A 72089-nucleotide genomic window follows, 5' to 3' on the forward strand; every position below is an offset into this window, starting at 1 on the left:
ACACCCTGCTCAGACGCTGCTATCAGGCAGCGTGACCAAGTAGCGAAGGTAAAATGAAGGAGCACGCGGAGAACAAGCGGTACGTTAAGCCGTCGGCTATCAAAGAAGGCGACATTGTACTGGTCAAGAGAGACGAGACAAAGAAGAAAGGTGACATACCGTATAACCCAATACCGCGGACTGTCATCAAAACCAAAGGGTCTATGGTCACTGCAAAAAATGCTGAAGGCGTCCCTGTTACGAAAAATTCTTCGTTCTTTAAGAGCGTGCCTGACTTCAAGACCTCCCGCGAAGGGCAAGAGGACTCCTACGGTGATGGTCCGCCGTTGCAGCTCAATTGTGCGCCTGCTAGACGCTATCCACAGCATGCGCGAGCACGCCCAATCAAGTTTGCTGACCATGTTCTTCACTGATACTCCTTTACATGAGAACTCTTCTGTAAGGATTTTAGGGCTTTTAGGGACCCGGACACTTTCCGTTACTCTATTTCCTATTCAGTTATGTTTACTTTCGGGCATGTTATATTCTTCGTTTGATTCATAGTTGTTTAGCCTCGGTGTGCGGAATAGGCCACTTGCACTAAGAGGTCGCGTGACCAACGCTTCCTTTAAACAATGAGTTGGAATCTTGCTGATGCCAAAAATTGACAGAGCACATAAAAATTATCTTATACCCGAAATTTGAGAGGAAACGCATTTAAGGGAGAAACTTTATGGCACTTTGATTTTTCAACAAAGTTGTATGATTTGCATTGGCCGCCATGTTGGAGGGCATACTCTTGCCCTCCAACATGGCGGCGAAAACTACTTTTTGCTTAGATCTTGTTAAATGTTTGATAGTTACGCTCAGATGTGCTGCAAACGTTCCCACATCAACTTTTCAACATTTTCCTTGAAGTTTAAGTGCAACGGCAGAAAGACTGAGGTAATTCATAATTTTAAAAAATCACATTTTGGTCACGTGACCAGCTACGAACTTACTCATTTTAAGAAAATGGTGCAGGTTTGAAAAACCAAATCACTATTACTTTGTCAAAGATATGACCCACTAATCGTTTTTTGAAGAAAAAATCATATAACTTTCATTTTCATAAAAACGATGTCACATGAACTCTTAGTGCAAATGGCCTATTCTCTCCAAAGAGGAGAGGGATGTAGTGTCGTTACCATATATATATAGTGTTGCTACCGTATATGGGATTGTATTGTGTAGACTTGGATTCCCGGATGTGTGAGCACGAGGTTGTCAGATCGGTGTAGTAAGCATGGAGATTAAACGTCGGTTATCTATTACTCTGGACTCCTTGTTATAAAGCATCTTTACAATATGCAACGATGCAACAGACGCTGTGCAAATGAATACTGAAAATGAGTAGTATGCTGTGTGTTCAAGGACTGCGGGTTTTACATAATAAACATTTTGAATCAACGCTTTTATCTAGCAACATTCGCCCGATTCTATTGAGTTCTGCGACCTTCAATACGTACATTCAATACAATATGGAACTACGCTACATTTTACTGAATACTGGCAAAGACCAGAAAGACAACGCTTGACTCGTAGGCCACGCGCGATTATTCTGGATAACTCGTGAGCTAAGAACGCAAATCTCTGGCTTATGTTAAATTGTAATCTCTTCTCAGTTACTCTATCGCCAGATGTCGCCTTAATCGTGTTAAAAAATGTGACGCTTTATCGAATAACTGACCACTGATGATTGGACCAAACGGTAAAGAAACTAATTGCTTTTCGCAATAGGAAGTTTATTGCTTGTCACTCAAACCCTCGCGTCCTTAACAACGCCAGCGTCCTGTGGTGTGCAAAAAAAAGTCGTATGCGGGTCCTCATGCACTGAATGCCACAGAATGCTTACTCTGGATAATGAACCTACTAAAGTGGAGCTGAAAGAGGCCCTGGAGTACCTGCACCTGGAAAAGCGCGCGGCCAGGGTGGTGATACTCTGCCTGTGCTAGAGGGAAGGAAGGTATCACAATGATAAGAGACACAAACATAGTCACTCTATACAAAAACAGGCCGGCCAGAAGAGACTGCACTAACAATTATCAAGGCATCGAATTCCCCAGTATCACTTTGAAGTAGTTTTGAAGGGTCTCCAAGTGCTTGCAGAGAGATTTTCTCCTGAGTCATGGTGTAGTTTCCCTGCTAAACGATCAATACCATTAGGTCTAATAGCTTGTCCAGCCCGGCGATCAATTCGGTCAGTTTGGTCAAGGCTTCGCCGCAATGGCCACAAACGTTACCTTCATTTAAATCATCTTTTGGGGGCACTTTCTAGCTGACCTAGTATTTTTTCCTTTTTCGGCCAAAGCAGAGCCATTTAAGCTTACATAATCATATCACTTCAATTATGCAACTTGCAATCCGTTGTCGACGAGCTCTTCACATCCCCCTGGCCTTTAATGAAGGCTGTCGTCTTTGCTTCGAACTATGTAAACGGGTGGTTCAAGGGGAATAATTTTTTAGCAACTTGACTTACAAATGACTTTGAGCTGAGACGGTCTTCCGAATGAGTTATCGCAGATAATAACGATCATTACGGTGGAATAAAGGAACATTTGATTTACGCTCCTTCGGAATAGCTAAGTGTTACGTGTTGGTACATGAAAAAAGAGTTGGTCCCGGTTGCTCAAAAGGAGGATATCGCTATCAACTGCATAAATCTCTATCCACAGGGATAATAAGATTGTTTTACTCCGCTGGATAGTGATTTATCCGATAGATAGCAACAACCGGGCTCTGGTGTAGTTACATTTCCCCTTAAATAAGCGATTTTGTAAAATTTACACACGAACAACTTCGTCTCTGTGCGTAACAGTTACCTCACTTAAATCTTTCAGGCAGCCTAAGGATGTGTACTAAGGACTGAATCAGATTTTTCTAAATCTTAAGACTGGACTAGCCAGTCGTTGGCAACTCGTGACGCAGTTAGATACTTCTGCAGTTTTTAAAATCCCCAATCACAAACTCTGTCCGAAGGATCCTCAAGCAACGATGAAATGTGACCTTCATGCAAGATATAACAATGAGGCAAGTGATTCCGGAAGTGCTTAGCTCCTCGTGCGTTCAAAAGAATTTATGGACTTAAAATCCTTGACGCTCCATTTTGTTGTCCTTTTTTTAAGCTTTACTTCCTACTTTCGAGTTTAAAACCTCCTCTTTTCAAACCAAATTATCTATAGAAAGTTCCTTCTTTCTCAGACTTAAATGTAAGATATTCCAGTACATAATTATTTGCGTTCTACTGATAGGTTTTCTTTATAGTCTTAAATCATTATTACATGCATGCAATCCTTATTGATCACTGAAGAACCCAGATGGATATGTATTCAAAAAAAATGTATGTAGTAAAATGTATTATTTTTATTTTTATTTTTTCTCCCAGTATTGTAAAAAATAATATTGTACATTCGGTATTTTTAGCTATACATGAGCAGGAGATCTCAGCAAGCTCTGCTGAGCCTATCAGAGGAGATTACCAACTTTACTTACCAATTAAATTACTAAACACATTGTTTGCCTCTTAATACTACAATATAAACTCTATCGAATTTTAATGACATGATGCAAGCTCATCAATTTTTAGGAATTTTAATGTATGTCACATGCGTTTCAACATTTTAGACGTTCTTTTAATTCTTCCAAAATAGTTATTCCTAACTTAAAATTCTACAAGAGAAACCACGTTTTCCAAAAATGCAAAGAAACCTAAAAACTAAAAGATTTCTTGTAAATACGAGACTGCTGATACACGTTCTATAGACTTAAATTTCAACAAACAGAATTCATGATCATTTACTTCAACAAGTTAACTGCTTTTAAATGAAAGTAGCTTTATTTTGACGATCCGGGTAACCGAAATCTTGGCAAGATTTCCGTATAACCCCATACATTAATTATGCATTCATCCATTGTTAAAAGAAAACAAAAGAAAGAACAATAGTTTGCCTTTGGGATTTCAGCTATTATCATAAAAATTTTATTTTTTTTCTAAGTCTTTTTTAAAACGCCCTAAATTTGGCGCTTTTTGCAATAAAATCGAAACTTTTTCAAACAATTTTTTTTCCTTTTTTTTCTGTTGGTAAACCTAGCTATTTAAATAAGCCCGTTTCGTAAAACTAAAACAAAATATTTCGTAGCGCAGACCATTAAATTCCCTAAACTAATCTCCGAATTTAACACGCTAAACAAAATGAAATAAAGTCCTACCTTTTTAGCTGTGTTCGTCCGAGTTTTGTTATCCCTGAAATATTTCCTGAGGTACCTGCCTCGTACGTCTCATCTGTCTGTGTTCCATATCTTAGTGTCGATAGTTTTAGATCACGAACGGTGCATAGAGTGGTATATATTTACGCATTTATATGTCGTTTCCGACGTTATAAAGTTCAGCGATATGCTTCAATATGTTTCCAAAGGGGTTTTCTCCGTAATGCTTACGCCACATAAACTCCTGTAGGTAGTTTTCGAAGAGTTCTTTGGATGTTCCTGTACGGGGATAACTTCGCTTCACTCCCCACCATGTATTTTCGATGCCCTGTGTGTGGGCACCTGTGTCTGGGTCTACGAAGTTCAGGCTGTGGTTAACCGTGAGATGTTCGTAGCCCTCGTCTTTTAGGCAGTCATAAGATCTCCATAAGTCGCTCATCACGCGTGTACCCGGCAATATTTGAGCGCGAATAATGGGCAAGAGAGTTTCTTTATCCCTACGTTTTACCGGGACAAGGAAGCAGGCCTTGGTTTCGCGGCAAAGGCCACCAAAAACCCACTTCCCTTCGATTTTGCGACCTCGGTGATACTTCATCTTGCCAAACCTGGACTCGTCAATCTCAACAGTTGTTCCAGGTCCGCCTATTGGCCCCGCATGATGATTCATGATTCTGTCGGCACAAACCTCACGGCAATAGTTATACCAATCTATCACCGTTTCTGTTGACGTTGTTTCGTCGTCCAGTGAGGTTTCGTGCACTGCTTGAAGCATCGCCACTCGTACCCGTCTCGCGATGAAGCTCGTCTAGTCCAGCTGAGTGCATTGTGGCACCCAGCTCTAGGACATTTCAATGACGACGCGAGTAGGTTGTTTTCCTTACACCACCGGTCGTGATCCGCCAGAATTTTAGAGAGCTTCAAGAAGTTCATTTCGCGTGCCATGGCCATAGTCGACTGAAATACATGCAGGGAAAGAGCGTTTCTGAAGTGTGCGTGCTTTTTATTGCCTGCATTGATGCATTTTTTCGTGGATATGTTACAAGCAAAAGCCTGAATAATATACATGACTTCATGTTTCAGTTGTATTGTTATGTATATTTGAACTTCAACATGCAAAACGATATCTTTCTTTTATCCGGTAAATCTCAACAAATCGTCGTGGTCTAGTGGTATGGTAGACAGACAGGAACGCCAAAGCTAAAGAGTAGCGTTGGTTCAAATCTCGCTGACAGCCAAGGAAAAAAGGAAAAAGGAAACTGCGGGAGCACTGGAGAGAGTGGCCGGGGAAAGATAGGCGGAATAAGAGCGAGAGAGAGGTAAAAAAAATAAATAAATAAAATCCTCTTTTATTAACGCAGTAAGTATTCATCACCGATGTATATATGCAATACTCTGGGGAATTTGCTATTGTCTTAGAAGACAATAGCAGGGATACATAATTAATGAGATCGAATGCATAATTAATGTTGGGGTTATATGGAAATTTTTCCGAAATCTTTTGTAACTGTGTATTCCTGGGTAAGTCCATTTAACCGAAACAGAATGTTTCGTGGAATCTCACAGGCGGACCAGACGTAGTATTTGTCATGATCACTGAATGAATATATTAATATTCACATGGACAAATTAATGTGATGAGTTGTCGAAACTCCAATGAACTAAAATAGTCTAAAAAACAAAATATAACAAAACAAAGCTAAGATACCTTCAACTGAACGTATCCTTGTCTTTCCCGGCCGGTTAAAGTGGCATTTTGTTAGTTTTGCAATTGTAGGTACTATCCACTAAAGAAGAATTAAAGGCTGGCTACAAAACAAACGGACCATCTCCACGCGCCTTCACACGAAGCGCTATAAATTCGAGAATAATCGACGAATCCGCTCCAAATTGCCATCGGCTAATCTGCAGGTAACGTGTGCTCCTGCTTCTTGCTCGCTGGCTCCACAAAACCCATCGCAACTGCACAATAATTGCTCGCTCATCAACAACCACTGTTGACCTTTACGCTTCGATATGACCGCAAACTACCAGGTTTAATACGCGACGTGAATATTCAAGCTTAGCGGCCGCGTTCGCGCAACAATGCAGCACTTGCTAGAGGGTCTCAATGGGGTGGTGGCATTTACGGTTATCGGCTAAAATTTTGCCTCTTTTACGGCTATCGGTTAATTTTTTCAGTTACGGTTAACTATGAAGTTAAAAATTAATTTCTTTGTTTCAAAGAGTTAAATATTACTAAACCTTTTTTTTTTGTATCTTTAAGGGACGACCCATTGGAAAACTTATGGGGGGGGGGGGGGGCGGGCGAAGTACAAAAAAAAATATTCGCGCAAGGGAAAGTTAAATGGAAAAAATTCATGCACGCCAATTAATCCGAAAAAATATTCATGCTATGGCCTAAAAAAAATTGATACAAGGAATTTGATAACGAAAAAAAATTCCTGCGGCTCGAAAATTCCCCTCCCACCCCCCCATAACTTTTCTAATGGTCCGTCCCTAAAGCGAAATAAATGTGTTAGGATCATGAAATAAGTTATTCTTCTGAAAATTTTTAATATTTCATAAATCATGCTTTTGGAGTATTCAACTTCTAATATCATTTTACGCATAGAAATGTTAATTATGAAAACGTTTGTCATCTTTTGCATCTTGGCGTGATTTCCTTTTCTTCAGGGGCTACTGATTCGTTCTTCGCGTCGCTTTGTATTTGCTACCCTCTTCTCTTTTTACTACCACGATAGGGTCTTTACTCCACTGAAGAACAGATTGTACAACATGAACTAAAAAAGAACAAGCATACAGATTGAGACTCGAACATTTCTGTGACTCTCACATTTACAAGTGTCGGAGCCAAGCTGAGAAGTACGCGGCTTTGAAGATCTTTGCCGCAGTTTTCTCAATCTCTTAAAATGACATGAACTCTTTGTTTAAAATAGCAACAAAAGGTTAAGCTATTGCCAGTCAACTAAAATTTGTTGTGAGCCGGGAAAAGGACCATTCCTAATAATAGACATAACAGTTTATTTGAATAGAATCTTCGTGAAAAGCAAAACTAGCAGAAACGGGAACGTAAAGAGTCAAAGTGGCCGCGAAATAAGAAACACAACCGTTCTAAGTGAGTCTAGCACTTTCCTCAAATTATCAAATCTAAGGAGCAAAATTTTTTTTAAGGTTAACTCTTTTTACCCTATTTACGGCTAATGGTTAAAATTTTTCAATTTTACGGCTATCGACTAAATCTTGGGCCGTTTTACGCCTATCGGTTAACCCCATTGAGACCCTCTTGCTGTGGGAGGGATGGTACTATTGCTTCTAGGTCAATCAATCGGGAAAATAATATTGAAGCCCTTGTAATTTTTAAAAAGATCCAATTTGCCCTAGGATCACCGAACAGATACGAATTTTATAGCGGCGCTAAAAAAAATGAGCGGCAGTGGAAAAAGTGAACAAGAACATGTACCACATTTCCTCCATAAAAAGTGAAAACCAGGAAGTTTCCTGGACGTTTCACGTTGCAGTCATGCAAATCAACGGCAAGGAAATGTACAAGAAAGTGTGCTGCAATTAGCCCTATTGTTGTTTTTCACAGTTCAGGTCAAGGGCATCCAACGTTTCATTTTTCACAATTCACTCACCGGGTTAGGCTATTTTTCGTAGAGAGTAAAAAGGAATCCTAAAATTTTCGGATTCAAAAAAGTGATGAAAGAAGGAATCTGAAAAATCGTCCTCCTACACCAGTTTGGACAACATATTGCGGAGTAAAACGTTGTTCTGGAAACAACTGTTTATTTAATTAATCTAAGCAAATAGGTCTAGTAGAGTCAAGAACCTATGCAAGCTGCTGGACGAACAATGTGACAGCAGCTGTGACAGCGAACTTTAGAAGAATTCGAACTTGAAAACCAGGGCCGCCCTGTTGAAAACTTAGGGACGGTCGCGCGATCGCCTTTTGTTTTCAAGGTGAAAACTAACGCAGCGAACCTTCGGTCAGTGTCGATTGACCTAGAAGCAATAGCACCATCCCTCCCATAGCAAGTGCTGCATTGTTGCTCGAACGCGGTCGCTAAGCTTGAATATTCAGGTCACGTATTAAACCTGGTAGTTTGCGGTCATATCGAAGCGTAAAGGTCAGCAGTGGTTGTTGATGAGCGAGCAATTATTGTGCAGTTGCGATGGGTTTTGTGGAGCCAGCGAGCAAGAAGCAGGAGCACACGTTACCTGCAGACCCGGGGGCGGTACTTGGGTATTTTGGGGGTGGGTATGTGCCGCCCGGGACTCCAAATTGGCACCCCGTTCTAGAAAAAATTTCCCCTAAAATTGATACCCCGTTCTAGAAATAGGCCAATTTTTTATACCCCGTTCTAGAATTCGCCCTAAAACTAACACCCCGTTCTAGAAATGGGCCAATTTTTTTATACTCCGTTCTAGGGTGCAACAAGAGTACAACGGTTTGCTTGTTAACGCACTGAACCGTATTTTTAAAAGCAATCTGTCCTTGAATGCTTTCAAATGGCAGCTTACAAAAGTGGAGAGCTTTCGTGCGTTCGAAATATTATACCCCGTTCTAGAAACCGAGTCTGAAATGGATACCCCGTTCTAAACCAGGAGCTTCAAAATCACCCCTTTGGGTGGCACATACCCGTATAGGTAATGTATGGGAGTACCCCCCCCCCCGGGCCTGCAGATTAGCCGATGGCAATTTGGAGCGGATTCGTCGATTATTCTCGAATTTATAGCGTTTCGTGTGAAGGCGAGTGGAAATGGTCCGTTTGTTTTGTAGCTAGCCTTTAATTCTTCTTTAGTAGATAGTACCTACAATTGCAAAACTCAACAAAATGCCACTTAAACCGGCCAGGAAAGACAAGGATACGTTCAGTTGAAGGTATCTTAGCTTTCTTTTGTTATATTTTGACTTTTGGACTATTTTAGTTCATGGGAGTTTCAACGACTCATCGCATTAATTTGTCCATGTGAATATTAATATATTCATTCAGCGACACATACTACGTCTGGGCCGCCTGTGGGAATCTCAGCTACGATAGCATCAGCTTAGGGGCCGACCATTTAACTCTTGAGGGAGGGGGTGGGAGATTTCTGGTCATCAAGAATTTTTTTTTTTCTAGCAATCTGGTGTGCAGGATATTTTTTTCCCTTTTTTTCCCATAAGCCTTCTATTACATTTGTGCTACATGCAATTTTTTTCTTCCGACAAGCGCTTGCAGGAAATTTTTATTTTCAAAATCACCCACCCCCCCCCCTACCCCCCTCAAGAGTTAAATGGTCGGCCCCTTAATTTACACTTTTAAATTACACCTGACCAGACCACACAGTCGTTACGTATAAGTTAATGTTTTCGTAGCTATTCCTTAAGCCAAAAGCTTATTATTATAACGTTTCTAACTGGCTTCCTTATTTTTTTTAAATATTAACTCTTTTTCCGTAGAACTATTTGCTAATTATTCTGGTCTTGTCTTTTTACCTGTTTATGTTTCAAAACAGACACATATGTTCAAGGTTCAAGAAGCTATTCACCAAGGCATGATTGCCGCAGATTTTCTTTCAAACACTAAACGAGTTGCCCAGGCTATCGAGCTGTGGAACGAGTGCTTAATACTACTAAACAACAAAACCTTAGAAAACGAACATGAACTTGTCGCAATATGGAGAATAGTGCTGTATAAGAAGCTGTTTTATGGAAATGCTGCTATTACGAAACTTTCACCAGCTATAGAATCTGGCAAAAAGCTTTTAGTCCTACTTCGTAATCGTAAGAGAAAAAAAGAAGAAGGTGACACAGCCTTGAAGTTATCAGAACTGTACCTCAGAAAAAGTGAATACCAGGAAGCAGAAGCAATCCTCAAAATTGCACTCTGCGTTTACAAAGAAATCGAAGACAAACACGGAGAAGCGTCATGCTACATGAACCTAGGAAATGTGTTTCAATCTGTCGGAAAATATGCCAAGGCTGAAGAATATCTTCATAAAGCACTTACCATCAACACAGAAATTGGCGACAAAGACGTAGAAGCGTCATGCTACGGAAACCTAGGATATCTGTTTCTATCTGTCGGAGAATATGCCAGGGCTGAAGAATATCTTCATAAAGCACTTATCATCAAGACAAAAATTGGCGAAAAACACGGAGTAGCGTCAGGCTACACAAACCTAGGAACTGTGTTCAAATCTGTCGGAAAATATGCCAAGGCTGAAGAATATCTTCACAAAGCACTTACCATCAACACAGAAATTGGCGACAAACACGGAGTAGCGTCATGCTACACAAACCTAGGAGCTGTGTTTCGATCAGTCGGAGAATATGCCAAGGCTGAAGAATATCTTCACAAAGCACTTACCATCAACACAGAAATTGGCGACAAACACGGAGTAGCGTCATGCTACATAACCCTAGGAACTGTGTTTTACTCTGTCGGAGAATATGCCAAGGCTGAAGAATATCTTCACAAAGCACTTACCATCAGCACAGAAATTGGCGACAAACACGGAGTAGCGTCATGCTACACAAACCTAGGAGCTGTGTTTCGATCTGTCGGAGAATATGCCAAGGCTGAAGAATATCTTCACAAAGCACTTACCATCAAGACAGAAATTGGCGACAAAGACGGAGTAGCGTCATGCTACATAACCCTAGGAACTGTGTTTCACTCTGTCGGAGAATATGCCAAGGCTGAAGAATATCTTCACAAAGCACTTACCATCAGCAAAGAAATTGGTGACAAACACGGAGTAGCGTCATGCTACACAAACCTAGGAGCTGTGTTTCACTCTGTCGGAGAATATGCCAAGGCTGAAGAATATCTTCACAAAGCACTTACCATCAAGACAGAAATTGGCGACAAAGACGGAGAAGCGTCATGCTACAGAAACCTAGGAGCTCTGTTTCAGTCTGTCGGAGAACATGCCAAGGCTGAAGAATATCTTCATAAAGCACTTACCATCAGAACAGAAATTGGCGACAAACACGGAGTAGCGTCATGCTACATAACCCTAGGAACTGTGTTTCACTCTGTCGGAGAATATGCCAAGGCTGAAGAATATCTTCACAAAGCACTTACCATCAAGACAGAAATTGGCGACAAAGACGGAGTAGCGTCATGCTACATAAACCTAGGAAATGTGTTTCAATCTGTCGGAGAATATGCCAAGGCTGAAGAATATCTTCACAAAGCACTTACCATCAAGACAGAAATTGGCGACAAAGACGGAGAAGCGTCATGCTACAGAAACCTAGGAGCTCTGTTTCAGTCTGTCGGAGAACATGCCAAGGCTGAAGAATATCTTCATAAAGCACTTACCATCAGAACAGAAATTGGCGACAAACACGGAGTAGCGTCATGCTACATAACCCTAGGAACTGTGTTTCACTCTGTCGGAGAATATGCCAAGGCTGAAGAATATCTTAACAAAGCACTTACCATCAGAACAGAAATTGGCGACAAACACGGAGTAGCGTCATGCTACATAACCCTAGGAACTGTGTTTCACTCTGTCGGAGAATATGCCAAGGCTGAAGAATATCTTAACAAAGCACTTACCATCAGAACAGAAATTGGCGACAAACACGGAGTAGCGTCATGCTACATAACCCTAGGAACTGTGTTTCACTCTGTCGGAGAATATGCCAAGGCTGAAGAATATCTTCACAAAGCACTTACCATCAGAACAGAAATTGGCGACAAAGACGGAGTAGCGTCATGCTACATGAACCTAGGAGGTGTGTTTGAGTCTGTCGGAGAATATGCCAAGGCTGAAGAATATCTTTACAAAGCACTTACCATCAAGACAGAAATTGGCGACAAAGACGGAGTAGCGTCATGCTACATAAACCTAGGAAATGTGTTTCAATCTGTCGGAGAATATGCCAAGGCTGAAGAATATCTTCACAAAGCACTTACCATCAGAACAGAAATTGGCGACAAAGACGGAGAAGCGTCATGCTACAGAAACCTAGGAGCTCTGTTTCAGTCTGTCGGAGAATATGCCAAGGCTGAAGAATATCTTCATAAAGCACTTACCATCAGAACAGAAATTGGCGACAAACACGGAGTAGCGTCAGGCTACATAAACCTAGGAACTGTGTTCAAATCTGTCGGAAAATATGCCAAGGCTGAAGAATATCTTCACAAAGCACTTACCATCAACACAGAAATTGGCGACAAACACGGAGTAGCGTCATGCTACATGAACCTAGGAGGTGTGTTTGAGTCTGTCGGAGAACATGCCAAGGCTGAAGAATATCTTCATAAAGCAATTACCATCAGAACAGAAATTGGTGACAAAGACGGAGTAGCGTCATGCTACATGAACCTAGGAACTGTGTTTCACTCTGTCGAAGAATATGCCAAGGCTGAAGAATATCTTCATAAAGCACTTACCATCAACACAGAAATTGGCGACAAAGACGGAGTAGCGTCATGCTACATGAACCTAGGAGGTGTGTTTGAGTCTGTCGGAGAACATGCCAAGGCTGAAGAATATCTTAACAAAGCACTTACCATCAGAACAGAAATTGGTGACAAAGACGGAGTAGCGTTATGCTACATGAACCTAGGAACTGTGTTTCACTCTGTCGGAGAATATGCCAAGGCTGAAGAATATCTTCATAAAGCACTTTCCATCAGCACAGAAATTGGCGACAGACTAGGAGAAGCGACATGCTTCACAAACCTAGGAGCTCTGTTTTTATATGCTGGAGAATATGCCAAGGCTGAAGAATATCTTCAAAAAGGACTTACCATAAGGACCGAAATCGGTGACAAAGACGGAGAAGCGACATGCTACATGATGCTAGGAACTTTGATATTTAATGATGGTGAATGTGAGAAGGCTCAAAAATATTTTGAGAATGCTCTTGAAATTAGCAGGGGGACTGGAAACATCGCTTTGCAATTTGAAACGTCTCTTGGTCTAAATGAGTGTTCTTTTAAAATAACAGGAACCAAATCTGAAGCCTTATCCAATCTTTGGACAAGCATTCAAATTTGCGAAAAAATGCTTAATTCTCTAGGAAGCAAAGATTGCCACAATATATCATTTTTTGACAAAAACGCGTCTCCCTATCGGCTGTTTTGTTCATTGAGTTGTTTTAGTGGGAAACCCTATGAAGCTTTACACGTTGCTGAACTTGGACGGGCCAGAGCTCTAGCAGAACTTATGTCAAATCGCTACTCCATTGAAAAAGAAATATCCATCAACCCACAATCGTTTGTTGGTATCGAGGAAGTAATTAAGAAAAATGGCAACAGCACGTGCCTCTACATCTCCTATGACTACGGTCACAATATATTTTTGTGGGTTTTGAAACCAAGCAAACCGGTAGCTTTCCGAAGAACGAAACTTTGTGAAAGCCCTGTTAGCAAGCACCGCAAAATCTCTGTGCATGACCTGTTTGGAAACGAAAGCTTCTTAAGAAAATTTCACGTTTTACCTCAAGAGCAATGCGAAGACCGATCACTCTTCTCTTCATTCGCCAACCAGCGTCCTCTTTTAGATGAGGAAGAAGTGTACACAGGCCCTGAACCGCCAAAACTTTCTCAGGTTTACGACATGTTGATTGCTCCCGTACATGACTTGCTGGAAGGATCTGAAATCATCGTTGTTCCTGATAGCTGTTTCTTCCAAGTTCCTTTTGCAGCATTACATGATGAAAGTAATCGCTATTTATCAGATTCTTTCAGGATACGCATTGTCCCCTCTTTAACGACTCTCAAGCTCATTCTGGACAGTCCAGCGGACTCTCACAGCCAAACTGGTGCATTGATTGTGGGTGAGCCAAATGTGATGAATGTGTATTTCAAGGGAGAGTTAGGATATCTATGTCCATTGCCTGGCGCGAAAGCAGAAGCCGAGATGATTGCAAGACTACTACCTCAATCTCACCTTTTAATAGGAGAGCAAGCAACAAAGCAGGCAGTTCTTCAGAGAATACCCTCAGTCAGTCTCGTACATATCGCTGCTCATGGTAATGCCGAAAGAGGAGAAATTGCTCTTACCCCCCCCCGTGACTCCGCAATGCGTCCTCCACATGAAGCAGAATACTTACTGACAATGACCGACATTTCACAAGTTAGACTCTCAGCCAAACTGGTGGTCCTTAGCTGTTGCCATACCGCACGTGGACAGATCAAAACAGAAGGCGTTGTTGGAATCGCTCGAGCATTCTTAGGATCGGGTGCACGCTCAGTGTTAGTGGCATTGTGGGCCTTACAAGACAGAGCAACAGAACAGTTCATGGGAAGATTCTACGAAAACCTTGTTCAAGGAGAAAGTGCAAGTGAATGTCTTCACCGGGCCATGAAGTGGATGCGAAATAACGGTTTCCCTGAAGTGAGGCAGTGGGCACCTTTCATGCTGATTGGGGATGACGTGTCATTTCACTTTAAGGAAGAAAAGTGAAGGTAATTGTTTTGTGACAATTAGGGCCATAGGAAGTCTGCCAGGTCTTTTTATATTGCAGTTTTATCAACTTGGGTGCATTTGGTACTTTCACTAGTACCAAGTAGAAAGTAGTATTTACCTTTAAAAACCACATTATTGACTACATGTACACCTAAAGTCAGCTTTTACTATGATTGAGGTAAAATATGAATTAACCGCTTTTTAACATCGAAGATATTAAACACCTCAATTATTCGACCACACTTCTGTACTTATCAGTCTAAATTACAACCCATGCATATGTGGGGCTCTGCATTTGAAAAAAAAACGCTAAAGCGCCGTATCCCTACCGTAAAAAGAATGATTTTAACTCTTTTCTCTTTTTTTCTGATATATGAGGCACAAATAATTGAATATTATTTTATTTGCTACCACTCAATATGAACGTGAGGGTTTGCTGGCAAAATGTTTTCTTTCTGAATATAATGGAAAGAGAATTTCAGTTATGAAACGAAACTGACAAACAACCCAAGACAGTTTTTTGTTTGATATAAAGATAATCGGATTAAAACTATTATGGCGGAGATCTAGATCTGAGAATTGATAAAAAAACACTGAAAACTACAAATTGTGGACTGTGTATGGAGTCTTGACCGTAACTAGAGGGCTTTTCGCGGACACTGACTGAATTATAGTAGTACACTGGTTCTAAACTTGCACCAAAGAGGGAAGACCGAGATTCCATAGGTCATCAAGGCAAGAAGTTTCAAACCTATTTTAGCTGTGCACCCTGCATTTCATTTTTGATGCCAGTAATTGTAAAGTTTTAGCAGTGAGATAAACTTTAATAAGTAAACCTCTTCCTTCACGATAAAGCCGGAGGATCCCTCTTCCAGGTAAAATGAACCTAAATGCTACTTACCCCAGCTTGAGTCTTTTGTACCGAATATATGTGCTTTACTAATTTTTGTCTCTTATACATTACTGTTGCAGGTATTGCACTAACGACACACCATGGAATAACGGAACAGCCCTTCGGTAGAATTCCAATGAGGTAGTCCCTGGCGGAAAATGTAAAGAGTCAATCTCTGCAGCATACGAACATTAACTAAAAGAATTGAAAGAGAACTGACTTGCTTGGCACAGCGGTTCATCTTTGCCGGCTTAATTATTTTTCCCACTGATTTTATTTTGTGTGTGTGTGTGTAGGTACCTTGAGTACTCTAATCTCTAAAATGTCTTGCAAAAGCACAAATCACCAGCCTTATAAAAGTGTACATCGGTAGCTCGGACAATGATAAAACTGTAATTGCGACACGAATAACATCAGGATTAGCTAATTTCCCTGTCTTTTTAGGTAATTTGTTTAAAAAACTTACTTCCTTAGTTAGTTCCCAAGGCTACAACTAAAAAATACTTTTCATGTAAACTTGCGAGATTTTTGATCGCAAATTGAAGTTTGATTACAATGCAAACAACATTGCAAGGTTTATAGTTTAGTAGAATTGTCTATATTTTAGAGCCAATCTTTTTGTGAACATAGGAGCAGTAGTTTTGCAACCTTGCATTATGAAATAAGGTTTGACGACTCAATTAAGTCAAATACGAGCCTAGCGAAACCAATTTGTCCTAACTCCAAACTAGCCCAGTTGTAAACTAAAGGTTATTTCATTGTATGATGTTCATGCCTGAGCATAAGTTACTATGTTAGTCTAGAAGAGTAGTACTTGCTTTAAGTATCCACCCTAAAATGCAAAGATTTGGTGGTCCAGTTTTCAGTAGTGCTTTGAGTAGGAAAACTAATTTTAGTGGTTCGAACAGCATGTCGCGTATCCGAGAAGGTCGCACATGGAAGTTTCATTGTAATCTGTATATAAAATGCCAAGATTTGGTGGTCCAGTTTTCAGTGGTGCTTTGAGTAGGAAAACTAATTTTAGTGGTTCGAACAGCATGTCGCGTATCCGAGAAGGTCGCACATGGAGGTTTGATTGTAATCTGTAAATATGTAATCTCACCAGGTTTTTAAAAATAAAGCGTATTTGACGTAGCAAATTCAACGACAAAACTTTATTGAGCCTTTCGTTATTAAGACCTCTAGTGTTTATCCTTAATTATCTATTTGCTCTTTAACAAAAAATATTCTCGGTAATATCAGGGAGATTTAAAATCACAATCCCCGTCAAACGGCAACGTCAATTTTACGTGACCAAGGTATCAGTCAAAAAAAAAAATAAATAAAATTGTAATTTGTAGTTTGTTTTCCAACGGAGCACTTAGAAATTGTTAAGAACTCGCTTAAACGTGTCCGTGCGCTTGCGGATCGAATTGGAATTTGGCAAGGTTGGTTTTTGGAGAGAGGGGAAAACCGGAACACCCAGAGAAAAACCTCTCGGCAAGGAAGAGAACCAACAACAAACCTACCCTTTCATATACCTGAAGCATGAAAAAGGTACCCTTTTCGGTCGGAGCCTCCCCATAAAGGCCATTATAGGGAGTACCACCCCCCCCCCCCCTGGGGAAAGGAGGCAAGTGCCCTCACCACTGCGGCACCCTAGCGCAGTTTTCGTCGGAAGTCGATTCAGTTGTTGTTTCTACGAAAAAAGGTTAGTAGTTTCATGACGATCAGTTCAATCCATAACAATTATTTTGCAAAGTTTGTGCCCGTTAATTTCCTGATTAAAGGAAATGTCACTTTGGGTCTAATGTTTGCCATTTGCCGTATACGCGACTCTAAATCCCTCGATTTTGCTCTCAACGACTACTAGAATCCATAAATTTGGGCTCATAAGAGTTACTGCCACGATCACTTCCGTCGATTCGGAATCGAAGAATTACGTTGACGGCAAAGTCGAAACATCAGGTTTAAGTATTACAGTTACTCAAGTTAGGAAATCAACAGATAAAAACTGAAAAAGATTATCCTTACGGGATAGACGTGGCATGAATATCTTTATTTTTAAGTAGTAAAGATAAACATTGAGCGATAAATAAAGAGAAAGCTTAGCAACATGTTTCCAAATGGTGTTAACCGTAAACGTGATTCTAAATCTCTAGTCGCCTGCGTTTGCATCGAAGTTCTCCAAGGAACCAATTTGACAGGCCTGGTAACAATTCTTTTCGGGCCGTACGTTTCACCGTCCCTGCTTTACTTCCTATAAAATCCCTAGCTGATCCTTTTTTCACTACCGTTAATGCTTTGCTCAGATACCAGGAAATAAATTCAAGACTTTTTCCAGACTTTTTTCCGAAGCAATAATTTCTTTTTCCAGACTCAAGGTTATCAAATAGGTCAGTGATCAATAGACACCTTAAAAAACGCAGGAACAAAGTTTTTTTCATGATACATGTAGGCTGAAAACATACGGGCGAAAAGAATAAGATTTGAGCGAAACGAAAAAAATTCAGTTATAAAACACTATTTGTTGTAGCTTTAAAAAAACTCAAGATTTTTTTAAATTTTTTTTAGACTTTATCTCCATTTTTTAGACGTTTATCAGGTCTAGAAAATTGCTGAAAATTGCTGCTCAGTACGAACCCTGAGTTTTTACAAGGTATTTCACTCCATAACTTGCCAGTGTACACCCCCGTAGTGAGAGTCATTTCGGGTCCCACCAGGGATGGATTTTGATTTCGTCATTATCTAGATCTTGGAAGTACTTCTGATTGGTGAAAGTAAATTTTTAACCAATCAGAAGTGCTACCCAGATCTGGGTAGTGACGCGTCTTCATTAAGGAATTTCTGCCCTCGTTTCTCAGACGTCACTTCGCGGGGAAACCAGTGGTGACGTCGCGAAATGTCGGTAGTTTGTTTCTCAGGCTAAGCTGAGGGTCTCAATGGGGTTAACCGATAGGCGTAAAACGGCCAAAAATTTAGTCGATAGCCGTAAAAATTGAAAAATTTTAACCGTTAGCCGTGAATAGGGTAAAAATGAGTTAACCGTAAAAGAAATTGTTACCTACAAAGATTTGCTACTTTTAAGGAGGGGGCTAAACTCACTTATGGTTGCGTTTTTTATTTCCCGACTGGTGTGACTCCGTACGCACTTTAGGCGAAGCGCCTTTTAGATGTTAACCAAGACTTTCTCCTTTTCCGACGCTCTCTCGGGGAACTAATTTTTTCTATAGCGAAAGTGTGGCTTCTTGCTGGGGATTAATATTTGCAATTTTCTGGAGGTCGTGCCCTCGAAACACTAGTGAAACAACACGCAGAGACGTCACTGTTTGTAAAACACGTTGACGATAAACAACATTTCCTTGTTTTTCTCTGACGCTACGGTAGACATTATGCTTAGTCCCTGTACGGCGTCTTCCCACGCAATCTCGGTCAAGGCATTTCGGTGGAGAACTCGCTCGGACCACGTGACCCGAAACGCATTAGCCGCGCGGAATAATGCGGCCTACAGACAAGGCAAGGGCAGACAGTCGTTCCTACAGTCCTTCGCTATCATTAAAAACACTGGACACGGGGATTTTGTTATTGGCCATTTTCACACTAGAGCTAGAAATGGATCATCCGTCTGAGACTAGCCTGTGTACAGTCGCGCCCTCCCCATAGACACCCTTTCTCCGATTTTTTCTGGGAGGAGGGGGCGGCTGTACGCAGGTTATCTGGAACGGATAATCCCGTCTTCAAACGTCAGGCGGATTGTTCATTCAAAGTTAAAACTATTCCATTTTCAAATTAAGACATATTGTCTATCTGACACGAATCATCAAACGGATAACCCGTCTCACACGAATAATCCTTCTCTAGTGTGAAAACGGCCATTTCTGTTATAATGAAGGTCGCGCCCGGCCCTTGAGTTGGGCGTTTGCGTGTCTGTTTTTGCTTTTTCACAAAGATTATTTTTTAATTGACTATTGACGTTTCTATGTGTAAAATAATATTAGAAGTGGAATACTTTATAAAAAGTGTAATCTATCAAATGTTAAAATTTTTCAAAAGAATAGCTTATTTCATCCCGAGATGATCCTAAGAACTTTATTTGGATTTAGATACAAAAAAGGTACGGGTTAATTAATATTTAACTTTTTGAAACAAAACAAGTTAATTTTTAACTTTCTCGTTAACCGTAACTGAAAAAAATTAACTGATAGCCGTAAAAGAGCCCAAATTTTAGCCGATTACCGTATAAGCCACCACCCCATTGAGACCCTCTAAGCTGGGTCATTTACGAGTGGAAATGCCACACTGCACTTGATGCGCGTATCATGGCCCAAAGGCTCTGCGTACGCCTGACAGAAATTAATGTGCGACGATGCTAAAGTAAGGTGATTATTGGCCTCAACAATGTACACAAAACCTTTTAGCCAGGTGGGAATGAGGGAAGAAAAGCCCCTTTTAAAGCTTCATTATAGATTGAGCTTTTTGCCAGGGTACCGAAAACTAGAATGAACACTGGCTTATAGGAGCTGTGGCTCTGGCATCAGAAATTAGCGCTTTTCTTACTCACGTACATCACGGACACGACATGACTCCATCAGATGTTACAGTTTCTGTCCCCAACCATGTTACAGTTTCTGTCCGCCCCCACCCCCTTGTGCTAGCGGTCAATAAATCCACCGCGAATTTTATTTCCAAACGCACGCAAGACCCCATGATCTCTAAAGAGAAAATACAGCGTCTGTATACAAAAACGCTTGTAAAGGCAAAACCACAACGACAAACCAGTGAGGATCCGTCGGATCTTTAGTAGACCTGGATCATTAAAATCTTCAACACCAAATTTTAAAAATAAAACAGTAAACTTATCCTTACAGCAAGAAGAGTGACAGCAAAAAAAAAAAAAAAAAAATACAGAAAACAAAAATAAAGTTGTTCTTACTGTTCTTTTGGAAACACGGCTAGTGTTACTCCTCCACTTGTTTCACGTGACTCCACCCAGATGGCCGGGGCACCTGGAACGAATATATCGCGCCCGCGCGCGAAAAGCGGCAACCCAAAAAAAACCATCATGGCGGATGAGACGACAAGTTCTGTTTCTAAGGTAAGCTGCCTCGAAAATGACCGAAAATTTGCTATCGTTTCTCTCCTATATTCATGATATCTCACTTTTGGTCATCAGGGATGCTTTCTGATCAACAAATCTACAGCAAAGAGTCCAAGAAAGCGAAGTGCAGGTTTGAATTGTAGTAGTTTAGTTCTACTGTCCCCGATTAGTAGGCCTGACGGCAAGCTAGAAGACTAGACACTTAAATAAAGTTGTTGATTGATTGATAGTTTCGAAGCCCGAGGTTTCAAGCACACAGCACACGCAAGCTTTCCTTGTTTCCAGACGACCCTTAAACGTTTGTTTATACCCCGTGCTCTCCTTCTCTCTCCCAGCTCCTCCACACACACACACATGTACACCCATCCTTCCAAAAATGCCTGAAAAATTCCTGAGAAGATGGGATGGGCATGCTTGAAATTTGCACCGCTCGAGAAAGATGTAATATTGGACAGTACAAAATGCAGACTGCAGACTGACTGCAGACCATTGTATTCAGTGTTAGAAAACAATGGGATTATTGTTGTCACGTTTTCATTTTGCGTGGTGAAGACAATGGTCTGCAGCAGTCTGCAGTCTGCATTTTGTACTTACCAACGTAATATTCATCAGGTTGATGACCACAAGCTCAAGACAAAGACAAAATCTCAAAGTCTTACTGTGGATTTTAAATGGTGTTTTTTGGTGTTGGGTAACCATTGTTGGCTACCTGTTCTCTTAATATTTTTCTCTGTTATTTTCCAAAAGAAAGAATCACTCTAAGGGAAACACAACACTCGCTGGGCTTGGTCTAGGTTCCTTCTGGAGCTTCTCTCTTGCTACTACAAACAGTTGCAAAAATGTTGAGACACTCTGACAAAAAACCGACCTTTCTTACTTCAAATCGCTGCTAGTCACACGTCTGTTGGATGTATTACACACCTCCCTCCTCCCCTCCATTCGAAGTTGTTCCTCCAAGTTTTTTGAGCATGGTCTTGTATTGCTTTCAACTTTGATATGGGAAGGAGGGGGGATGACAAGCGTAAGGTCATAAGCGGGTCAGTCGAGCCAAGATAAGGTACAGTGTCTCCAGTATTTTTGCAACTGGTTGTGGCATCTTTTGGTTTTACTACTAATTGCTGGTGCCCTTGCCACTCAGTAGCCTGTGAATTTCTGATAATAATGGAAATTCTGCATCTTAGGGAAGTGACATCTGAAAATATGTCTGATATCATCTAGCCATTCCACTGTCACTTATTTTTATTCACTCTTAATGAAAAACAAGATTTCATACTAACAGTGTATTTTATCTTTGTGGAAGATTACTTTCCTGAAGTTAGCGGTGAAAGTCACTCTTATCGTAAGCTAAGAAATGCAAATTATAATGAATGCTGGAATTCTATTAAAAAGGAGATTGAGGTAAGAGTTGATTTTCCATTTTTTTTAAACCCATATTCCTTTTACCACATGTGATGTCATTGGTTTTTGATGGCAAAAAAGGATTAAAGCTAAAGCTTTAACTAGCTAAGGTTGTTTTGGCTTGATATTTTTGACCAACTAGTTGGTTTTTACTAAAATAATTATTCCTCTTGCCCTCATGGCCTCTGAGTCAATAGCCCATTTGGCCTTCAGCGTCGTGGGCTATTGACGCGGAACCCATTCGGGCTCGAGGAATAATATATAATATATAATATCTTCTCTTAGTTGATATATCTAGATGAACCCTGGACCTAAGAACTGAATTTTTTTTAAGCATCTACAGACACAGATGAACAGCAAAATATTCTCTGATCTTCTGGAATTCATAAAGTCTGCTCATAAGATGAGTTCTTTGGGTTCTGAGGGATCTGCTGTTATACATGAAATACCAACAGCTGCACTTATAACTGGTAAGTGCATTTAGACTTCCTTACTCTTTAAGTCCCAATGGTGACCAACATCAATTTTCTCGTAACCATATCCATAGATTGTCCAGAGATTAAGTTATAAGAATTAATAAATTGATCACCTAAGAGAGAATGCTTTGATCTGATCTTTTATCAAATTTTCTCAACACATTCTTTAAGGAAATGTATAGAGATCAGTTTGGAGAATTTGTATGTGGATATTGGGGCTTAAAGGGTTAATACAGTGTATAAGTCAAGACAGATTCAAGTGACTGTTATCAACTCAAAACCAACAGTGACTGCAGGGTGCAAAGAAAGTCAGTTTTACAGCCTGCCATTCGGGCAAGCTGTAGCTAGCATGTACTAGCCCACAAGTCATTTCAAATAGTACCCCAAAACCCTTTTTGATTAGCAGAATTGGTTACAATCCTTCTGTAATTTGAATTTCCCACAAAAACAGCACTTGCCCATCGGGCAAGTTAAGAACAAAAATCACTAGCCGGATAGCAAAATCCACTAGCTCTGGGCTATCAGACTTGACTTTCTTTGCACGCTGTGACTGTAGCGATTGGGTGCCCTGTTTTTGTTTTCCCCCTCTTCAAGGTCACATGGCCTTGTCATTGGTTGTGCTTGATCAGTAGCACGGTTGTCATGATCACAAGGAAAATTCACTGCTCTGCATAAAATATATTTCAATATCTCGGCGCACAATTATTGAATGCATTTGAGACTTTCCTCGATTATCAGAGGTATATTAAAGATTATTTTCTGATAAAGGTTGGGGAATTATGTTCTACCATAAAAAATTAAATCCGCACTGAGTTGTGAAGGTTGCCGTAAAAACATGGCGTCACGCGTAACACGCGCGTATAGTCGTCCTTCACTTTTAACCTGTTTTCGCTAACTTCTATTTCTTTTACCGTCCTCAAAACTTTTATGTGTAAAGAATATTCTTATTGTTAGTTATAACTCAAACTAAAATCTCAAAATTCCCATTCGATTTTCGTCAAAACTGACCAAACCACTCGCGATTTGATGCGTCACGCTCAAGACTTGGAAGAGACCAAACATTTTCAATGTCATGTATCATTCATATTTCTTGACTCACAAAACAATTTTTCATCCAGACACAATGCTCATAAGTTGATTTTAACTTTCCTGTAGTCTCTTGTTGTGTGAATGAATTCTTGCGGAATTATTAACTTTTTTCTGCGTTCTAAACATTCGGGAAGCGGTGTGATACGGCAAGCAGAATTTTCGGTCGTTGACCTTTCGTGCCGTCCTGTCTGCGCTCTGTGTTCTGGATTGTATCAAAGTTGACAGGAGCAAAATGCTCAAATGTCACGCTAAATTTTGATACCAAAACCAGTCGAGAAGGCCAAAACCCGACGAAAATATTGAGATTTGAGTTTGTTCTAAACACCAAGAGAGTTATTTTCCTCCGTGAAGAGTAAGCGATCGAATTTCACGCAGAATCTAGCTCGACACAGCAACCGCTTGTACTGTTTCGTTCGCTCTAAAATACACTGAAAATGACTCACTGTTTACTCAATAAATTTGCATTGTCTTAGACTTCCATATTAGGAAGAAAAATATTGCATAAGCTCAGGAAATGAGCGGGAAATATCTTCATAGCACGTGCGTTCTTGATACGCATTTCATATCGCACGCGTGAGCACAAAACAGTCAAATACAATCAGAAGTATGGATTCTGGAGTTTCTCGGATTCAGCAGTGGTGAGAACAAAAAAGAAAAGGAAAAGCAAGAGAAAAGAAGAGCTCATTATAAAAAAAAAATAGAAGGAAATTTATTCAAAAAATACTGGAAGCCCGAAAGAAAAGTCAAGAAGCCAAGTGTGGACCGTGGACGGTCTTTGTTCTTCAAGAAAAATTCTTTCTTAGGGAAAACATGATTGATCAGACATATAAACTTGATGAAAAGGTGGCAGCAGTGCTTCCAGGAACTGTACGTTATATTTGTGGTGCCTTGCAATCAAAGGGAAAGAGACGGCAAATATTTCAAGTTCCATTGAATGAACACGAGCAAATGTTGGCATCTCTTTGACTTTCTTACAATTAACATGTGTTTTTTTGTTGTAAATACATTTGTAGCTTTAAACTGAAATTTCTGCTTAAAAATTGCCTGAGAGGAATGAAGATGAAATATATTTTGTGCGAAAGGGCGTGGTCGCAATGCATCGTGGGTAATAGAAAAATAGCAAAAATGTCCTCAAAAATTATTGAGGTGGCATTTTTTTGCAATATTATCATTTTTTATTGCTTTTTAGAGTTCCTTGAAACACCTGTATTTTTTTTAAAAATTTTGATTTTAGGCCAATGTTACACCTTTGTACATCAGAACTGTGCTACTGATCCTTGTTATGTTGTAGTTTTGGGTGTTCACTCGAAGTGATGATCAAATGGTGACTAAAAATCTAATTGAATAACTGCTTTGTTAGGGAGGACTGTATTGTTAGAACAATGTTTGTATATTGGCAAGAATCAAATCTTGTGACCATCCATTGCAGTGAAAATTAAGGTACGGTTACAGAGTGAAAAATTTGCTGCTACGAGGATAGTAGAGAATGAACCAGAACGATCTGAAAGCAAATGATACCAACGTGTTATCCATTACTTTGCACCAAAAACAAGCCTTGTTACTGTTGCAAAGCACTGGAAAGAGGATGTGTATACCCTTTCAGATGGGTTGAAAGTACATGGAATTAACCACAATTTTTTTTTGTTTTTAGGCAGGTAACTTTATTTATTCATGGTATTTTCTTTAGGTATATTACTTTCTAGTATAGAAAACTAACTAAACTAGAATCTAAGATAAAAACTGAAAAAAAAAAAATTCTCTCTTAGGTTATAAGTAGGTTAATCACAGCAACAAACAAAATGCAAAGTCAGATATTCAGGAGCCATGTTATTTACAATATGCTATGCATCATTTTTGCTTTACTATTAACTACACAGTGATGGGCAAGCTTTGACCACTTTAAATTTGAAACAATTGGCTAGTACTGAAGTCATAACTGGAGAAAGTTACAATGCAAGCGGCACAAATTATTCTGTAGTTTCTGCAATTTAGAAGAAAAGTTCTTAGAACAGTTTCCCCATTGACTACATTACATCAGTGTTCAATCTAGAAATTAGTGAAAGTGGGTGATATGTCTCACATGGCATTTTAAATTGGATCATTTCAAAAACAGTCTGGGTTAGACTATGATATTGAGACTTTGAACAGCTTTGAACAACCGATATCACCAAACTGACTTCTCCAGCTTCACTGCCATCCTTTTCTGGCCCATCTTCATGCTTTTCAGGTTCAACTGCCATTTTCTTAAATAGCGTAAAAAATAAACTTAGCTTTTTGTTGTCCTTTCATAATTAAAGGAAACAAAAGAACAAAGTTAACAGATGAAGCGTGAATCACTTGGCAAAGCAATGTATGCATATACTATGCGCCAGTCTCCCCTAGAAGTGGGTGGAACAAAAACTACTTGTAAAGCACATACACTTGTAGTGTGAAATGACAGTCATTTCACGTACTCATTTCAGGAAAGTAAGCACACCTATTTTTTTCAGTCGGCAAAAGCCTTTGTTTCTTGACAGCTATCCCTCATCAGATCATCTTATTTGGGAATGTGACCACTTATAGTTTCTTCAGTTGACGTTTTTGGTTACACAAAAACTTGTACTTGTCTCAGGCGCGAACAAGGTTGCAAAAACGAAAAATTGGTAACAACAAAATTTTCAATTTTTTTGCAAACCCTAACTCTATTTTTCTGTCATAGTGCAGACAGGACCTTAGTCTAGCCAGCCAGGTCTGACAAGATTAATGGTAAATACCCTCAGGGAGAGTTAACTGTTATAAATTAATGTTGTATAATTTGCAGGTGTGAACATGCCAGATCATGATGTGATATTTTCTCAACTGGCCAAAGAACTCAGAAACCAGGTGACTCCCTTTGTAGCTCTGCTGAGGTCCAAAGATTGTACAGGTGTGGAGATACATTGGATGATAAATATTGCGCTGCCTATGGCAACCCAGTCATAAATTGGGATTCATTGTTGCGGTCACAAAAAGACAAAATGGCGGACAGATCTCCCCAATGGCATTGCATGCCCTGTCCCCTCTGCCATCAATTCCACGAATAGGAAAATATAAATAAGCAAATTGACCTTCTAAAACAAGAAAAAGACGGGTATTGCTTTTAACTGAGACTTTTCCACAGTGCACCCCCTCCGCCCCCCATCTCTGCCCCCAAAATATAGCATGACAGTATAACGTGCCTAATTTGATGTAACTGTAAAATCCAAAAATTGTTGTTGTTTTACGCTTATAACATGTGACAGGGTCAACTTTTGTTGTTTTTAAATACTGTTATATAGCAATAATTTTCTGTTTCTTAAAACTTGCAAGGCAAATTAAATTTGTTTTGTCTGATATTGCATTTAAAACTCTTCTAACTATCTGGGTGTGAGTGTTTCTGTTCCACAGGGCAGCAGCCCAATTTACCGTCATTATGGGGGGAGGAGGGGGGGGGGGGTCTTTTTTTTTTATATCAATTTTTTTACTTTTGTAGTGGGTTACTGAATACTTGAAGATAAGAGCTCACGCTATTTGTACCAACTGTGTTTTTTTAGTATTTATAGCTGTCCGTTTTGTTTACTTTTTTGCATGGTATCATTGTTTCAGTTATGAAAGCAACCATGAAAAATGTGATATCACAATTTATTGGCCATGAAGTGCAGGTAATTAAAGCCGTGATATTAAACATTCATCCAGGGCCACACTGATAACAGTTGTTGATTATCTTTGTCAGTGTTTCCTTTGTGTGTTTTAAAATTTGCTGTTCAATGTTTTTGTTTGTTTGTTTGTTTTTTTTAATTATTTTTTACTAATCATAGGACTTTAAAAAAAATGTGAATTTCCAGCTGACTGGAGATCTAACCATGCTAATGACTTTTAACATGATTTTACTTTAATTTCCTTACAAAGGAAGAGGATGATTCTACTCCAACTGAACAAGGAAAAAAGATCAGCAGTTTTACCATGCCTGTGCTATGTCACTGGTATAAGAAAATCACAAAGGTTTGGAAATATTTATGAATTTTTCATTTAACTATTTTTCATTTTAAAACAAAAATTAACAATATAAAAGAAACTTGGTGTTTTGATAGCTTCCTGTCATCATTATCTAAAGATAAGAAGCTAACATGACTCGTGGTAATATTTATAGAAAAAGAAAGTGTGAAAAGTGCATGTAAATTTAAACTTGAAAATGGACAAATTATATTTATTACAATATTTATTTTATAAAAAGTTTTGCATGGATGGAGTCTGCTTGAGTGTTTAGCGTAGGTCTCATAATCAACATCTTGCATATCAAACACTCCAATTTTCCTCAGCATTTGTTTTTCTATAAATATTACCACAAATCATGTAAAATTTTATTTTTTTGATGATGATGACATGAAGCCATCAAAACTTCAAGTTTCTTTTAAATCATTAATTTATACAACTTAATAACTAAAGACAACGTAGATTTCTGAATTTCCCTTTTTTCAACCTTACAGTGGCCATGTTGTAGTTAATTTTTTTCCTCAGGTAATTTTTATTTTTATTTCGTTTCAACTTCATTAGCGTACATCACCATACCCCAAAACAGAAGAAAAACGAAAATACCTGAGATAAAAAATTTTATAACTACAGCAGCTATGTTGTAGGAAAAGTCAATCTCAGGTTAAACTGGTAAATTAACCTACATTTGATTCAGATTTTCCTTTGTTTCCTTCATTCTTCATTCATGGGAGACAAAAAATATCCTGGTTTAACCTGAGAACGGATTTAACCTATGCATGGGAGACAAAAAATATCCTGGTTTAACCTGAGAACGGATTTAACCTATGCATGAACCCTTTACTCTTTTTATCTGGAAGTACACAGTAATTCTAAACACCACAGACCTTACTTACTTAATATAAACTATTTTTAACTGGAAATAGGTTTAACCAAGTCAGCCTCTTCACAGGTTCAGTTCAAATATAATATGTACAAATTATAAAATTGATTTTAAATGCAATATTACAGTTTGAAAGCTCAATTTCAAACATCTACTGACAGCATCCCGACAACATAACCTGATCAAGATTCCTTTTATTGAGGGACTTATATAAATTTCTGAAAGTAAGTATGAACAAAGTAACTTTTTTGTAAATGTGCAATTTTTAAATGATTGCACAGTAATTATCTCTTATTCTCTGTGTTAATTACATACTGAACAAAAGTGAAGCTAACTTACTGAAAATGTTTAAAAAAAGTGTTACTTTTACTTCAATAACATTATTAAAGAAAAAATTCCTGTAAGGCAAGTATTTTCGGCCCTTAAATGTTGTTTGTATACTGATTAAATTGTACTGTATTATTCAGCTAGATATTATTAAATTTAAAACAAAAAATAACAGTAATACCTTTTCACTCAAATGAGGTTTAAATGAAGGATCAAAAACTTGTTATTTTGATAATATTGCTAATTAAAAGGAAAATGCTAAAATTAAACAAAAATACATTTAAAACAATGCTAGCATTTTTTCTCATTTTCATTCATTTCCTTGTCATAATTATTTAGTTACTTAGAGGAAAGACCACACTTTAGGCTAAATATTATGATAAACTATTTTCTTTTCAGCAAGATGACCCCCAAAAAAGGCGTAGCTCTCAACGACCTCAGTATTCAGGTAAAAAATGTGATTTGGTTACCCCTGAAAACACATGAACAGCTCTCAAGAACTCATCTGGACATGTTTGTGATCCAAGATGTGAAGAAGTCTTGGTTTTAGAGGAGACGGGGAGGAAGGATAAGATCCCACAAAAATTCAACCCACTCATGGCAATGATGCCAAGACCTGGACCTCTGCACCACGTTGGTGCAGTGCTCCAAGCTCAACTTTTTTGACAGTTTTTTGGTTTTCAAACACAGAAACAGAAATATTTGCTCACCAGAAAATAAATAAATAAATAGGACAAAAAGAAAAAAGACATACATCACACTGTTTTCAGTACAGCACTCCTGAACTATGTTTCTTGATGTGTGAATGGGAGACAGGTCAAATGAGGACCTTGAATATTACTGAGTTTCCTTGTAAGCTACCATATTTCTTCACCTATAAGCTGAGCGATTTTTTCAGTTTTTGACCCAAAATTCCGGGAGATTTTTCACGAAGAACAGGGTTCGGCTTGTAGCCAAGGGTTTTAGATTTTAAAAATATACAGTTGCTGAATAACTTTACCCCCTGGCTTGTAGTCAAGTTAGCAATGAAGCGTCGCACCATGGACTCGCTTAGTCCATATTCTCGAGCGATTTCCGAGTTGTTCTCTACCGCTTCAGCTTCCGCGATAACTTTTATCTTGAAAGCCATACTATACGAGGAACGGCGTGCTTTAGGCGTGATGATAAAAAATAACAGCGACGATAGGGATACTCGATCGATTGATAGTACTTTGAAACGTTTAACTGAGATTGTTGTTGTGGTTGATCTCTTGTCGCGTGGTAGTATTTGTACACGTCGTTGGATCAATTGATATTCATATCTCTTGATTGGTTTGCTTTTTTTCTTTTGTGTTTATTGTAATTCTTCAGGTTTTGTGTTTAGTGAGTCAATTTCTTATGTTTTCTGTGAGGTTCGCTTGCTCAAATTGCCAGTTACAATCAATAATTTCGCTCTGGGCTTATAGCCGATGGTTTTACTTTTTTTTGGGGGCAGCTTGAGTCTAGCGGAAAGACCCTGACTTTCAGGGTCTTGGCTTATAGCCGAGATCGGCTTATAGGTGAAGAAATACGGTATGTTCAAATATAACTTTATATCATCCAAATTCCTTTTAATCTTGTAGATCATCCTCCTTTGGTCGTCATCTTTGAAGACTTTGAAGGTTTTTCTCCTGCCGTTGTTCAAAATTTTGTCTCAATTTGCAGGTATCACTTAAAGTGATTAGTCACTTTTTGGTCTGACTTATAGTACATATGTATACATATAGTGTAAGAGTTATTTGTAGTAAGACAAAGAACAAGTATTGCGCAGCTCAAAGTCTCAACATTATAAAGACATATTGTATGCTATGGGGCACTGACTTGGCCCCCACCATATAATACAAATGTCTGTAAAATTTAGTGACTTTGGGGAGCTATAATTATCTTTGCTCGCTTTAGTTATATCACTTTCAAAATAATGGCAAGTTTGTTAATGTCAAGGTACTCTTTTCAGTGCAGGTATTAACTGATTTTCGCTAAATGATCTCCATCAAAACTTGAAAAAAAACCATGGAAGGGTTTATTAACCCTTTAAGTCCCAATGGTGACCAACATAAATTTTCTCCTGATGATATGTATACATCATCAAGAGATTAGGTTATGAGAATTAATAAAATGATCACCAAAGAGAAAATGCTTTGATCTTTTATCAAATTCTCTCAACACATTCTGTAACAAAATGTATAGAGATCAGTTTGGAGAATTTGTATGTGGATATTGGGGCTTAAAGGGTAAGGAAACTTATGTACAGTCAAACCTTCCTTTATGATCCACTGCTTAATACAGACACCTCATTATTAGGGACAGTTTGCTTTGCCCACAGGGAAAGAAAGCCCTTACATTGTCTCTAAGTAAAATTCAACCTGCTTAATACGGACACCTTGTTAATATGGACACTTCTATGGCCCCCTCAGTTACCGTATTTAAACTGGGTTTCACTGTATTTTGACAAGTTGGCTAGCTGTTTTTTTGTGAACATGACCTTTACCTTCAGGCTTGCCTAACTAGCCACTGTCTCTTTTTCTTTGCAGTCTATATTTGAGTGAGCTTCCATTGGTGTTAGTGTTTGGAATTGCAACGGCCGTGACAACTATCCACAGGGTTCTTCCACATACTGTTTCCAGTGTGTTAGCTATTGAGAGATTTCAATCTCAACCATCGCACATCTGTGTTCTGGAGATTATCAACAAGGTAATATTAAATTATAAATCATTCTATATTCAAGCGCATAAATGCCCAGCTACAAAAAAAACAAATTGTCTGTAAAGTCTGAGCTATCCCTTAAGAGTATTAGGAAAGCAATTAATTTTAATGAAGGTTTGTGTGTCGCTATTAAATTTTCATTTTCCCCCCTTGTATAGGATGTCATTTTTTGGGTGTGGGCCTCAAATGGTTTCTTTTGTCTGATCCTTAAATAGGGTCAGGGTTTAAGAACCTGGGCGACACCACACCTATCCAAAGTTTATGGAAGTACCCACCCCCCTCCCTGCAGAGTGCGACCTAGTAGACGCTGTATTGGTTATCGATAGTGCCCAGTCTTTGCCCAACTTGTCAATATAAATTTAGTATTCATTATTAATATTAATTTATTAGTTTTTACTTTGAGTCTGTTTGTTTAAGGTGTTGATGACTGCCAAGTTTCCTTTCAAGCTTGGAGCTAGAGTGTTCAGATTTCTGTATGAGAATTTCCTTTTCCATGATTTCTCTCTCCAAAATTTTGCCAGAGGACTTCAGGTACATGTCGGTGTTTTAAAATATTAGTGACATATCATTGGCAGGGCTTGAAATCGCGACTGATACGGTCACCAATGCAACTAACATTTTCTCCTTGGCGACTGAAAATTCTGGTTTAGTTGCTACTTTAACGACCACATTTCTCTATGACTTAGATTTAAATTAAAAGAGCATAGTTAAAACAAACATTTCATCTTACTTTGCTTTGCTTTCGTCTTAAAAAATGTGCCAAATCGCATAAAAAAGCCAGTTTATGTCCAGATCTATTCGGTGTTTTCAAACGATCAATCTAATGGATCACTTTATACTATGAGCTGCGTCATTTACATCATACAAACTGGCGAATAAAAATGAAACAATTGTTGAACTCAGAGGGCAACCTCATCCAATATTTGTTGATTTTTTTTTTATCTAAAAATAAATCATCTGGATGGCTTACATGCTGCCTTTGTTTTTGTTTACCTTTGTTTCGAACAGACTTTACTGAAAGCCACTGTCCTTTATACTTACAGCTGTTCAAGAGAATCAAGAACAGAGATCAAATTCAAGTCAGAAGGAGGCACTTTCAATTGTTGCAAATAGATTTGAACTGCAAGAGGTCTGTCATAACAACCATAATGATTATTAGTCAGTTATTATGATCCCAGATAAATCATGTAGGAAGGTACAATGTTCAAACGCGCAAATTCCTAGATTCACAAACATCAGTTTCCACTTCTAGATCCAAGTGCTAAATTTATACTCACATCATAACTCACTGATATGTGCATGATTAGTGTACAGCTTTTCCTTTTTACTTTTCACAAGATCTCTAACTCTTTTGTATTTGTTTTTATGGCAGAGACTCATGAATGCAGCAAAGCAGAAAAGGAAAGAATCCCCATATGACAAGTTGCGGCAAAGAGCAGTAGACATTTTAGATGACATGTTTAGGTAATATTGAAGATCAGTAAAGAGTATAGAAGAAAAATACTGCAGAACAACTAAATTAATGATCAATATAATACCAATAACAATAAATTAATTTGCTATTTGTTTTTTATCAGAAAATACCTGTCTTGTCCACGTAACCTGCCACTGAATGAAGTTATGTACTATGACAATGTACAAACAACAAGAAAGGTTTGGATGCAACTTTTGTTTTATTATATTTATTTGAGTTTATTTGCGCATCTGGCTGTTTTTACTTTCAATGTATATTTCCACTTGACTGTTATTGCTACTTTCTTTTTTGCCTTTTACCAGTATGTGATTAAGTTTTATTTAACAGTTAATGAATGAGGCTGAGTATCTTATGAAGAATTATGGAAAACACCCTCCAAGATCTCCATAATTCTTCATATGATACGGAAGCCGAATTCAATAACTGTTTTATTATTCATTCCAAATAATTCCTAGTTTAAAAACATAGCTAAAACATGCTTACCTCCATCGATCCATTGATGTTCAGTTCATCTTCGATAGTGTACGTTTAGGTTTGTCCAGCTCCGCAAATATTCTCCAAATAGCAGATGTCGCCCTTCGAGTTGTCTTCTTGCTGTTCTTGCCATGTTTTTAGCTATTTTTTCGCCTAGTTCTTACTCTTGAAACGAGTGAAATGTCCGCCAATTTTTTCAAGTTCACAACCAAAACAACTCAACCTCATCCCCAGGTCCTCTCGGTTAACAGTGCCTTAACCTGCACGAACGCTGCATTTTTGACGTCATTTCCTGGTTAAGGTCAAATTTCTTCCAAATTTGGTCATCAGTAACTGGTTATGGTGAATTAAACGTGTGCTTTTAGCCAATCAGAATCGAGGAAATATTTTGAATGAATAATAAGATAAATTATTGCATTTTGTATGCACTGTGCCATCTTTTCATAGTTGTTAATGTTGAGTTTTCACTTGGGAAACGTCTTTCCCAGTCATGTCTTTCATATTAAACGAGTTATTGTACTGAACACTGGAGTGTTGGAATGTATTGAACAGGTGTGCACTGAAGTTGTAAATTAATAACATAAGTGTCAGAGTGTATTTAGAACAAAAGCGCTATAGTCAAGCCATATGGTGAAAACATTGTGCACTCTGGGGTAAAAGCACCAAATTTGGCATGGTAATAGTACTTGGGCTGCTGAACAATATTAGCTATGGACCCCAGTCAGGGAGGACATTTTGTACTCAGGGGGGTGGGGTGGTTGCAGTTTCCAATTTAACTGCTGTTATTGAAAAGAAAGCTGCTATATCAATAGGGAATGGTGTCCTAAGGAAGTTTAACAAGGTCTATTTAATCCAACTTTCTAGGTGGCGTGGGGGTGGGGAAGGTTTCAACGCAGCTTAGGGGGAGGGGTAGGAGTATCTCTGTTTGCCTGTTTGTATAAGTTTATGTTGTGAGGAAGAATACAATGACCTTTCCTGAATTCTGGGATAATTTTAATTATTAAAAACTGAATCATTGGATAATGCAATTCTAGCATTTTGATTGGCTTAGCCGTTATGGTATATGAGCTATTATACTCAGCTCTCCATATATGGTCGGTGTACGCGTCAGTTTAAAATTGGAAGCTAGCTAAGATTTCTTTTCGCGAAGGATAGCCGGAAGCAAATCGTTTTAATTCATTTCTTAGAATACTAGAAATGCAATTTCATCTAAAGAAAAAAGACAAAAACAAACAAAAAAGCCACAAGAGCTTGTTTGAAAGTTTGTCGAAAAACACATGAAAACACATGGAACTAAAGTACCTTGACCAGCTACGAAAGAAGACAAGTGTTGTTTCTTCATGATCGTGAAGCCATTCGCCGATCGAGTCACTCGCCAATAGATAACTGCGGCTTGTTTATCCGACATCAAGAATATAAATCACAAGTAACCAGCTACAAATACAGGCTTTTCAGCCATTCACTAGAGCAATCGAGGCGGCAGTATAGCTTCTTTTCTCGTTCAGCAAAACCAGCTTGTGGCTTCAAACAACTTCATAACAAACGACCGAGGTAATAATTTTTCTCCGTTGTTCTTACTTTTATAACTGCACCGAAAATCCAAATTCACAGTAATTTCGACGGCTGTCACTTAAAAATTCTTTTCCTTCACATTATCTGCCAGGTTTTTTTAGCTGTTCTGTTGTGTAAAATCCTAGAATCCCGATGAGCTTTTAAAAAACTAATGTTCATCGCTACAATGTTTTGATTTTTCATTCATGCAGTCCAGGGGCCCGTTTCTCGAAAGTCCCGATAATTAACGGGCCCGGTAAGCCGTCTCCGTTTATATTAAAGATCGAGGTTTCAATAGTTTTGCATCTAGCATGATAGAACTATCAGTTAGTGAAACAAAATGGAGTAGTTTGCTAGCCAGGACCCGCGCTCTTATTCTTTATATTTCGATTTGAATAGTTGATTTCAGGCCCGAAAAGTTACCGGGACTTTCGAGAAACGGGCCCCAGGGCAGGCGAGTCCGTTCGCGCGTTGACAGTTTTGGTAGACGTGTGACATGTGAATAGCGGAAGTCCCTTGTCTTTTCCGGTTTGTTCTAGATGGGGAGATTCAACGAGATTTTGTGGGCGTTTTTAATAAAACAATTATTCCACTCGCACTTGTTGGATATGAGATGATTATAGCGAACTCGGCGCTAAGCGCCTCGTTGGCTATCTATCATCTCATATCCAACGCACCCATGTGGAATAATTGTTAAATCATTTAGCAATTAGTTTCTCCTCTGAACTTATTCTTCATCTCCATGGTAGTGGAGATGGTGGTGGTGGTGTCTATGGGGGGGTGGGGGGGGGGATGGGTGGGTTTTTCCCGGTGTAGTAAGCGCATGTTTCTTATATTATCAGTTAATCAACCTGTGGAAATAAACTAGATGACTTAAAGCACTTTTTTAGGCTATTTAATCACCTGATCATCGTTACATCATTCATAAGAGGGTAGCAGGGGGGGGGGGGGGAGGGGTGTCCTGGTCGCGTTTCACGTGTAAATGTTGACAAATTTCACGTATCACATGCGTTATAAACCATTTTTCACGATCCACGAATTTAGTCATCAACCAAAACCGGAAACCGCGCATGAAAAGCCTCTCGCACCCAGGGTACCCGTTACTCAAAGGGGTAAAGAACCGAAAACCATAGTCATCATGGATCGCACTTTGCAGTTCAGTAAACAATGGCATCTTCTTTTCTTATCAGCAAGTCGGCAAGGTGATCTTTAAAGGTGTTAACGAGCACTCGAAACCATCGTCTCATTGACAAATACAATCTATTGGTACGAAACTACCGCTCTATGCGACAAGGAGATAAATAAAACTCTTCCAGAGCGAGTGCAAATTTATCTTAACAGCAAATTTAAAATCACATTTCTGTCAAGATCAGTAGAAGTTCCTAGGTCTTCTTCTGAGTTCCTTTCGTGTCATTGTATTCCAACTCAACTCTCTCTCCAACGCGTAATTCTTTTGGGACATGTTTAAGGGAAGTGTTCCTGCAGAATCCTTTGTGGTGCATTGCATCGCTTTTCCATGCCCAGTAGCCCATTGTCGCATTACGCTTTGGTCACGTTTCGCACCCAGGATATCATCTTTGCTAGGCAACTCTCTTGGTGTGCTAATATAGTGGAGAAGTTCTCGAGGTTTCTTCCCTTTTGTGCAAATAGCCGGAACTTTTTAGGCATCATTGACTCTTTGATAACAAATCTCTCAAGCACTGGGGCATAGTGTCTTGAACACCCTTCAAAGTTTCCTAAGGGATGTAAAAAGTTCAGTGGCTTCTCCATAAGGCAGCCTTGTGGCCCAGGCGGTTTTCTCGTCCTAAGAAAGGGGATGTCTGATTGCATTTTGTGATTGCGTAATAAAAGTACAACATCCTATAACACTTTTCATCACTCGAGAGCCCTTATGATTGCTGTGCCATGTAAAGAACCAGTTGCAGGAGAAAGAACTGGGGTTATGGTGGATTTTATCGGCACCAGGAGACTTACATAAATTTGAAGTGGATTCTCACGATGAATCTTCGTGACGTCGAATCACAAAGTTTAAAAAGCTATAAAGAGCAGCTCGATTCTGTATGATTTTGCTTGACTGTGTCTCAATACTAGCTCCATTGGTCCAGGATGATCTCAATTATACTTTTTAAAAACTGAGAGATGTGAGGCTTTTTCACTATCATTGTTTCTTCCTGTGGCGTTCCTCTAAACAATCGCATGGTATTCACTTAAGGCAAGAAAGACTTCGAGAATATCTCTATATGGCGTTAAATCGAGCTGCTCTTTATAGCTTTTTAAACTTTGTGATTTGACGTCGCAAAGATTCATCGTGAGAATCCACTTCAAATTTATTTAAGTCTCCTGATGCCGATAAAATCCATTGCTGTTATCAAATGTGTCAAAGAATTGTGTTGTGAACTTGCTGTGAAACATCACAGCAAATATAGCACTGCTTCAGTCTCAGCAGACATCTGCTGTCATATAACTGTTATCAAACGTTATGTAACATAACATATAAAATCAGACATCAGACGTCTGATGACAGTTATATGACAGCAGATGTCTGCTGTCATATAACTGATATCACAGTTAACTGACGTTAACAGTTATAACATAACTGTTATATAACTGTTATATACTGTTATATAACAGTATATATAACAGTTATATAACTGTTATGTTATAGTATAACTGTTATATATGCTGTTATATATAACAGTTATATAACTATTATACTGTTATATAACAGTATATATAACTGTTATATGACAGTTATATAACTGTTATATAACAGTTATATGACAGTTATATAACTAATATTTATATAACACTTATATAACCGTTATATAACTGTTCTATAACAGTTATATAACTGTTATATAAAATCAGACATCAACGTGTGATGACAGTTATGACAGCAGATGTCTGCTGTCATATAACTGTTATCACAGATAACAGACATTACAGTTACAACAGTATATACCAATGTATAACAGTTATGTTATACACAGTGTATATACTGTTATATAACAGTATATATAACTGTTATATGACAGTTATATAACTGTTATATAACAGTTGTTATATAACAGTTATATAACATATATGACAGCAGACATCTGCTATAACAGTTATATAACTGTCATATATAACAGTTATAACAAGAAATTATGACAGTTATAACTGTTATATAACTGTTATATAACAGTTATAACTGTTATCATTTCTTGTTATAACTGTTATATATGACAGTTATATAACAACAGTTGTTATATGACAGTTATATAACTGTTATAGTCTGTTATACAGTTATTTAATAGTTATATAACTGTCATATAACAGCTACAACAGTCATATATACTGTTATATACTGGTTTAACTGTTATATAACTGTTATATACTGTTTATAACAGTATATAACAGTTACGTTATAACTGTTAATGTCTGTTAACTGTGATAACTGTTATGTTATAGTATAACTGTTATATATACTGTTATATATAACAGTTCTATATACTGTTATATATAACAGTTATATAACTGTTATATATACTTTTATATAACAGTATATATTTAAGCAATAGAAAACGTTTTCTGTGTTTGCATAGCCTGATATAAACACGAGAGGGGTTGGGAGAATTCGAGACAGTTATGCAAACCCAAGACGAAGTCGAGGGTTTGCGTAACTGTCGAGAATTCTCCCAACGCCCAACACAGGAAAAAAGTTTTCTATTGCTTTTATAAAATAACTTTGCCGAGAAAAAAACGCAAAACTCTTTGTATGGCACTGATTAAAAGAGAAATTCTTACCAGTCGCAAAATCTTGTCCACGAAGTCTTGCACACGTAATCAGTTCTTGTTTTGCAAAAAAGATGCTTTGCAAAATACGGATTTTTCTCGCTTAAAACGGTCAGCTTAAGCAAAGAAAAATGTGCACACCTTCTTTGTAACGATTTTCCAAGTTTTAGCCGACGAAGGAATGGGTAAATAAAGTAAACGTTTTGAGTTTTGAACTCGAAAACTTGTTCAAATTTGTGCTTGCGTGATTAGCGCGCAAAAAGCCAAACAACTTGACGCCACAACCATGTTTACATACTCTGATGCAAACACTCCTCTCGGCCAATCAGAGCTCGCGTACTATCTTAGTTATTTTATAAACTGTTATATAACAGTGTTATATGACAGTTATAAAACTGTTATATAACAGTTATATAACATTTATCTAACTGTTATATAACTGTTATATAAAATCAGACATCAGACGTGTGATGACAGTTATATGACAGCAGATGTCTGCTGTCATATAACTGTTAGCACAGTTAACAGACGTTACAGTTATAACATAACAGTTATATAAGAGTTATGTTATACAGTGTATATACTGATATATAACAGTATATATAACAGTTATATGACAGTTATATAACTGTTAGGCAATAGAGTGTGAGAGAGATCAATATATTATTGAAAACAAGAGAAAACCAAAGGTTACGGAGTGAGGACGACAACGATGGAAGATGAAAACGCTGTTACTCCAACGCTGTGCTTCGCACAAGTTTCACTTGATAGATGTTCCAAACACACGTGATCAGATTCTAAGTGAGCAGAGAAGATCCAGATGCGAGTGATCAAATTGCTTTCTGTGAAGTCCATTCATCCTTATAAGTGGAAGTCCAAACGAATGCCGGTTACATACCTGCGATGCATGCATAATAATAACCGGAAGATGCAGACTGCGGGCTACTCTTGTCGCCCGCAATAAAAGTGGTTAATAGCTCCCCGTTGCATGTCGTTGAAGGTCTCTGTAAGTGTCTCTTGTTTTATTTTTGCGGTAGTTTGGCTGAGCAATTAAATTCCCAAAAAGTGCAATTCACTTCAATCAAAGTGTAAAAATGAAACATCTTATCTTTCCAAGGGTGAAAAACGGCATACTGTCTCTCACAAACGAGAGAGCAAAAAGACCAGCCTTTCCTGTCCGCCATGCAGAATTTCCTTGAGTAGCCTGACCTTTTGTTTCTTCCGTGTGCAGTCTTTTTTGTTCAATCAGGAGGTGTCTCAAAAATATTAATGAAGTGTTTTGATGTGTCAGGGGGTGCATGTATAATATTGTAATGCTTTAACTCAAATTAATTCCGCCCTTCAGAACTCAACTTGCTTCTACGTGGTTTTCCCTTGTGACAAGAATCACTTACACACTCTTTTAAAATAATTTTAGAAAATCTCGCAGAAAAGTAAGTAGCAGGTATTTTATAGGGTTACCTTGCACTACTTTGAAGGAAATGGGAATGCAAAAGTTTTTTAGGCCGCTTTCTTCCCGTTTTTGAGTCTTTTCCGGACCAAAACAAAAAGGCCATGACCCCTCCCCCCCAAGGGAACAATGTGCCTCCCCCCGTGCATATTTGAGTGAGGTCCATAGCTAAAAATAATTAGTGCAACTAGTACTATCACTGTGCCAAGTTTGATGCTTTTACCCCAAAGTGCACAATTCAGCTATTTTTTTTCACCTTATGGCTGGACTACTAGTAAAGGACACTATACATCCCCTACTGGAGACAAGACCACCATTTTACGTGGTCTTTGGAGCCATGTGAAGGTCAAGCCATTTGCATGGCTAAGGCTATTCAACTTTCATTCCATAATTATTTTAAAACATTGAGTATAAGCTACCCTAGCTAATTCTGCCATTGACAACTTTTAATGTTTATTCTGCAGTCATTGAATCATTGTTTTGTCATTGATTATAGCATTTGGTTGGAATGCCTCGTGTTGCTATCCAGACAGCACTCAGCAATCCTCAGGATTATCTTCAGGTCAGTATTTGCTTGATACATGATGTTAACACATTTGATTTGCAAGAAAGAAGCATGACTGGAAAGTCAGAGGCGAGAGAAAAACCATAGGCTAAAATTTTCTTCTGTTGAGAAAAAGCTCTTCTTTTTTCTTATTTTCAGTGTCAATGTTGTCAGACAGATGTAGGAACGGTGCAGGATACTTTACCAGACATATGCATAGCTTACAAACTTCACCAGGAGTGTGGCAGGTTGATTAACCTCTATGACTGGCTTCAGGTAAATAAATGCACATCATAAAAATTTTGATGTTACTTTAGATTAGCTGTTAGCTCCTAACCCTAAAAGCCAATTGGTTAGATACCCTAACTGTGAAACAATGGGAAATAATGATAAACAATGTGTTATTGTTTTCTGTGACCAATGAGGAAGCACCTTACAAGCAGCTCCTACATTACTGACTGTCGGGGGGGAGGTTCCAATGTAAGCCAGGCCCATAGGATCTGTAAGTAACTTGTACGACTTTGCTGGTGGTTGGCAAGGCATTAATTGACACAATGTCTTAGCTTTGGTAACTTACTTGTAGTTTTAGTACTTGGGGATGCAAAGCAACCCTTATCAAGAAACATAATGCCCAGACTTGGGGTCTGTTCTGTTTATGTTCATGGGTTGGGAGGGTGAAGTGGCATCATAAAAATGTAGTGGTAGGCAAATGTGGGTTCAAGCACACTCCATCCATAAGAGATGGAACTTAAAGCATTGTCAGATTTCATATGATGCGGGTCTTAGTACCAGTCTGTATTTTATTTTAAAGAGCTCACCAAGTTTTACAAAATCCTGAAGTTTGGTGTTTATTGTGCCAATATTGAATGAGATACAGTCAATCAAAAACTCCACACATCACAAAGAATTATGTAGACTGGTCCATACGTTTCTTAGAGAAATTTAAAGATTTGGAATGTCTGTATCTTGGCAAATATGATGGGAATTGTCCCATAGCAAGGCATCTTTGTTATCATAAATATTTTATTATTTACTTCTGCTTGAATTCTGAGAGCCTACCATACCTTTTGTATCCAAGTGACAAACATTTGACAGGTTGTCACACTTCTTATTTTGATGCTCGAAAGCCCTCTTTTTTTTCTCAGGCATTTATAGCCGTTCTTGAGCCCTCAACAGAACAGCAGTCCTCAAAAGGCACACCAAAGAAGAAACAGAAAACAGATGAACAGCTTCAGTATCTTTTTTCATTAATTTAATTCCTTACCTAACAGTTTTGTAAGTGTCTGAATTGCCCTGCAGGCCCTCTTCAGTTTCTGGCATGTTAAGACCTCTAATGCATGTTTCTTTACTGTTACTTTGGAAAAATTTCCAAAGTAACCATTAAAGTTTCTTTATTTGCCTTAACCTTACTTACAGCGCTCGCTTCATTCAAGCAGTCTCTGAACTACAATTTTTAGGATTCATCAAATCAACTCGACAGAAAACTGATCATGTACAAAGGCTCACATGGGGTGCCTGTTGACAGAGAATCATGTTATAATATTTTGATTCCCATAATTCTGGGCTTTACACTTACTACTGTATCTGTCATGTTTGCCAGGACATACTACCTAGGCTACAAAAAAGCCTTCAGCTAAATCTGAGTCGCACTAACTGATCATTAGCATGAATTAGTGGTTTGTTATGATGTATGTTAGAGTTTTAAAGAGCCACCACCATTTTTTTGTGGTCTGCCATATCTAATCATACAGGAAGAAGTATGGCTGAGGGCCTGCAACAATGATGTACAGTATACACACTAAAGGCATGTACATACTCATATTTGCATGAGTCAGGGTTGAGTTTTTTTTTTTTTTCAAGAGAATCAGGGAAAGGGAAACAAACAAGACTTACTGACATAAATAACTCTATCTTGGTTGGCATGTTACAAGACTGACTGCTTATGGTGTCAATGAAAATTGCAGAACGTGGTTTTCTTTTGAAGGCAGGCTGGCATGCTGGATGAAATCTCAGTTCAAGCAGCCAGGATCTCTGAAAGCGGCCCAGCCCACTTTCTCATAAAAACACATTACAAATTTTATGAGGAAACAAGGCATGAGCTGAGCGGCTTAGCCAGGCGGTAAAGTGGGCCAGAGCAGCTAACCAGGCTGGCTCACCTCATTGACACTTTTTGATATTTTAATGGAATATCATCCTATCAGCTACACAGTGATGACTAGTAAGATATGCATCCCAGTGAAGTCTAAATGCAATGTGAATTTTTTTCCCCCTGAATCTCTTTACCATGTTTACAACATAAAAACAACCTAAGAGTTAACAAAATAAGTTTATTCTTGTATTTAAACAAGCATGTTTCTTTGTACAAAATACACATGGGAAAAATTCTCACAAAACAGTTTATATAATTATTATTGTTAGAAAATGTTATTTAATAAAGAGCTACTGGTATTTCACTTCACTTCATTTCATTTCAGTGATCTTATTCATTACTTTGAAGTATAAAACATTAAGTGTTGCATGTTCTGGTGTTGCTCTTAACACGAGCAACAGATGGTTATTTGTGCGCAAAATCGTTGCAAGTTGCAAAGTTTGCAAGAGGAACAGGTGAGCCCTTGGGCACCTTATCATACCAAACCAATTTCAGTATTCTCATGCTGTAGTGTTTGAATTCTGCACTTCTGATTTTTCTGGTCCACCAGAATTAGGAAATTGTAATAATTCCTGGGTCTTCAAGGATGACTATTTATTTTTTCTTAAAAAGTCAGAGCTTCAGATCGGAGTAGTACCACTGTCATCCTGATGCTTATTAATATTAAATAATTAATATTTTGTTTAAGCTGCCATGTCTTTGTTCATCCTAGTTTTATTTTCTTCTTTTTGCTGTCTTTTGGACAGTTTTCATCAGATGAGGTCTGAAAGAGGGGCACAAAGTGAAAAAAAACAAACCAACATCTCTTTAGTACACGTTGTACAAAGCTTTTCATTCACCACAGCCAAGTTGGGAATTTGCTGTCGTTTTTGCCAATTTTAACAATTTTATACCTGAACTTGAAGCGTCCCTGCACTGAGTCCGTCTGATATCATTTCATGAACTTTCTTTACTTCTTCAAATGTGACAGCAAGACTCTCCTTGAGACCTGACAAAAATAAAATTCAACAGGCAAATCTGACAAAGTCAACAAAAATCTGGATGTCTATGTGAAAAGACCGAATAATGGCAACAATATTGATCAACAACTGTCCAAGAACTTTAAGTACCTTCTGAGGCCTTTTGTATCACATCCATCTGTTTTCCAAAGTTGTCAAGCTAAAATGTTTTCAAAAAACGTCCATTGACAAAAAAATTCAAAAAACAGTACTCTTCACAAACGGGGCGCGGCCCCTGAGAGGCCGATTAGTGCTAATTTAGGATTAAAATTTTGTTCCGATTTTGTGTTTTACCTTCCTATGTATTGCTTAGAGTAACATTTTGTGTTATCATGACTGTATCTCGGAGTAAAGGCTCAATGTCAGTATTTTATAAGCTCGAGTTACATGTCCTTAGACAAGATAACCTGGCTTAATCCTGGGTTAAAGTTAACTATCTTTCGAGGAACCGGGCCCAGAACTTGGTAATTGTGAGCTCACACCCAACATCCAACATTATTCACCTGTTCTTGTGCATCATCCAAATCTTTTACTTCCTGTTTCAGTGCTGTATTTACATACTTGGCCTGTTATTATAAATTAGAAATGGTGATCAGTTAACCAGCAAACAAAATATCAATTTTTATTTCAATCTATTTCTGCAATGCACTCAAATTGAGAAGGTTGCTACTTTCTAACTTGTGAAATGCAGTGGAACACCAAAGCAATTCGGCTAAAAAATAAACACTTTTTTTGTTGTTGTTGGCTTAATGACAAAGTGGCAAGGGTTGAGCTAGAAATTTCCTGGAGGTATGCACAGTTTGTCAAATCAATCCTACCCTGTTTCCCCAATAGACCTTGTCACGGTTTTTGACGCCATCTTGACGAGTAGGCAAACGCGTGAGAAATTACAGTGTTTGTATGAGAATCTAATGTCGAATAATTTCCCGTAAAGCGGTTCTTCTGAAAAAAAATATGATTTGAAAACTAAAGCTTCGCTCCTAAGGATTCTACTGAAAAAAATTAAGGGCATTACATGCACTAGCAGACCTAGAACCACTTTTTAAAATTTTCTATACGTTTGTCTGTAAGAAAGTCGCGGGAAAATTACAGACAAATATATGGCAAATCTAAAGCAAGACTCTAGAGAAAGTTAAGCACAGGTGCGCCCCAAAAATTTTTTAGGACAATCCTTTGCTTTGTAGCTTTAGTTTACAATTGATATTTTTTTTCAGAACAGCCGTTTTGTGGAAATAATTCAACATTAGATTCTCACACAAACACTAATTTCTCACGCGTTTGCCTACTCGTCAAGATGACGTTGAAAACTGTGTCAAGGTCTATGCAGTGGAACTCCACGTGTCAACCACCTCTTGACAACCAAAGTAATTGGGCTTAAAAATAAACACTTTTTGTTGTTGTTGTTGGCTTAATGACAAAGTGGCAAGGGTTGAGCTAGAAATGTTCTGGAGGTATGCACAGTTTTTCAAATCAATCCTACCCTGTTTCCCCAATTGTTTTCATGTGGGTGACTCATAGGCGTACGGGCCGGGGGGGCGAGGGGGGCTGCAGCCCCCCCCCCCAAATTTTGGGCAACTTGGATTTTTTGGTCAGCGAGAGAAAATTTGGGCAAAGCCAGTTTTTAAAGACGTCTCTATTTTATGTAATTATTTTAAAGACCTGAATATTAACCTGAAGTCGGCGAAATAATCCAGTTACATTACAGTGGTTGCTTAGCATGTGATGAGTAATTTACATATTTGCAGGTTTTTTTTGGTTGGGCACTATACTGTACTGCAATAGCTGGAATGGGCTATTTCTAGTCGAGAATTGATTAAAATAAACTTTCACGTAACGTTCTAGAATCATCTCCACTCGACGAACAGTGTATGATAGCATTTAGCAATGGGTATTGCCTGCATAGCAAGCGTTTCCGCGCGAGTTCGACTGGAAACGTTTGCTACGCAGGCTACAATGGGTATGAAAATGAAGAAGTGGCTTACTAATTCTCAGTTTGAATTACGAGAAGAATTTTAATTCGTTTAAAAAATCTATCGAGCGGTTTAAAATTATTCGCTAATTTGTTAAAGTAGACCGAAATGTTTACAAAACCGCTAACAAGAGTGTCTCTATACATACTAATCAAATCCTTCTTTCGATTCCAGCAATCAAGCAGAGCTATCTCCACGATCTTTCACACATGTTTTTAAAAAGATTAAAACTACTATGAGGTGAAATTGCAGGTCAAAAGAGCTTCGTTTTCTACAGATAACGGCCAAAAATCAAGATACTCCTTTTCTTACCGTATTTCTAATAATAAAAACTTCATTGCAAAATATCTCGATAACGGTCTTAAGGTTTTGCTTAAACTTCACGAACATCGAGGCGACCGTATTGGAAAAAAAGCTCCTGTGAACGATTTTGTAAGGTTCCCGTCCCGAGAATCATAGCTGAAGTAAAATAGGTAATGCAGTCATTTCGTTGCTATGGCAACTCCGATGTTTTGCAACCCTGGTGATGACAAATTTTCATCTTTTAAAATACAACTGTGGTCGCAATTTTTTCAAATGATTGTTTATGGCGACGTAGTTTATGCTCAGACTTGGTATTGACCCTGAAAAACTGTATCGAGCCACCTTTATATGCCAGGACGGCCTATGTTGTTGCAATATGGCCCTCATTTCTTTTCGACTCTTTCGTAAAAATTTGGACAACTTGCGAGATGTTTTTGGGCAAATGGTTTACCGCCCCCCCCCCCCCCCCCCGGCAAAAAATTTCCCGTACGCCTATGGGGTGACTTGATTGCATTTCCATTTTTGAAATCTGGTGAGGTAATAATCTCGTTTGGTCTCAGGACTATGTTTTTCAGATACCAGTTATGGCTTCCACGTGTGACAAAATAAGGGAAAAAACAATGCATTTTGAGTTGCGTAAAAGGCAGTTGCGCCAATTTTAACATCTGTTCATTTGCCTTGTTTTTCTATTTTTGATTTTGCTCTTTATTCATGTTCAACACATTTTTCAGATGCATGTACTTGTGTATTACTTATGGAATAGGGTGTGTATGGGGGATGCCTTCTCTGTCCCCTTTATCCTCTCTTGATTTGCAGGTAATATTTTTAGTTTGCATGTACAATTTGTAATTTGCATGTACTATTTTTAATTTGCAGCAACATTTTTAATTTGCATGTGTGACCCTTCTGGGCCACCGTAGTTTTCAGTACGGAACCTGAAGCTTTCCGTTGAGAAGGCACTGCCACTGATCTCAAATTATATTTTCCTTTTGTAAAAATTCATTTTCATAGTCCTTACAATTCCCTGGTAAAAGAAAAATAGACTTGAACCACGGTAAATTTTGGCTCAATTTTGTTCTTTTGCTATTCTGCTGGGCAAATTGAAGCATAAAAATAATAACTTCGTGACGTGTAATTTTGGTCTGAAATCATGCTTGTGATATCAAATCGAACTGTCGCTGCGCACACATCTGATTTTAAAATCACGTGTATGATTTCAGACCAAATTCACTCCACTTACCCGCTTAGTTTAATTGCTGGTTTTCACTGTCACGCCATCAAAAATAAAAATAAAACGATAAATTCCAGAATCTGAGAAATGAAGTGAGCTTGATATAGAAAGACCCTCGCCAAGATTTAGGTCAGTGTGATTTTTCACACGCGAAACATTTTAAGAAATTGTTCACCCAAATTAATAGAGCGCTTTCTTTGAAGGCGCCATGTTGGTGCCCATCCGGATGTGCACCAACATGGCCTCCGGAAACTAACAGAAACATCTGTCACTGAGTTTTGCTGAATTCATCTCTCAAGGAACTCATAAACGTTATGGCAGTACCTTTCCTAATAAAATGACTGTTTAAATAGCAAAATCCCTTAAAATAAGTCACTTTTTTAACCTACATGACAGCTGCGATGGTGCGTCACGCAAAAGCTTAGAAATTCAAGCGTATTGTATCACTAAACGAAGAGCCTTTTCGAAGTGAAAATCTGTGTAAATTTCATTTTTAAACTGCTCTTGTACTTCATGAAAGTAAAAACTTAAAAGGATCGATAGGCAAATAGGTCTATAAAACGCGGCCCGCCCTAGTTGCCTGATTGGGCGTCGCCCAGACAAAATATGAGATAAACTGTATATGGAATAATTATTGTTATCTTAGGTTATACTTATGGCATATTCTTACATAACAGATAACATGCAACGTGACTTAAAGCTTTACACTAGCCTGCGAAGCGAAGACGCATTTCCGGTCGTCGCGACGACCGGAAATGCGTCTGCGCTTCGCAGGCTAGCTTTACACGTGAATCGGCATGAAAAATAAAAATCCTGGATCAATTAAGGTTTCTGGGAAACTGCCCACCTACCCCTCCCCTATGCTAACATTAACACTTACTTCTCTCTAAGGGCAAAATGATGGCTTAGGGGAGGGGTAGGTGGGCAGTTTCCCAGAAACCCAAATTGACCCAAAATCCGGTATATACTTCATGGTGGAAAGCCACAAGTGCACCGGTAATATACACTCTGTGTAGTATGTAGTATTGTGTCTTCTCCCTAATGCACCTATCAATGTAAACCCCGTGGGGGGGGGAGGGGGGGAGTGCGGGCAAGGGGTGGGGATTTGACAAATTTTAAAAATTTTCGATCAAATTCCCCAGGGTGGGAAACGAAAGGTCAATCAAAAGTGTCAAAAAAGCCCCCACCCCAGGGGAAAAAATCTAAACAAACAATGCTATAATACTATATAAAACGAATAAAAGAACATTTCAAACACGTTGTTATACTTTTGTTTACGGTTAACGGAAGCTCCATTAAATTACTTGCTGTAATTAAGTATTTTCTCTCTCCACTAGCATCTCTCATCTTGAACAACAAAATCACTCCAGGAAGATTGACCGTGCTATATAATATTAATAAAACGTAAAATGTTTTATAACATCTGCTCAACATGTCGGAACAGGTCGGATCAGTGACCCATAAAAAATCCTCTGACTTTCATGGTGGAATTCGATTTCAATCGAGTTTTACAATCAGATGGGAACTTGAAGATAAAAACTTTCTCAAAATAGACATTATCTGTTTAGATGACAGTTTAAAGTATCGAATTATGGCGATTAAAACAAATGACAACTTCATACCTTTCTCCAACAGCGTGGCTTTCAGGAAGCCTCGAGGGACGGCCTTGGTAACTGCTTCTGAATTGATACCAGGCTTCTGTCGGTCAAAGTCAAATGTCCTGACCCCGGGGTCGCTCCGCACGATCAAAAGCCCGACAGCGGGGATAGTCCCAGGCATCAAATCCCCTCCACTTGCCCGCACTCCCCCCCCCCCCCCCCACGGGATTACCATTGATAGGTGCATAATAGCTAGTGGTAGTTACTAGTAGTTACTTGTATTTACTAGTAGTTACTAGTAGTTGGTGGTAGTTATTAGTAGTTACTGGTAGTTACTACTAGTTGTCGGTAGTTACTAGTAGTTACTAGTAGTTAATAGTAGTTCCTGGTATTTACTAGTAGTTAGTGGTAGTTTTTAGTAGTTACTGGTAGTTACTAGTAGTTACTGGTAGTTATTAGTAGTTACTGGTAGTTACTAGTAGCTGTCGGTAGTTACTAGTAGTTACTAGTAGTTAATAGTAGTTCTTGGTATTTACTTATTTTCTTGGTAGTTATTGGTAGTTATTTGTAGTTACTGGTAGTTACTAGTATTTAGTGGTAGTTATTAGTAGTTACTAGTAGTTGATGGTAGTTACTAGTAGTTACTGGTAGTTATTAGTAGTTACTGGTATTTAATAGTAGTTGCTGGTAGTTACTAGTAGTTACTAGTAGTTGATGGTAGTTATTGGTAGTTACTAGTAGTTAATGGTAGTTATTATTCATTCAAAATATTTCACCGATTCTGATTGGCTAAAAGTACACGTTTAATTCACCATAACCAGTTACTGATGACCAAAGGAAGAATGGAAGAATTGTGACTTTAACGAGGAAATGACGTCAAAAATGCAGCGTTCGTGCAGGTTAAGGCACCGTTAACCGAGAAGACCTGGGGACGAAGTTGAGTTGTTTTGGTTGTGAACTTGAAAAAATGGCGGACATTTCACTCGTTTCAAGAGTAAGAACTAGGCGAAAAAATACCTAAAAACATGGCAAGAACAGCAAGAAGACAACTCGAAGGGCGACATCTGCTATTTGGAGAATATTTGCGGAGCTGGACAAACCTAAAAGTACACTTTCGAAGATAAACTGAACATCGACGGATCGATGGAGGTAAGCATGTTTTAGCTATGTTTTTAAACTAGGAATTATTTTGAATGAATAATAAAACAGTTATTGAATTCGGCTTTCGTATCCTATGAAGAATTATGGAGATCTCGGAGGGTGTTATCCGCCTCGACCTACGGCCTCGACGGATAACACCCTCCTCGATCTCCATAATTCTTCATAAGATACTCAGCCTCATTCATTAACTGTTAATTATTGGTATTTACTAGTAGCTACTGGTAGTTACTGGTAGTTGCTGGTAATTACTAGTAATAACAGGTAGTTATTAGTAGTTCCTGGTAGTTGGTGGTATTTATTGGTAGTTACTAGTAGTTAGTGGTAGTTATTAGTAGTTACTGGCAGTTACTAGTAGTTGTCGGTAGTTACTAGTAGTTACTGGTAGTTACTAGTAGTTCCTAGTAGTTATTGATAGTTACTAGTAGTTACTGGTAGTTGGTGGTATTTATTGGTAGTTACTAGTAGTTAGTGGTAGTTATTAGTAATTGTCGGTGGTTACTAGTAGTTACTAGTAGTTAATAGTGGTTCTTGGTATTTACTAGTAGTTATTGGTAGTTATTAGTAGTTACTGGTAGTTACTAGTATTTAGTGGTAGTTATTAGTAGTTACTGGTATTTACTAGTAGTTGCTGGTAGTTACTTGTAGTTACTAGTAGTTGCTGGTAGTTACTTGTAGTTACTAGTAGTTGATGGTAGTTATTGGTAGTTACTAGTAGTTACTGGTAGTTACTAGTAGTTGCTGGTAGTTACTAGTAGTTACTGGTAGTTATTAGTAGTTCCTGGTAGTTACTAGTAGTTATCGGTAGTTACTAGTAGTTACTGGTAGTTGGTGGTATTTATTGGTAGTTACTAGTAGTTAGTGGTAGTTATTAGTAGTTACTGGCAGTTACTAGTAGTTGTCGGTAGTTACTAGTAGTTACTGGTAGTTACTAGTAGTTCCTAGTAGTTATCGGTAGTTACTAGTAGTTACTGGTAGTTGGTGGTATTTATTGGTAGTTACTAGTAGTTAGTGGTAGTTATTAGTAATTGTCGGTAGTTACTAGTAGTTACTAGTAGTTAATAGTGGTTCTTGTTATTTACTAGTAGTTATTGGTAGTTATTAGTAGTTACTGGTAGTTACTAGTATTTAGTGGTAGTTATTAGTAGTTACTGGTATTTACTAGTAGCTGCTGGTAGTTACTTGTAGTTACTAGTAGTTGATGGTAGTTATTGGTAGTTACTTGTAGTTGATGGTAGTTATTGGTATTTACTAGTAGTTACTGGTAGTTACTAGTAGTTGCTGGTAGTTACTAGTAGTTACTGGTAGTTATTAGTAGTTCCTGGTAGTTACTAGTAGTTATCGGTAGTTACTAGTAGTTACTGGTAGTTGGTGGTATTTATTGGTAGTTACTAGTAGTTAGTGGTAGTTATTAGTAGTTACTGGCAGTTACTAGTAGTTACTGGTAGTTACTAGTAGTTCCTAGTAGTTATCGGTAGTTACTAGTAGTTACTGGTAGTTGGTGGTATTTATTGGTAGTTACTAGTAGTTAGTTGTAGTTATTAGTAATTGTGGGTAGTTATTAGTAGTTACTAGTAGTTAATAGTGGTTCTTGGTATTTACTAGTAGTTATTGGTAGTTATTAGTAGTTACTGGCAGTTACTAGTAGTTGTCGGTAGTTACTAGTAGTTACTGGTAGTTACTAGTAGTTCCTAATAGTTATCGGTAGTTACTAGTAGTTACTGGTAGTTGGTGGTATTTATTGGTAGTTACTAGTAGTTAGTGGTAGTTATTAGTAATTGTCGGTAGTATATTAGTAGTTACTAGTAGTTAATAGTGGTTCTTGGTATTTACTAGTAGTTATTGGTAGTTATTAGTAGTTACTGGTAGTTACTAGTATTTAGTGGTAGTTATTAGTAGTTGCTGGTATTTACTAGTAGTTGCTGGCAGTTACTTGTGGTTACTAGTAGTTGATGGTAGTTATTGGTAGTTACTAGTAGTTGATGGTAGTTATTGGTATTTACTAGTAGTTACTGGTTGTTACTAGTATTTAGTGGTAGTTATTAGTAGTTACTGGTGGTATTTATTGGTAGTTACTAGTAGTTAGTGGTAGTTATTTTAGATATGACTGAATCATTTCTATATTCAACCAGCATTTTACCATCTAAGGGGAATATTTCTACCCTATATAACTATGTAATTCAAAGCAGCGCTGGGAGGAATTCTGAAGTCAAATTAAACACGAAGTCCCTCGCACAAGTCATTGGAAAGCTTGATTACAAAAAAAGACGAGTTTAAGTCGTCTATCAGAAAGCCAACTTAATGATGGAGACTCACCTGTCGCCTAGACATGTACCATGACAAGAAGATGAACTACCGTACTAAACTGTATTTAATCAAGAAACTTAAAATAATGGTAACATATTAATTCTGTAATAATAAACTGGGCGATCAACTACCATTAATTTCAATTGTTAGTATAATTGCAAGCATGTTAAAAAATGCGAAAAAAAAATAGATATCTCAGTATTTCAAAAAACGATACTGAATCTTTATATCTCGGTAAAGCCTCGGTACAGTCAGAGACAACAGCCAACATCTCGCAATGCCGCCACTTGATCGAGCTGCAGTGCACTGCTGACGGACCTTTACGATGCAGAAAAAAAACCCATCAAAAATGGTGCCACAAGGCCACTTGCCACAGTGATGACAAGTGCCAAATTTCAACGCCAGAAAGTACAAAGTATAACTTAAGTATAACTAATCAAATCTTGACATGATCACACTTTAGAAACCAAGAAATAAAGATCACTTTATATTCAGAAGGAGGTGGTAATCTTAAGAATTGCTGCTACGTTCGCCAAAAAGGGTTAGTAAAGATCCATCTTCGCAGCCGTAATACAATTAGATAATTAAAAACCGTTTGCATCCACTTATAGAAAGAGAACCTTTAGTGTAACATTTGTTGTACAAAGGACTACTACGACTAGGAAATGGATATTTACTTCAAACACATTGAAGACTATTACTGTTTACAAGGTTTTCAATCTGATAATGACTATGTCAGCGACATCATTAAGTGATGTTTTTATAAACTAGTAGAAATAAAATTAAAGGCAAAAAGTTATGATATTGAGACTGAAATACATGTCACTTTAAATGGAATATATGAGGCAACCTGTCATTCAGTGTAAAGGCATATTAAGTTTAAGATAAACTTTCACAAATGAAGTCTACTTAAAGTGATTGCTTTGTGTGAACATTGGTTTAATGCCACACTGGCGGAACCTACAGGAAAGCAATTGAGAACGCCGAGAACCCTGATGTTTCCCGAGACGAGGTCAACAAGGGAAACATCATTGCTTGACGAAAAATATAACTGTTTCTTCCGATGGGGACCTGGCATTAAGTGTTCTGTTATATTTCTAGACTTTCACTTCAACAGCGTCAATAGAAATAGTCGAGGCAAATGAAAACAGTCGACTCGAATCAGTAATTACCGGCAACTACCAGAAACTACCTGCAACTACTAGTAACTACCAGCAACTACTGGTAACTAGCAGTAACTACTAGTAACTACCAGCAACTACTAGCAACTACCACTAACTACTAGTAAATACCAATAACTACCACAAACTATTAGTAACTACCGAAAACTACTTGTAACTACCAGTAACTACTAGTAACTACCAGCAACTACTAGCAACTACCACTAACTACTAGTAAATACCAATAACTACCACAAACTACTAGTAACTACCGACAACTACTAGTAACTACCAGTAACTACTAATAACTAGCGATAACTACAAGCAACTACCGACAACTACTAATAACTACCAGTGGCTACCAGTAACTACTAGTAAATACCAAACACTACCATTAACCACTAGTAACTACCAGCAAATACTAGTAACTACTAGCAATTACCAACAACTACTAGTAACTACCACCAACTACTAGTAACTACCGACAACTACTAGTAACTACCAGTAACTACTAGTTACTACTAGTAACTAGTAGTAACTACTGATAACTACAAGGAACTACTAGTAACTACCAGCAACTACTAGTAACTACCAGTAACTACTAGTAACTACCAACAACTACAACCAACTACTAGTAACCACTAGTAAGTACCGACAACTACTAGTAACTACAAGTAACTACTAGTAACTACCAGCAACTACTAGCAACTACCACTAACTACTAGTAAATACCAATAACTACCACAAACTATCAGTAACTACCGACAACTACTTGTAACTACCAGTAACTACTAGTAACTACCAGCAACTACTAGCAACTACCACTAACTACTAGTAAATACCAATAACTACCACAAACTACTAGTAACTACCGACAACTACTAGTAACTACCAGTAACTACTAATAACTAGCGATAACTACAAGCAACTACCCACAACTACTAATAACTACCAGTGGCTACCAGTAACTACTAGTAAATACCAAACACTACCATTAACCACTAGTAACTACCAGCAAATACTAGTAACTACTAGCAATTACCGACAACTACTAGTAACTACCACCAACTACTAGTAACTACTGACAACTACTAGTAACTACCAGTAACTACTAGTTACTACTAGTAACTAGTAGTAACTACTGATAACTACAAGGAACTACTAGTAACTGCCAGCAACTACTAGTAACTACCAGTAACTACTGGTAAATACCAAGAACTACCATTAACTACTACGTAGTAACTATCGACAACCACTAGTACCTACCAGTAAATACTAGTAACTGCTAGTAATTACCGACAACTATTAGTAACTACCAGTAACTACTAGTAACTACCGACAACTACTAGTAACTACCAGTAACTACTAGTAACTACCAACAACTACCAGTAACTACCAGCAACTACTAGTAACTACTAGCAACTACTAGTAACTACTAGTAACTACCAATAACTACCACCAAGTACTAGTAACCACTAGTAACTACCGACAACTACTAGTAGCTACCAGTAACTACTACTAACTACCACTAACTACTAGTAAATACCAAGAACTACCATTAACTACTATTAACTACTAATAACTACCGACAGCTACTTGTAACTACCAGTAACTACTGGTAACTACCAGTAACTACTAGTAACTACCGAAAACTACTAGTAACTACCGGTAAATACTAGTAACTACTAGTAATCATCGACAACTACTAGCAACTACCAGTAACTACTAGCAACTACTAGTAACTACCAGTAAATACTAGTAACTACCAACAACTACCACCAACTACTAGTAACCACTAGTAGTTACCGACAACTACCAGTAACTACTAGTAACCACCGATAACTACTAGCAACTACCGACAACTACCAGTAACTACCAACAACTACTAGTAACTACCAGTAACTACTAGTAACTACCAACAACTACAACCAACTACTAGTAACCACTAGTAAGTACCTACAACTACTAGTAACTACGACTAACTGCTAGTAACCACCAACTACTACCAACTACTAGTAGCCACTACTAATTACCGACAACTACTAGTAACCAGTACTTACTAGTAACTACCGACAACTACTAGTAACTACCAGCAACTACTAGTAACTACCAGTAACTACTAATAACTACCAGTAACTACCAGTAAATACCAAAAACTACCATCAACTACTAGTAACTACTAGAAACTTCCGACAACTACTAGCAACTACTAGTAACTACAAGAAACCACCGTCAACTACTAGTAACTACCAGCAACTACTAGCAACTACCAGCAACTACTAGTAACTACCAGTAACTAGTAGTAAATACCAAAAACTACCATCAACTACAAGTAACTACTAGTAACTACTAGAAACTACCGACAACTACTAGCAACTACTAGTAACTACAAGAAACCACCGTCAACTACTAGTAACTACCAGTAACTACCAGCAACTACTAGTAACTACCAGCAACTACTAGTAAATACCAGTAACTACTAATAACTACCACTAACTTCTAGTAACTACTAGTAACTACAAGTAACTACTAGTAACTACCACTAGGTATTGGGGAGAAGACACAATAGTACATACTACACAGAGTGTATATTCCCGGGTGCACTTGTGGCTTTCCACCATGAAGTATATACCCAGATTTCAGCACTCAGAAGGATACTTCAGTGTTACTTGTGTGTGTAGATTGTCTGTTTCCGTTACATGACGTACAGTCACGTACTATTGGGTATTAACACCAACGGAAAAAAAGGTATGGGTGGTCAGTGGGTCACTCTTTCTCTTGCTCAGCCAGGATGGCATCTGCCACGAACATATGAGATAGAAGTTGAACAGAATTGTGCTAGTCTAGGTTGTGTGTACCTAGCGCATCGTAGTGCTTCAAATTTGACTGTTTAGTGGCTGTTGGCTGGAAAAGTTTTAATTCTGACCCCATGTTTTATAAACAAACAATTATTAAGTATCACCTGTTGTTGATATGAGCATATAATGTAAGAGTTTGTACGTTTTGTTTGAAATAAAACAAAGCATTTTTTGGAATTCAAGAGGCATTTTTTAAAGAAATCAGGCATTATTTTAGCATTTTTTTGGCTTCATGCGAGAATTTCTAGTAGCATTAAATGCCAGATTTACTAGCATAATCGAGAAAGGCCTAGAAGGGATCGGAGGGGTCCCGACCCTAATATATCCATCAGACAACCGCTCTTGAACTGAAATAATTACAAGCAAACATGCTTGCATTTTTAAACATTGTACCTTCAAAACTACACTTGTGTCGCACGTTTTAATAAAGACACTTGATAAAATTGACGAAATATGCATGGCCGGTGGGGGGTGGGGAGGGGGGGGCGCTTCTCTCCTCCAGAAAGGCAACTTCTGCGAACCAAAAAAAAGGGCAAACAATTTCCGTAACCTAACATTTTTTGTTTCGTTGTGGATTAATCAAGTAAGCCTTACAATAATCGATGTGATGTTGATAGGCTGTCAAACAATGATCAATTGTTTCGTTTTCGAACACTGACGCCATGCTAACTTATTAGCGATATATGGTTAGGAATTTTTGTTGTTTGTAAATACCGTAAAATTCCGAAAATAAGCCCCGGGGCTTATATCTTTCAAAGACCCTTTTTGAGGGGCTTATTTCTGGAGGGGCTTATATTCGGAGGGTCTTATCTACCGAGGGAAATTTTGCGTTTCAAAATCGATTGGCTAGCCTTATAGTTGGAAGTAAATTTACTGTTTTTGCTATGTTTTACTTTGTATTTGAGGGCAATTTCCAAGTACAAGCCCGTGGGGGCCTTATATTTGGAAGGGCGATTTAACGGAGAGTTTTTGCGTTACGAGTTTGGGGGCTTATATTTGGAGGGACTTATTGTCGGAATTTTACGGTAGTTGAGAAACTATTTATTGTACAAGACTCCAAATAAAAAACATGTATGTATGTATGCTATGCTATGCTATGCTTTGCCATATTTATTCCTACTTTAAGCATAAGCTATGCCCCCATCACTACGCTTCCAAAACACTCCCTCTCTGGCCATTCCGGTAGACATATACGCAACTCTGTGACAACAATTTGGTTTCTATTCCTTATAATTTATCGTTTTAAAACCTTACCATAATCGGAACTTTATCACATTAATTTTAAGACCAGTGATGAATTATTTCATTTTCGAACGCTGATGTCATACCATATATTTCCTTACTTAAAGCAAAGCTAGGCCACACCCCTCAACTGAGCTTCCATGAACTAGCATACACAACTGCAGTGGACACAACAAGATTCCTGTGAGTACAGATTTGTTTTCTTTTCCTTCTCATTTATAGATACTTAAGCATAACTTACTTTGTAGCTATGCTATGTGGTTAACCTTTGTACTGCGTAAGTGGTCGACAAGAAGCAATAACCAACTGTAGATTAAATGAATGAAGGGTACAACAATGATTGTTGCAATTGTCCTCTATAATTTTAAACTGTTTTAATTAAATTGCGTAATTTCTGCAAAAATTTCAGTCATTATATAATCTCGAAAATCATGATAATTGCATTCAGTTTCAACAGAATTATGGTGAATGTCCTCCTGATTATGATCAATATTTTATTTCACAGAAACTGAAATATCGAGTAAAAACGCCGAGCAGGCACAATATCGGGTCAATGGCGTCCTTCAAGCGTTAAGTTTCTTTCAGGTTTGTTTACAATTTTAAACTTTTTACATCCTAAAGCATTTAAAATTCAAACTCTCAGAGAAGAATCAGACTTCAGTAGAGTTGTACCCTGACGTGCTAAAACAACTCGACCCTGACCAGGACAACAACAACAACTTTATTTGTTCCCAATATGACCGAGGAGTAAAGGCTGCCCCAAATAACTGTAGGAACTAAAGATCTGTGGATCTGTTAATAAACCATTATTATTATCATTATTATTATTATTATTATTATTATTATTATTATTATTATTATTATTATTAAGAAAAATGTCAGCCTTACGTAAGTGATTTACCCTATTTATTCGAATAAGCGCCCAACCTCGAATTAGCGCCCACCTTGAATAAGCGCCCTTTCTAAAGGCAGAAAAAGTTAATAAGCGCCGAGCCTCGAGTTAGCGCCCACCCCCTCCTCCTCCCAATCAAACTCAAATAAGCGCTCACCTCCACCCCACCCACTTGAGTGAATAAATTCTAATAAGAGACTTCCCCGAGGAAGGAGTTTTGTTTCTTCAGAGTATTTTACAGAAACCTTGCTTTGTTACTTCTTCGCGTTTTGTTATTAGCATTTATTGTTTTGTTGCAAAATAAACATACTTCACTTGCTTAAAATGGTGAAAATTTAATAAGCGCCCAGCCTCGAATAAGCGCCCACCTCGAATAAATGCCCACTCTCAAGGTCCAAAAATTTAATAAGCGCCCAGGGCGGTTAATCGAATAAATACGGTATCTACAATTATTTGCGGTCAGATACCACACACACACACCCAAACGCAAAACACACGCGCGCCCATGCCCACTCAACACCAAAACAAACAAAATAAAGAAAGTTTAGGATGTCACAGTAGAAAAACAACGGAACGCAAAAAAAATTATGGTGTTAAAATACTTTACAATTTTCAGTAGTTTTCAAGAAGCATTAGCTTGAGGTTTTTCTTAAAGCGAAACTCGGAGAGGAAGAAGCTTTACATAAATAATGCAAGTTGAAGGGTGATAATGTCAAACAACTTGACAACATTTAGATCTTTAAATAAAGGACTTGAATGTCCATAAAGTGAAAGTAATTATTCTTAATAGAAATTGTTCTTAAAACAACAAAAAAAAAAACTTAAGGCAAAAATTTAAAATAAATCAGTACGATAAGTTTTTATACAGTTATAAAAAACACCAAACCTCGTTACCACCAAGGTCCGAAAGGCATTAGATCCAGTTTCTTTGTGGTTTGCGGCTTTTGATGAAACCCACTCCAAATAAAAAACATGTATGTATGTGTGTATGCTATGCTGTGCTATGCTTTTCCATATTTATCCCTACTTCAAGCATAAGCTATGCCCCCATTACCATGCTTCCAAAACACTCCCTCTCTGGCCATTCCGGTAAACATGTACGCAACTCTGTGACAACGATTTGGTTTCTTTTCCTTATAATTTATAGTTCTCAAAACCTTACCATAATCGGAAATTTATTACATTAATTTTAAGACCAGTGATGAATTATTTCATTTTCGAACGCTGATGTCATACCATATATTTCCTTACTTGAAGCAAAGCTAGGCCACACCCCTCAACTGAGCTTCCATGAACTAGCATACACAACTGCAGTGGACACAACAAGATTCCTGTGAGTACAGATTTGTTTTCTTTTCCTTCTCATTTATAGATACTTAAGCATAACTTACTTTGTAGCTATGCTATGTGGTTAACCTTTGTACTGCGTAAGTGGTCGACAAGAAGCAATAACCAACTGTAGATTAAATGAATGAAGGGTACAACAATGATTGTTGCAATTGTCCTCTATAATTTTAAACTGTTTTAATTAAATTGCGTAATTTCTGCAAAAATTTCAGTCATTATATAATCTCGAAAATCATGATAATTGCATTCAGTTTCAACAGAATTATGGTGAATGTCCTCCTGATTATGATCAATATTTTATTTCACAGAAACTGAAATATCGAGTAAAAACGCCGAGCAGGCACAATATCGGGTCAATGGCGTCCTTCAAGCGTTAAGTTTCTTTCAGGTTTGTTTACAATTTTAAACTTTTTACATCCTAAAGCATTTAAAATTCAAACTCTCAGAGAAGAATCAGACTTCAGTAGAGTTGTACCCTGACGTGCTAAAACAACTCGACCCTGACCAGGACAACAACAACAAGTTTATTTGCATTGTTCCCAACAGTATACAGAAATATGGCCGAGGAGTACAGGCTGCCCCAAATAACTATAGGAGCTAAGAATCTGTGGATCTGTTAATAAACCATTATTATTATTATTATTATTATTATTATTATCATTATTATTATTATTATTATCATTATTATTATTAAGAAAAATGTCAGCCTTACGTAGGTGATTTACCGTATTTATTCGAATAAGCGCCCAACCTCGAATTAGCGCCCACCTCGAATAAGCGCCCACCCCCTCCTCCTCCCAATCAAACTCAAATAAGCGCTCACCTCCACCCCACCCACTTGAGTGAATAAATTCTAATAAGAGACTTCCCCGAGGAAGGAGTTTTGTTTCTTCAGAGTATTTTACAGAAACCTTGCTTTGTTACTTCTTCGCGTTTTGTTATTAGCATTTATTGTTTTGTTGCAAAATAAACATACTTCACTTGCTTAAAATAGTGAAAATTTAATAAGCGCCCACCTCGAATAAGCGCCCACTCTCAAGGTCCAAAAATTTAATAAGCGCCCAGGGCGGTTAATGGAATAAATACGGTATCTACAATTATTTGGGTCAGATACCACACACACACACCCAAACACAAAACACACGCGCGCCCATGCCCACTCAACACCAAAACAAACAAAATAAAGAAAGTTAAGGATGTCACAGTAGAAAAACAACGGAAAGCAGAAGAATTATGGTGTTAAAATACTTTACAATTTTCAGTAGTTTTCAAGAAGAATTAGCTTGAGGTTTTTCTTAAAGCGTAACTCGGAGAGGAGGAAGCTTTACATAAATAATGCAAGTTGAAGGGTGATAATGTCAAACAACTTGACAACATTTAGATCTTTAAATAAACGACTTGGATGTCCATAAAGTGAAAGTAATTATTCTTAATAGAAATTGTTCTTAAAACAACAAAAAAAAACTTAAGGCAAAAATTTAAAATAAATCAGTAGGATACAGTTTTTATACAGTTATAAAAAACACCAAACCTCGTTACCACCAAGTCCAAAAGGGATTAGATCCAGTTTCTCTGTGGTTTGCGGCTTTTGATGAAACCCACTCTAAATAAAAACATGTATGTATGTGTGTATGCTATCCCGTGCTATGCTTTTCCATATTTATCCCTACTTCAAGCATAAACTATGCCCCCATTACGATGCTTCCTAAACACTCCCTCTCTGGCCATTCCGGTAGACATGTACGCAACTCTGTGACAACGATTTGGTTTCTCTTCCTTATAATTTATAGTTCTCAAAACCTTACCATAATCGGAAATTTATCGCATTAATTTTAAGACCAGTAATGCATTGTTTCATTTTCGAACGCTGATGTCATACCATATATTTCCTTACTTGAAGCAAAGCTAGGCCACACCCGTTAACTGAGCTTCCATGAACTAGCATACACAACTGCAGTGGACACAACAAGATTCCTGTGAGTACAGATTTGTTTTCTTTTCCTTCTCATTTATAGATACTTAAGCATAACTTACTTTGTAGCTATGCTATGTGGTTAACCTTTGTACTGCGTAAGTGGTCGACAAAAAGCAATAACCAACTGTAGATTAAATGAATGAAGGGTACAACAATGATTGTTGCAGTTGTTCTATATAATTAATCTTAAACTGGTTTATGTAAATTGCGTAATTTTTACAAAAATTTCAGTCATTATATAATCTCGAAAATCATCATAATTGCATTCAGTTTCAACAGAATTATGGTAAATGTCCTCCTGATTATGATCAATATATTTATTTCACAGAAACTGAAATATGGAGTAAAAACGCCGAGCAGGCACAATATCGTGTCAATCGCCTCCTTCAAGCGTTAAGTTTCTTTCAGGTTTGTTTACAATTTTAAACTTTTTACATCTTAAAGCTTTTAAAATTTAAACTCTCAGAGAAGAATCAGACTTCAGTAGAGTTTTACCCTGACGTGCTAAAACGACTCGACCCAGACCAGGACAACAACAACAACTTTATTTGTTCCCAACAGTATACACAAATATGGCCGAGGAGTAAAGGCTGCCCCAAATAACTATAGGAGCTAAAGATCTGTGGATCTGTCAATAAACAATTATTAGTATTATTATTATTATTATTATTATTATTATTATTATTAAGAAAAATGTCAGCCATACTTAGGTTATTTATCTATAATTATTCGGGTCAGATAGCACACACACACAAGAACTATGGTGTTAAAATACTTTACAACTTTCAGTAGTCTTCAAGAAGAATTAGATTGCTTGAGGTTTTTCTTAAAGCGTAACTCGGAGAGGAAGAAGCTTTACATAAATAATGCAAGTTGAAGGGTGATAATGTCAAACAACTTGACAACATTTAGATCTTTAAATAAAGGACTTGAATGTCCATAAAGTGAAAGTAATTATTCTTCATAGAAATTATTCTTAATAACGCAAAAGAAACTTAAGACAAAAAATTGAAATAAATCAGTAGGATACAGTTTTTATACGGTCATAAAAAACACCAAACCTCGTTACCACCAAGGTCCGGAAGGCATTAGATCCAGTATCTATGTGGTTTGCGGCCTTTGATGAAACCCACTGCTCAGAACACTCGTGATAATCAAAATCACTGTTCCTAATAAGCTCTAATGGGACCTAAAAGTTATCATGATGCTATAAAAGGCTGAGTTCTCATTGTGTAACTTATTTTTGCATGAGCTCTAGAGAAAGTATCGAGTTTTGCTGAATTTCTCTGTCAAGGAACTTATAAACATTACGGCAGTACCTTTCCTAATAAAATGACTGTTTAAATAGCAAAATCCCTTAAAATAAGTCACTTTTTTAACCTTCATAACAGCTGCAATGCTGTGTCACGCAAAAGCTTAGAAATTCAAACGTACTGTTTCACAAAACGAAGAGCCTTTTCGAAGTGAAAATCTGTGTAAATTTCATTTTTAACTGCTCTAGTACTTCATAGCTCTTAATGAAAGTACAAACTTAAAAGGATCGATTGCCAAATAGCTCTATAAAACGCGGCCCGCCCTAGTGGCCTAATTGGGCGTCGCCCAGACAAAATATGAGATAAACTCTGTATGGAATAATTATTGTTATCTTAGGTTATACTTATGGCATATTCTTACATGAGAGATAACATGCGACGTGACTTGAAGCTTATGATATTACAAGTGAATCGGCATGAAACATAAAAATCTTGTGCCAAATATTCAATCTATTAAATCTGTTGCTTTTTTTCTAGTTAAGTGGCCGACCCATGGTGAAGGGATCGGAGGGGTTCCGACCCTAATATATCCATAAGACAACTGCTTTGAACTAAAATAATTACTAGCGAACATGGTTGTATTTTTAAACATTGTAGCTTTAAAGCTACACTTGTGTCGCACGTTTTAATGGAGGCACTTGTTGAAATTGACGAAATATGCATGGCCGGTTGGGGGTGGGGAAGGGGGCATCGCTCCTCTCCTCCAGAAAAGCAACTTCTGCGAGCCGAAAAAAAGGGCAAACAATTTCCGTAACCTAACACCTTTTGTTTCGTTGTGGACCTGAATCAAGTAAGCCTTACCATAATCGATGTGATGTTGATAGGCTGTCAAACATAGCCTGCGAGCAAGCTCCCCTATTTGGGCGAGTGAAACGAGTCTCGCGAGAAAAGGCGAGCGAGCGGCGAAGCCGCGAGGCTCGCTTCGCTTATTCAAATAGGAGAGCTTGCTCGCAGGCTGTCAAACAATGATCAATTGCTTCGTTTCCGAACGCTGACGTCATGCTAACTTATTAGCGATATATGGTTAGGAATTTTTGTTGTTTGTAATTTTAGTTGCTTGGAAATGCTTGATATGCTATTTATTGTATAAGACTCCAAATAAAAAACATGTATGAATGCTATACTATGCTATGCTTTGCCATATTTATCCCTACTTCAAGCATAAGCTATGCCCCCATTACTATGCTTCCAAAACACTCGCTCTCTGGCCATTCCGGTAGACATGTACACAACTCTGTGACAACAATTTGGTTTCTATTCCTTAAAATTCATAGTTTTTAAAACCTTACCATAATGGAAATTTATCACATTATTTTTAAGACCAGTGATGAATCGTTTCATTTTCGAACGCTGATGTCATACCATATATTTCCTTACTTGAAGCAAAGCTAGGCCACACCCCTCAACAGAGCTTCCATGAACTAGCATACACAACTGCAGTGGACACATCAAGATTCCTGTGAGTACAGATTTGTTTTCTTTTCCTTATCACATGAGAGATACTTAAGCATAACTTACTTTGTAGCTATGCTATGTGGTTAACCTTTGTACTGCGTAAGTGGTCGACAAAAAGTAATAACCAACTGTAGATTAAATGAATGAAGGGTACAACAGTGATTGTTGCAATTGTTCTATATAATCTTAAACTGTTTTATTTAAATTGCGTAATTTCTACAAAAATTTCAGTCATTATGTAATCTCGAAAATCATGATAATTGCATTCAGTTTCAACAGAATTATGGTAAATGTCCTCCTGATTATGATCAATATTTTATTTCACAAAAACTGAAATATCGAGTAAAAACGCCGAGCAGGCACGATATCGCGTCAATCGCCTCCTTCCAGCATTAACTATCTTTCAGGTTTGTTTACAATTTTTAAATTTTTTACATCCTAAATCATTTAAAAATTCAAACTCTCAGAGAAGAATCAGGCTTCAGTAGAGTTTTACACTGACGTGCTAAAACAACTCGACCCTGACCAGGAGAACAACAAGTTTATTTGTTCCCAACAGTATACAGAAATATGGCCGAGGCGTACAGGCTGCCCGAAATAACTATAGCAGCTAAAGATCTGTGGATCTCTTAATAAACCATTATTATTATTATTATTATTATTATTATCATTATTATTATTATTATTATTAATATTATTATTATTATTAAGAAAAATGTCGGCCATACGTAGGTGATTTCTTTATAATTATTTGGGTCAGATATTGCACACTCACCAAAACATAACACCCAAACACAAAACACGCGCGCGCGCATGCGCACTCAACGCCAAAACAAACAAAATAAAGAAAGTCAAGGATGTCAAAGTAGAAAAACAACGGAAAGCTGAAGAATTATGGTTTTAAAATACTTCACAGTTTTCAGAAGTTTTCAAGAAGAATTAGCTTGAGGTTTTTCTTAAAGCGTAACTCGGAGAGGAAGAAGCTTTACATAAATAATAAAGTTGAAGGGTGATAATGTCAAACAACTTGACAACATTTAGATCTTTAATATAGGACTTGAATGTTCATAAAGTGAAAGCAATTATTCTTAATAGAAATTAGTCTTAATAAGGCAAAAAAAAAACTTAAGACAAAAACTTTAAAATAAATCAGTAGGATACAGTTTTTATACAGTTATAAAAAACACCAAACCTTGTTACCACCAAGGTCCTGAAGGCATTAGATCTAGTTTCTTTGTGGTTTGCGGCTTTTGATGAAACCCACTGCTCGGATCATTCTTGATAATCAAAATCACTGTTCCTAATAAGCTCTAATGGTACCTAAAAGTTATCATGATGTCATAAAAGGCTGAGTTCTCATTGTATAACTTATTTTTGCACGAGCTCTAGAGAAAGTATCGAGTAAGTCATTCAGGCTCATGAGCGAATGATTTCGTCCACCTGCGGCTAAAACTGGCTTTAATTTTGCAAATATTGTTGTGAAGATAGATAAAGATGTGTGGCTTCCAATACTGACCTCATGAATACTTTGGCCCCACGATATATAACCAATGCCACGTTTTACTGTTTTATACGACATGCAGAAGATATATTATAATTTGGGGTTTACAAAACGAAAGCAAACAATAACAAATTGAATGCCGGGTTTTAGGGATAAACGAAGCAACTGGGGGAAATCCAATTTCAAGAATGTCTGGAATTAAATCGCCTGCTTAAACAAGAGTCAGCAGTTTGCATAGAACAGGGGCACCCAGAGACTGGTTTCTCCTAAATACCTTAAAACTTGTATAAGGCCATCAAGACTGCTAATTTAAGCTTAACCATGCATTCTAAAATAGGCAGCTTTATTAACGTTTTTTCTGTACGGTTTTCCCCGTCAAATTTAGCTTTTGGAATCTACTAGGGTTTCTCATTATTACGTTTTGGTTTCTGATCACTTAGCTATTGTTATTTATCGTTTACGAAAACTAGGGATTTTCTGATACCTCTTTCCGTGACTGTTGTGTGCTGTCCACATATCTGGAAAGTGATATGTCAACTTCCGAAAATCCTATAAAGGGAGTTGATTAAAAAAATCTTCTGTCACTAAGTTTCGCTGAATTCATCTCTCAAGGAACTCTCAAGGCAGTACCTTTCCTAATAAAATGACTGTTTAAATGGCAAAATCCCTTTAAAAAAGTCACTTTTTTAACCAACATGACAGCTGAGATGCTGCGTCACGCAAAAGCTTAGAAATTCAAGCGTACTGTATCACAAAACGAAGAGCCTTTTCCAAGTGAAAATTTTTGTAAATTTCATTTTTTAACTGCTCTACTACTTCATGAAAGTAAAAACTTAAAAGGATCGATAGCCAGATAGGTCTATAAAACGCGGCCCGGCCTAATCGCCTGATTGGGCGTCGCCCAGACAAAATATCACCTAAACTCTATATGGAATAATTATCGTTATCTTAGGTTATACTATTATGGGATATTCTAACATGAGAAATAACATACAACGTGACTTGAAGCTTTACACGTGAATCGGCATGAAACATAAAAATCCTGGATGAATTTAGGTTTCTTGGGAAACTGCCCACCTACCCCTCCCCTATGCTAACATTTACACTTACTTCTTACTTAGGGCAAAATGATGGCTTAGGGGAGGGGTAGGTGAGTAGTTTCCCAGAAACCTAAATTGATCCAAAATCCTATTTGTGTCAAATATTCAATCTATTAAATCTGTTGCTTTTTTCTAGTTTAGTGGCCGACCCATGGTGAAGGGTTCGGAGGGGTCCCGACCCTAATACATCCATTAGACAACTATTTTGAACTGAAATAATTACTAGCGAACATGCTTGCATTTTTAAACATTGTAGCTTTAAAACTACTCCTGTGTCGCACGTTTTAATAAAGGCTCTTGTTGAAATTGACGAAATATCCATGGCCGGTGGGGGGTGGGGAAGGGGCGTCGCTCCTCTCCTCCAGAAAAGCAATTTCTGCGAACAGAAAAAAAGGGCAAACAATTTCCGTAACCTAACACCTTTTGTTTCGTTGTGGACTAATCAAGTAAACCTTACCGTAATCGATGTGATGTTGATAGGCTGTCAAGCAATGATCAATTGTTTCGCTTTTGAACGCTGAGGTCATGCTAACTTGTTAGCGATATATATGGTTAGGAATTTTTGTTGTTTGTAACTTTAGTTATTTGGAAATAGTTGATATACTATTTATTGTATAAGACTCCAAATAAAAAACATGTATGTATGCATGTATGCTATGCCATGCTATGCTTTGCCATATTTATCCCCTACTTCAAGCATAAGCTATGCCCCCATTACTATGCTTCCAAAACACTCGCTCTCTGACCATCCGGTAGACATGTACGCAACTCTGTGACAACAACTTGGTTTCTATTCCTTATAATTTATAGTTTTTAAAATCTTACCATAATCGGAAATTTATCACATTATTTTTAAGACCAGTGATGAATTTTCATTTTCGAACGCTGATGTCATACCATATATTTCCTTACTTGAAGAAAAGCTAGGCCACACCCCTCAACTGAGCTTCCATGAACTAGCATACACAACTGCAGTGGACACATCAAGATTCCTGTGAGTACAGATTTGTTTTCTTTTCCTTCTCATTTATAGATACTTAAGCATAACTTACTTTGTAGCTATGCTATGTGGTTAACCTTTGTACTGCGTAAGTGGTCGACAAGAAGCAATAACCAACTGTAGATTAAATGAATGAAGGGTACAACAATGATTGTTGCAATTGTTCTATACAATCGTAAACTGTATTATTTAAATTGCGTAATTTCTACAAAAATTTCAGTCATTATATAATCTCGAAAATCATGATAATTGCATTCAGTTTCAACAGAATTATGGTAAATGTCCTCCTGATTATGATCAATATTTTATTTCACAGAAACTGAAATATCGAGTAAAAACGCCGAGCAGGCACAATATCCCGTCAATCGCCTCCTTCCAGCGTTAACTTTCTTTCAGGTTTGTTTACAATTTTAAATTTTTTACATCCTAAAGCATTTAACAATTCAAACTCTCAGAGAAGAATCAGACTTCAGTAGAGTTTTACCCTGACGTGCTAAAACAACTCGACCCTGACCAGGACAACAACAACAAGTTTCTTTGTTCCCAACAGTATACAGAAATATGGCCGAGGAGTACAGGCTGCCCCAAATAACTATAGCAGCTAAAGATCTGTGGATCTCTTAATAAACCATTATTATTATTATTATTATTATTATTATTATTATTATTATTATTATTATTATTATTATTATTATTATTATTATTATTATTATTATTATTAAGAAAAATGTCGGCCATACGTAGGTGATTTCTCTATAATTATTTGGGTCAGATATTACACACTAACGAAAACATAACACCCAAACACAAAACACACGCGCGCGCATGCGCACTCAACACCAAAAAAAACAAAATAAAGAAAGTCAAGGATGTCAAAGTAGAAAAACAACGGAAAGCAGAAGAATTATGGTTTTAAAATACTTTACAATTTTCAGAAGTTTTCAAGAAGAATTAGCTTGAGGTTTTTCTTAAAGCGTAACTCGGAGAGGAAGAAGCTTTACATAAATAATAAAGTTGAAGGGTGATAATGTCAAACAACTTGACAACATTTAGATCTTTAATAAAGACCTTGAATGTTCATGTGAAGGTAATTATTCTTAACAGAAATTATTCTTAATAAGGTAAAAAAAGACTTAAGGCAAAAATTTTAAATGAATCAGTAGGATACAGTTTTTATACAGTTATAAAGAACACCAAACCTTGTTACCACCAAGGTCCTGAAGGCATTAGATCTAGTTTCTTTGTGGTTTGCGGCTTTTGATGAAACCCACTGCTCAGATCGTTCTTGGTAATCAAAATCACTGTTCCTAATAAGCTCTAATGGGACCTAAAAGTTATCATGATGTCATAAAAGGCTGAGTCCTCATTGTATATCTTATTTTTGCACGAGCTCTAGAAAAAGTATCGAGTAAGTCATTCAGGCTCATGAGCGAATGATTTCGTCCGCCTGCGGCTAAAACTGGCTTTAATTTGCAAACATTGTTGTGAAGATAGATAAAGATGTGTGGCCTCCAATATTGACTTCATGAATGGTTTGGCCCCACGATATATAACCAGTGCCACGTCTTACTGTTTTCTACGACATGCAGAAGATATATTATAATTTGGGGTTTACAAAACGAAAGCAAACAATAACCAATTGATGGCCGGGTTTTAGGGATAAACGAAGCAACCGGGGGAAGCCCAATTTTAAGAATGTCTGGAATTTAATCGCCTGCTTAAACAAGAGTCAGTAGTTTGCATAGAACAGGGGCACCCAGAGTCTGGTTTCTCCTAAATACCTTAAAACTTGTATAAGGCCATCAAGACTGCTAATTTAAGCTTAACTATGCATTCTAAAATAGGCAGCTTTATTAACGTTTTTTCTGTACGGTTATTCCGGTCAAATTTAGCTTTTGGAATTTATTAGGGTTTCTTATTATTACATTTTGGTTCCTGATCACTTAGCTATTGTTATTTATCGTTTACGAAAACTAGGGATTTTCTGACACCTTTTTCGTGACTGTTCTCGAAACCAAAATTTAGGTGTTCTTTCTAGCAAACATGCTGGCCACATCTGGAAAGTGATATGTCAACTTAAAAAAACGTATATAGGGAGTTGATAAAAACACTTCGAAACGTATATAGAGGAATGGAACAATCATCTAGAAATTTTCAGCCTTTCTCAAGCTATAGAAATTGCATGGCAATATTTTTCGTTTTCCAAAAGATGTTTCACAGAATACATTCGTTGGGTTCTTATAAAAGAATCCTGCTGAATGCCTTTCAATGCTGATCACGCGGCCTTTGTCACGCGGCGGCCATTTTGTCTCAGGAGATTTAAAAGCTTTGTTTATGCACGGCTAGCGCCGTAGAGAGAACGAGGCTAGCCGTGCATAAACAAAGCTTTTTAACTCTCCTGAGACAAAATGGCCGCCGTGTGACAAAGGTCTATTGTAATGTGGAAAAGAAAAATAGGGAGGAAAGTGAAAATTGTTTTTCGTGGTAGAAAGAAATATTTTGCCTTTTGTCCTCATTAAATTTGCACGATTTACAAGCCAAGAATCAATGAGCTGGGATTTGAACAATTTGTTAGACAATGAAAGCGGCAGCCAGTAGAACTTGCATAATTACGTAACGACTAAGTGACAACATATACCAACCAATGAATAGTATTCTTAGTTTTTAGTCAAGGAGCAAAAAGCAGGGCCTCCATCGACCTAGAAATTACCAGAAAACCTGACCAACGGAATGAGTCACCTAAAATAGCGCATAACCTGATCTTAATGAGATTCCTCGGTGTTTTAATCATGGGATAAAGACAAAGGGTTATGACGTCATCAGCGTTACTGCATTCCTCCGCAAGTGAGTGTGATTTCTCCGTAAAAAGCGGGTGCATTTCATTTCTACTATACTACTGATAATATTGCAGAGAGGAGACGTTAGCCTTTATTTTCTAACATAGGCACGTTTAACGTGCACGAGCTATTTTGAATGCTTCAGTGTAAACGTATCAACAATCTACTGTTTTAATCCTAAATTTAGACTATTTTTTGTGCGAAATTTGGTATTGTACATTAAAGAAAACGCGAAACGCTGGGCACAGCCGAGTCGATCATCATCCTACAGACTCACTTAGTCTTTCCTTCGAACATCTGGTGCAAAAAAACAAATTGTTAAAGTACTATTTACATCAACTTACCAAACGTTGCTTAGAGGGAAGACTCTAAAGTTTCAAGGTTTCTTCATGGTGTCTTAAGATAATGAAGCTCGTCGAATACCGAATTGCTAAGAAATGTCACGTTTTTCATCATTGTTGTAGTTGGTTGCATCATCATTATTCACGAGGTTGTCACGTGCGATTCTATACTTTAAAAGAAACAGTCTTTAACTCTGACGACTTGATTCTACAAGTGTTATAAGTTTTTGTTTCTTAAATGAAAAGAGCCTTTACTTAAGGCAGTAGTTACAAAGCTAAAGAGGTCTTCATACTTTCAAGTTACTTTTATTACTATTACTACAGTTTGCACGTGAAAGTGTTGTACTTTGCCCCTTTCGTGGTTCGTACGTGAGAGAATTCGAGTTATCACACAGTAATCCAGTAAGGAGGATTATAAAAATACCTCATGCACACAATTTGCACGTGAAGATGTTGCACTTTGTCCCTTTTACAACTCGTGCGTGAAAAAACGCAAATTGCTTACTGGAAAATTTGCTCAAACGATTTTAAGAAATTACCTTGGCTTTACAACATCTGCAATTAAATCATGCTTCATGCAACGTTAAGGTCGAT

The 72089-nt window shown here is 37.7% G+C and overlaps 2 protein-coding genes and 1 long non-coding RNA gene across 3 annotated transcripts; 2 read left to right on the forward strand and 1 right to left on the reverse strand.

Annotated features, from left to right (window-relative positions):
- The first annotated feature begins 9729 nt into the window (after nucleotides 1-9729).
- On the forward strand, nucleotides 9730-14637 carry LOC140949531 (uncharacterized). The gene is made up of 2 exons (XM_073398693.1): nucleotides 9730-12938; nucleotides 13182-14637. Exons 1-2 carry the CDS (start codon nucleotides 9730-9732, stop codon nucleotides 14635-14637), a joined length of 4665 nt encoding a protein of 1554 aa, XP_073254794.1.
- Nucleotides 14638-20573: 5936 nt separating this feature from the next.
- On the forward strand, nucleotides 20574-43213 carry LOC140949532 (origin recognition complex subunit 3-like). Its single transcript, XM_073398694.1, has 18 exons — nucleotides 20574-20606; nucleotides 20685-20738; nucleotides 21906-22007; nucleotides 22342-22477; nucleotides 26373-26477; nucleotides 27176-27231; nucleotides 27479-27571; nucleotides 29169-29217; nucleotides 30371-30452; nucleotides 31319-31478; nucleotides 31908-32021; nucleotides 32512-32619; nucleotides 32863-32954; nucleotides 33068-33143; nucleotides 40713-40778; nucleotides 40920-41036; nucleotides 41906-41994; nucleotides 42177-43213. Exons 1-18 carry the CDS (start codon nucleotides 20574-20576, stop codon nucleotides 42280-42282), a joined length of 1638 nt encoding a protein of 545 aa, XP_073254795.1. The 3' UTR covers nucleotides 42283-43213.
- Nucleotides 43214-43780: 567 nt separating this feature from the next.
- LOC140950415 (uncharacterized) lies at nucleotides 43781-44473 on the reverse strand. The gene is made up of 3 exons (XR_012167182.1): nucleotides 44411-44473; nucleotides 44019-44067; nucleotides 43781-43897 (listed from the first exon to the last, which is right to left on the reverse strand). It is a non-coding gene; the product is annotated as an uncharacterized lncRNA (long non-coding RNA).
- Between the last annotated feature and the right edge of the window lie 27616 nt (nucleotides 44474-72089).

The sequence above is a fragment of the Porites lutea genome, chromosome 10 (genome assembly GCF_958299795.1).
Source record: "Porites lutea chromosome 10, jaPorLute2.1, whole genome shotgun sequence".
NCBI classification, from domain to species: domain Eukaryota; kingdom Metazoa; phylum Cnidaria; class Anthozoa; order Scleractinia; family Poritidae; genus Porites; species Porites lutea.

What these genes read in the sequence shown, in the direction of transcription:
- LOC140949531 (XM_073398693.1), top strand. Translation starts at nt 9,730, where the DNA reads ATGTTCAAGGTTCAAGAAGCTATTCACCAAGGCATGATTGCCGCAGAT. An exon ending in CTGTTTTTATATGCTGGAGA is followed by an intron (nt 12,939 to 13,181) that starts ATATGCCAAGGC and finishes AATAACAGGAAC; the next exon opens with CAAATCTGAAGCCTTATCCA.
- LOC140949532 (XM_073398694.1), top strand. Translation starts at nt 20,574, where the DNA reads ATGGCGGATGAGACGACAAGTTCTGTTTCTAAG. An exon ending in CGACAAGTTCTGTTTCTAAG is followed by an intron (nt 20,607 to 20,684) that starts GTAAGCTGCCTC and finishes TTTGGTCATCAG; the next exon opens with GGATGCTTTCTGATCAACAA. An exon ending in AAAACAGATGAACAGCTTCA is followed by an intron (nt 41,995 to 42,176) that starts GTATCTTTTTTC and finishes CCTTACTTACAG; the next exon opens with CGCTCGCTTCATTCAAGCAG.